The sequence below is a fragment of the Spinacia oleracea genome, chromosome 6, assembly GCF_020520425.1.
Source record: "Spinacia oleracea cultivar Varoflay chromosome 6, BTI_SOV_V1, whole genome shotgun sequence".
In the NCBI taxonomy this organism is placed as follows: domain Eukaryota; kingdom Viridiplantae; phylum Streptophyta; class Magnoliopsida; order Caryophyllales; family Amaranthaceae; genus Spinacia; species Spinacia oleracea.
The window spans coordinates 126234312-126306400 of NC_079492.1; the positions used below are offsets into that span (position 1 = coordinate 126234312).

The 72089-nt window shown below is 36.3% G+C and overlaps 5 protein-coding genes and 1 long non-coding RNA gene across 9 annotated transcripts; 3 read left to right on the top strand and 3 right to left on the bottom strand.

Annotated features, from left to right (window-relative positions):
• Positions 1 to 14475: 14475 nt before the first annotated feature.
• Positions 14476 to 19458, bottom strand: LOC110801562 (uncharacterized). Of its 4 annotated transcripts, none has more exons than XR_002536980.2 (6): positions 18830 to 19458; positions 18338 to 18528; positions 17120 to 17935; positions 16753 to 16866; positions 15785 to 16556; positions 14476 to 15381 (listed from the first exon to the last, which is right to left on the bottom strand). It is a non-coding gene; the product is annotated as an uncharacterized lncRNA (long non-coding RNA). The 4 variants fall into 4 exon arrangements; XR_002536979.2 differs by having other exon boundaries at positions 18338 to 18537; XR_002536977.2 differs by lacking the exon at positions 18338 to 18528 and having other exon boundaries at positions 18830 to 19456.
• Positions 19459 to 27627: 8169 nt separating this feature from the next.
• LOC110801582 (uncharacterized) lies at positions 27628 to 30849 on the top strand. Its single transcript, XM_022006940.1, has one exon. It carries the CDS (start codon positions 27628 to 27630, stop codon positions 30847 to 30849), a length of 3222 nt encoding a protein of 1073 aa, XP_021862632.1.
• Positions 30850 to 30897: 48 nt separating this feature from the next.
• Positions 30898 to 32194, top strand: LOC110801583 (uncharacterized). Its single transcript, XM_022006941.1, has 2 exons — positions 30898 to 31643; positions 31756 to 32194. The coding sequence occupies exons 1-2, from the start codon at positions 30898 to 30900 to the stop codon at positions 32192 to 32194; spliced, it is 1185 nt and encodes a 394-aa protein (XP_021862633.1).
• A 2709-nt stretch (positions 32195 to 34903) lies between these two features.
• LOC130464155 (uncharacterized) lies at positions 34904 to 36217 on the bottom strand. The gene is made up of 2 exons (XM_056833607.1): positions 35891 to 36217; positions 34904 to 35812 (listed from the first exon to the last, which is right to left on the bottom strand). The coding sequence occupies exons 1-2, from the start codon at positions 36215 to 36217 to the stop codon at positions 35225 to 35227; spliced, it is 915 nt and encodes a 304-aa protein (XP_056689585.1). The 3' UTR covers positions 34904 to 35224.
• Positions 36218 to 39941: 3724 nt separating this feature from the next.
• Positions 39942 to 41456, bottom strand: LOC110801567 (glyoxylase I 4). Its single transcript, XM_022006922.2, has 2 exons — positions 41117 to 41456; positions 39942 to 40454 (listed from the first exon to the last, which is right to left on the bottom strand). Exons 1-2 carry the CDS (start codon positions 41320 to 41322, stop codon positions 40010 to 40012), a joined length of 651 nt encoding a protein of 216 aa, XP_021862614.1. The 5' UTR covers positions 41323 to 41456; the 3' UTR covers positions 39942 to 40009.
• A 4715-nt stretch (positions 41457 to 46171) lies between these two features.
• LOC110801584 (WAT1-related protein At1g68170) lies at positions 46172 to 57283 on the top strand. Its single transcript, XM_022006942.2, has 7 exons — positions 46172 to 46581; positions 47114 to 47182; positions 48014 to 48130; positions 48755 to 49004; positions 49550 to 49708; positions 56628 to 56779; positions 56878 to 57283. The coding sequence occupies exons 1-7, from the start codon at positions 46370 to 46372 to the stop codon at positions 56981 to 56983; spliced, it is 1065 nt and encodes a 354-aa protein (XP_021862634.1). The 5' UTR covers positions 46172 to 46369; the 3' UTR covers positions 56984 to 57283.
• The last annotated feature ends 14806 nt before the right edge of the window (positions 57284 to 72089 follow it).

Below are 72089 nucleotides of genomic sequence, written 5' to 3' on the forward strand. Positions count from 1 at the left end.
ACGCACGCATCGCGTGCATATAAGACTAGTAAACAAGAAGTCAAGAACCTTTAGTCGTGCTAAACCAAAACTCCCAACTAATTGAAAATATCAAAATAGTCCTAATACTCGGATATATCGTCTACCATTATACACCCTAATAGGTGGATGTCAACTAGCTTACATACATTAGTTATTTATTTACACTAATATAAATCTGGTTCACGCTAGCTTAGCGTGGACCAGGGCAACGGAGTAATTTGTATGGTCAACATATGTAACTGTCACGTGACAGTTATTTTGTGATTTTAAATAGTAATTATATGCGTATTACAGTAATTATGTGTTTTAAAGAGTTACTATGTGTTTTGTATAGTTTCAATGCGATTTGTGTTTATCCCACTTTATATATGTTTTAAACTTTTTTATTTTTCAAAATTTCAGATCTACATTCTGTTCATTTCTCTCTCTTCATTTTCTCTCTATGCTTTTCAAAATGTAGCCCAAATTTTTAGGGTTTGTTCGATTTTCTTCGTAATTATCTTATAATTCTTATAATTGGATCTATTAGATGACGAAAAATTGGAGGAAGTAGTAAATCAAGAAGGAGGTTCGTCGTTGCCGAAATCAAATCGAAGAATTTGCGCTCATCTACAAATCTTCGCAAGAATTTTTAGAGATCACATCTCGGTTTGTTGTTTTTTAAAGAATTTTAAGTCTATTTTTATTTAAAATTGAAAATATTTGTTGTTTTGGAGATATTAATGTTTGTGTTTTACCGAAATATCGTTTTCAATTCGCGAATTCGATCAGTGACTTCACGATTTTAAATAGTAACTATATGAGTAATGCAGTAACTATATGGTTTAAAGAGGTACTATGTAATTTTAATGGTTACTATATGTGTACAATAGTTACTATATTATTTTAATGGTTACTATATGTGTACAATATAATAGTTATTAATTTGTTGAGTGATTTGAAATGTTTGTTGTTTTGTTGAAATTAGGGTTAGTGTTTCACATAGTTAGGCCCTGTTCTTTAGAGCTGAACTGAACTGAACTAAACTGAACTGAACTGAATTGAACTGAACTGAACTGAACTGAACTGAATGCTCCTGAACTGAACTGAACTGAACTGAATGCCCCTGAACTGAACTGAACTGAACTGAACTGAACTGAACTTTACTTAACAGAATATATTACCGAAATAAATAATAAATAATAAATAATAAATAATAAATAATAAATAATAAATAATAAATAATAAATAATAAATAATAAATAATAAATAATAAATAATAAATAATAAATAATAAATAATAAATAATAAATAATAAATAATAAATAATAAATAATAAATAATAAATAATAAATAATAATAATAAATAATAAATAATAAATAATAAATAATAAATAATAAATAATAAATAATAAATAATAAATAATAAATAATAAATAATAAATAATAAATAATAAATAATAAATAATAAATAATAAATAATAAATAATAAATAATAAATAATAAATAATAAATAATAAATAATAAATAATAAATAATAAATAATAAATAATAAATAATAAATAATAAATAATAAATAATAAATAATAAATAATAAATAATAAATAATAAATAATAAATAATAAATAATAAATAATAAATAATAAATAATAAATAATAAATAATAAATAATAAATAATAAATAATAAATAATAAATAATATATAATATATAATATATAATATAATATATAATATATAATACTAATTAATAAAATTAATAATAAATTATATTAATTATTAATAAATATTTAGTTATAAATAATAATAAAAATAATAAAAATAATAATAATAATAATAATAAGTAATATAATAAATAATAATATAAATATAAATAATAAGTAATACTCCCTCCATTTCTTTTTTATGTATCCATTTGGAATCTGGTGTGGTTTTTAAGAAAAATAGAATATTGGTTTGTATGGGTATAAGTGTAATGATTGGGTGTAAGAGATTATAATAAATAAAGGAGTGAGAAAATAATAATGAAATAAGGTAAGAGAGAGGAGTGATAATGATGGATAATAAAGGAGGTGAGAGAGTGGGTATATGGGGAAGGGAAAATAATTAAATATTATGGGTGTGGAAAATTAGGTGGGAATATGGGTAGAATCTTTAGGTATTTTGGTAATTAGATAGAAATATAAAGGTATTTTAGGATAAAATGTATGTCCAAAAATAGAATAGATTCTAAATGGATACTACAATATGAAACGCTTAAAATGGAAACGAATACAACAAAAAGAAACGGAGGGAGTACAATAATGTAAATAATAATATAATTAATATTAATAATAATAATAATATTATTAATAATAATAATATATCATAATAATAATTATTATTAAAATAAATTAAATTAAATTAAAATGAATTGAATTGAATTAAACTGAATTAAACTGAACTGAATTTAATGCTCCTGAACTGAATGATCCTGAACTGAACTGAACTTAACTGAACTGAACTGAACTGAACTGAATGCTCCTGAACTGAACTGAACTGAACTGAACTGAACTGAACTGCCAAATAAGTCCTGAAGCTGAAATTAAGCCAAAAAGAACAGGGCCTTAGTATATAAATGATATAGTCACCTTTAACTTATGTTGCGAAATAGTGTTTTTAATAGTCACTGGAATGTTCGTTGTGTTTATGTTAGTAGTAGTTTTTAGAGTAGCTATATTTTTTAAAAAGTTACTATAACTTTAAAACAGTAACTATATACTCCCTCCGTTCCATAATGTTCCTCATGTTTACTATTCATATGGTCAAAGTTTAAAAACTTTAACCGTAATTAATAGTATGATTAGAAGTATAAATGTTAACTTGTGTGATATCATTGGATTCGTTTCAATATAAATTTTCTAAATATAAATTTTTTATAAGTTTTACTAATACGAAATTAAAATTATTAACGGTCAAAGTAGTGCATTGGAGACCGCACATAATGCAAAAGTGAGGAACATTATGGAACGGAGGGAGTATGTGTTTAAAATAGTTACCATATTTTTTAGAAAGTTATTATAAGTTTAAAACGGTAACTATTTGTTTAAGATAGTTATTATGTTATGAACAGTTTATAGTGACTTTTTGATAAATAATAGTTACTATACGATTACATTATGTACTATGCTATTTAGAGTATGTTTTTGTCCGCTGCTTAGATAGTGACTATATGATTATAATGGTTATTATATGTGTACAATCGTTACTATGTTATAATAATAATCACTATATGTTTTATATAGTTACTATATGGTTTATATAGTTACTATATATTTGAAATAGGTACTATGTTTATTTTATCATGATTTGTTAACGTATGTTTATTTTCTTCAATAGTTACTTTATTATTTATATAGTTACTATATGTTTGAAATATGTATTATGTTTATTTTATCATGATTTGTTACCATATGTTTATTTTCTTCAATAGTTATTGTATGTTTTATATAGTTATTATATGTTTGAAATAGGTACTATGTTTGTTTATTATGTTATGTGCATGTTTTTTTATGTTTATTCTACATTTTTAGTGATGTAGTTACTATATTATGGATCGAGTTACTATATTATTATCACACCAACTATGTCTACAACTTTGTGACTAAATGACCATCAATAATATTTATAGGTACTATATCTTGTATTATAGTAACTATATGTTTGGTATAGTTTTTTATGTATATTATAATGTTATTTTTATGTTGTTTGTTGTCCTCTATGTTATTAGTAATAAGAGTTACTATGTTATGATCACAATAACTATATGATCATAACAATAACTATATCTGCAACCCTGCTCGTATATGACTATAATTAATATTAAGAGATATTATATCATGTATAATAGTAACTATATGTTTTTAATAGTTATTATGTTATCATTATGTTCTTTTATGTTCTTTTTATGTTCTTTCTTTGTACTCTATGTTATTAGTAATAAAAGTGACTATATTATTATGACAGTAACTATATGACTATAACAATAACAATAACTACATCTGCAATTCTGCGAGTATCTTACCATCGTTAATTCTAAGAGTTACTATATGATGCATAATAGAAACTATATGTTTTATATAGTTACTATGTTATTTTTTCATATTTAAATGTTAAATCATTAACTTAGTTTAAATATTATTGATTCAGAAATACAAAGATGATGCACCCAGAATTGAAGTCGTGCAAAGAATAAATTTTGCAAGAAAAACAAAAGCAAGAGAAGAAGAAAATCCTGACAACAATGGAAACCAAGGACGTGGTAGAGGAAGAAGATGACGTGCTGGTGGAAAAAAGAGACGTGGACGTGTCAATTAGTATTTTTTTAGTTCAAAAAATATTTGATTTTAACATGCTTTATTTAATAGATGCAAATAATTAGAATGTCGTAGCTAAAACAACTAACCAAGTAGTTAATGTTTTCTTTATTACTGTTCAGGAGTTGTAATTACCGTTACTTTTGATATAGTTACTCTTTTTAATTTCAGTAATTATGTGATATACAATAGTAAAAGTTACTATATGACCTCTAAAGCATCTATATATCATATTTTTTATTTTATTATATAGTAATTGTTCTACAGCTAAAGTTACTTTTCTATATGATATAGTTACTCTTTCGATAGAATAATTATTCTTATCGAAATGACTATATTATTATATTTTTTCATAGTTACTATTCTGAAGATATAGTTACTTTACAGAACCTATAGTTTCTATAATATACTCTTTTTGTCTGCAAGAATGAATATATAATTATTCTTATTTTTATAGTAATTGTTTTACAGTTAAAATTACATTTCTATATGATATAGTTACTCTTTGGATAGAATAATTATTCTTATCGAAATGACTATATTATTATTATTTTTTCATAGTTACTATTCTGAAGATATACTACCTCCGTTTCTGAAAGTTCTTTACGCTTTGAAAAATGTGCCCAAAGTATAAAAACATTGACCGTAAATTCTCACTATTATATACATCAAAATGTTACATGTAAGATCTTGTCAGATTGGTCGTGGTATGTATTTTCACAATATCAAATTTTTATAATTTCACATACGAAATTGGATATATTAGTAGTTAAATATTGCATTGGGGGTTGTGCAAATAGTAACTGTAAAGATCTTTTTGAAACGGAGGAAGTAGTTACTTTACAAAACCTATAGTTTCTATAATAGAAGACGCCGATTACCCGGTTCACGTTAATTTACAAAAACACCCTGGTCCATGCTAATTATAGCGTAGACCAGGTCCATGCAAGTGGGATTGTTAGTTATTTATTTAGAACACCTAAGATTAATTTAATAATTGTATTTTTGGTATCCCCTACGGACAAACATAAAAACAAATAAATACCTTGGGAAGAAAAAGTTAAACGGAAGGCCGCAAATCAGGAACCCACGTAATATTCTACAACAAGAACACAAACAAGGAAGGAATTCAAATTTTAAGGAAACTGTATTAGATCCCGTGTACGAACGGATTATGAACAGTTTTATACAAAATATTTAACTGAATATCCTCAAACTATTGCATTTATAACATTTTGAATAAACTCATTTAATTTATTTATCCGATATGCATATTATATTTGTGTAATATGCTAATGCGACCAACATATCGAGTGAATATGTTTTCCATATTAATATACCGATTTGACTAAAGTATTACCAAAAAATATTAAGCAAAATTATTATTAAGTACTCCCTCCGTTTATTTTTGTTGTATCCGTTTCCATTTTAAGCGTTTCATATTGTTGTATCCATTTAGAATTTATTCTATTTTTGGACATACATTTTATTCTAAAATATCCTTACATTTCTATCTAATTACCAAAATACCTAAAGATTCTACCCATATTCCCACCTAATTTTCCTCACCCATAATATTTAATTCTTTTCCCTTCCCCATATACCCACTCTCTCACCTCCTTTATCACCCATCACTATCACTCCTCTCTCTTACCTTATTTCTTTATTATTTTCTCACTCCTTTATTTATTATAATCTCTTACACCCAATCATTTCTCTTACACCCATACAAACCAAGATTCCAATTTTCTTAAAAACCACATCAGATTCCAAATGGATACATCAAAAAGAAATGGAGGGAGTAGTATCTATTATTGTCATAATTTATAAACTAATATTTTTTTCCATACATAAATAGTTTATAAAAAGGATAGATAATAAAAATAAAATAAAACAAATATTTTTTTAGGAAAATGGTTTTTGGCCGGAAAATTTTCCACCAGGAACTGAAACGTGTCATTCCAGGTGTTTATTTTAGTATAAAGTAATAGATAAGCCCTCTTACCCCGTAATACTTGGAATACTTTCATTTTTCGGCTGTTTCTGAATATTTGCAACAATTTCTCTTTTGACATGAGACCGCTAATTATTTATTATTGTTGATCACTCCTTTACGTACCCCACTTGCAAAAATTACTTATTAGTTCAATTCTCTCACGCATAAACAATTAAAATATCACTATTAACCCCATTTGCACATTGTATTGTTTATTTAGATATACTGCCCACAAACATTTCTAAAATTAAATGCAAACATTATTATTGCAAGTAATATGAAATGGAGGGAGTAAAATTAATTTGAGAAGAAAAAGGGTAATATTAACTACTACTCCCTCCGTTCCTTTAAGTTCTATCCATTTGGAAAAGTGGGTGGTTTTTAAGAAAGTTGAAATCTTGGTTTGTATGGGTGTAAGAAAAATGATTATATGTAAGAGATTATAATAAAAAAAGAAGAGAGAAAATAATAAAGAAATAAGGTAAGAGAGAGGAGTGATAATGATGGGTGATAAAGGAGGTGAGAGAGTGGGTATATGGGGAAGGGAAAAGAATTAAATAATAGGGGTAGGGAAATTTAGGTGGGAATATGGGTAGAATCTTTATGTATTTTGGTAATTAGATAGAAATGTAAGGGTATTTTAGGATAAAATGTATGTCCAAAAATAGAAATGGATAGAACAAAAAGAAACTCTTAAAAAGGAAACGGATAGAACATTAAGGAACGGAGGTAGTACTTCCGTTTCGAAATGATCTTTACGCTTCCCATTTTAGTCTGTTTCATACTCCCTCCGTATTTTTTTAGGAGTTACACTTACCATTTCTGGTCGTATTTTATTATGAGTCACACTTTCATTTTTAGTAATTTTTCTACCTCGTCTTCTATTAATTAATACAAGTCTTATATGCACGCGATGCGTGCGAAATTATATAAAAACTTAAAGTTTTATTATTACAACTAATCACAACAAAAACACCAGGGGTTATCTGCACAAAAGCATTTGCAGGTCAGACGGGGAAAGTTAATAACTTCCAGTGTTACAGAAGCAAATGGCTAACAAAGAGAGAGTGAACTTCTTTAATCTTCATGAATCATTCCTCGAGTTCATAAGCATACAACAGAGTCAAAATATTAGGACTTGTTCAATCTTCATGAATCATTCCTCGAGTTCATAAGCATTCCTCAATTTCTTAATCTATTACGATCCACAACAATAAGAAATAGAAGCTGCTTCTTGGCAGTTTCGAGAAGATAAACAATCACTACTATATTATGTGATTCTATCCATTCTCTCTCTTGCTCCTTTTCCATGTTTCAACCATGAAAAACTTCAGGCCACACTTCATTAGAAAATGTAACCTGACAAAAGTAAACATAAAAATTACAGAAATTTCCCCTTGTCAACATTATCCAGCATTACTCGACGAAAATCACAATTGAAAATTGTAATACCTTGTTAAAAATTGACTAATTTAAACCACTTACATTAACGTCCCCCAAAATCCTTCAAATTTCTTCCTGAAAAAACACTAATTTCAACAGATTACCTCTAATTAAATCAATTCTAAGTAGGAATTATAAAACCAAATGAATACCTACAACTTTTAAAAGGAGAATGGACAAGCTACATTGTAGACGTGTAGTGCTTGATAATCTATCAAGATATGATACATCCAAAAAACAATATATGGAGTAAATGAATACCTGCTGGCTCATATGTGCTAGATGTGATACTTCTGCACCTTGTGAAGCTGGAGTTGGTGCACTCCCTCCACATTCCCTCCTAAAACCAATAAAACTGCTTCAACCTGCGACAACCAAATAATTTAATGCTACACAGAATAGACAAAGTCTCCAAGGTTGATGACCAAAAGGGATGGGATATGATCCTACAAAATGTCAGAGTACTTTGACTCAGAAGGCATATGAATTTTTACCAGCATATGCACAACCAAATAATTATAGTCAATTAACCAAGATCACCTTAAATATCCTTATCAGCTATACTAATCACATAATCATCCATTCAACTATAATAACTATGGTAAATTTACCATCTATACGGCTATACTAATACATAATCATGAAGTCCCACACATGATTCACAATTTCACATCCACAAACCACAATTTTAGCTATTGAAAGTTAATTTTCACAATAATTCATCCATCAAAATTAAGAATTTAACTAAATTTTCCACAAAAATCATTGTCAAATTAAACACCAAATTGATAATTTAGCTAAACCTAAATACAAATATTAATTAAAAATCGAGCAATTCAAAACACAACTTGAGTTCTAATGATAGCTTGCAAATCAAGCTTATTCTTCATCACACTACTATTATCTTTAACCTCTCCTTCATCCCAAATCTTACTCCCTCCACTATTCCCCAAAATAACTTTGAACAAATTGGAGTTCTAGCCTTACACATCGTTGACAATTACTTTGTTGGCAGGAAAAACCACTTCGGATGCAGTTTGTCAAACAAAAATGGAGGACTACTTTCACGGCCAGAGTTAACTTGCATGACAATTCGATTATGCGTGGAATATGCTACACTCCTTGAGTCCTTGGAGTCCTAGCCTTACACATTGTAGGGTCACATTTACACAGCAAAGAAGATTCCCTCACATTGTAGGGTTACATTTAAACATCAAAGAAGATTCCCTCAGCAATTCACCTAATGTATGTCTAAAATATCGAATGAACTTAAAAAGTGGATTTACAGTCCGGTCTATCCCTCATCAAATTCTTCATTACCGATTACTCAGATTGAGATTGACAACTCATAAATTCAGAAAATAATCAGCGGCGCATATCCAATTTCTCCTTTGAATAGAGAAATTAATGTTTACATTATCAGATTATAAGAAAAAATCAAAGCATAAAAAAGATTTATACTCCAAATGAATTCGAATCAAACTAAAAAATGAAGAAAAATACTGGTAAATCCGATATTTTTTTTCTAGATCTTCTATGAAACCTTGAACTTGAAAGAAATTCAAATCACAAAATCTGAGAAATTAAAAAAATATGAATTAACAATCACTCACCTCAACTTTCTCGTGTAGCAGTAGCTTCCGCGCATTCATTAGGAATGAGAAAATCAAATCTTCGTCCATTAGGCATCGATAAAAACCCCTAGAAAAATTGAATGAACGCCGACGAAGAAAGAAAAGGGGGAAAGAGGGAGAGCGTCGGGCTACGGAATACTCTATAGTCAGAGTTCGCGATAGAGCAACGGTTGTTTTCGGTGTTGAGAAGGAATTCGGCCGCCAAACTTCAAGATTCTAGGTTTCCTTTATCTCTCCTCTGCACATTGTCATTTTCTCTTTTGATTTAGGGTTTTTGATTGGTGGCAAACTAGGGTCCAGCTAAAATATTGCCAATCATGTTATGCGTTTAATTTTGGTTAAATAACGCACATGATAGTTTAGAGGGTAGTTGTAACACCCTAATAATTATTCCTTATTTTTATAAAACCATTTTCCAACTTAAATACAGGAATTACCAAGATATTATCGCCACCGTGATAACAGCTAAGGCTATTTACCAGAACTACACAGCGGAATTTAACTAACTTTGAAACATAATATAGTTAATGGCCATAACACAACTCGGAACCATTAAGGCCCAAAACTAAAAAATTAAATAGTTCAAAATCCATTAACTAAAATTTGAAGTAATTAATGTAGTCATGACTAGAAAATGAAATTAGAGTTTGTAAATGCTGGAGAGGAACAATCTCTCAAACTCATTCCCATAATGATAATTTCTCCCGCAAGTTATCTCTACAAACTTGTTATTTAAAATCTACTCCCTAACAATGCAAATGCAATGATGGATCATCATAGGGTCATTAAGGCAAAGGCCATGACCGAAGGAAACATGAAGCACGAAGTCAGCGAAAGCTGAGTACGAATAAGCTAGAATGAAATCCTAGTCTAACATGCTTCACTCAACAATATAATAATCCACATGAAAAAGCCATTTAATAAACAAGTAATCATGGAGACAAGACTTGACACTTGACACGACTCTTGACCCACAGATTAATTAAGAATTAGCTTCGAACGGGTAAAGAAAATATCATTAAAAGGAAGAGAAGTGTTGGAAGTCAATCACACCCCCAAAATAATAAATAAATGTTGGGCCATACCGACGGAATTCTCGCATTTAAAAGAAAGAATGAAACAACGTCTTGTATCATTCAAGGAGTACAAGTTTTCCGGCAGGACTCCCCCCATTGTTCATACTCAAAGTATATACATTCCAAGAGTTTTGAAGCTCGTTCTGGTTGCACTTTACGTTAATTAATATTTTATGCACAAGGTGAACTCAAGACACAACAACAAGTCATAAAATATAAGCAACCAAACAATGACACTTCATTTTAATCCTTTAGGACTTGTAATCACACATAGGACTCAAGTGATTACTCCCATTGTTCCTTCTCAATATACTATTGAGATAACCCGACATTGTCAGTTAACAAGCAGGGTGTGCACATGGCACGAATAGTCCTTAGTTCAATTCACATAAACTTTCCAAATCATACCCTACAACGGGGTAGAATAAATGGTGCACGAGGCACGAAACTTGGCTCAAAGTATGCTAGACAACCCGTACAATAGTATAAACATAATCCTTGCTTGTGAAACACTCATACATGCATATAAACTTGAACAACATGCTTGACATAATTCAGCGCATAATTGATCACAACATGACTGTTAACATAGGCTTTATAATTCAACAATAAACCATAACAATATAACATTATTGTTCACCAATCAAACATGAATTCCATATATAATACATCAAGTCACATAATTCACAAATAATAATCATCACATAGTCCTCATGAAATTGGTGGTCACCATAGGCATGTGTGTACCTCGAATATCTAAGTACGGGGGCCACTTTGCGAATCACGACTCAAGGCTAGAAATCACCTCCTATAATTAAAATAACAAAACTTAGTTATTATTCATGTTTACGTACTAAATTTCCAGCAACTTTTATAAATTTTAAAACCTTTGATTTAATTAGAAATTATTTGTCCATAATTAAAATAATAGTCTCCCTTGAAAATTAAAGTCCTAGTACGAAAATATTGGCCCTGTTTGGTTAGGAGCTATTAGTTATTAGCTAATAGCTGGTTTGACTAGCTGTTAGCGGTTAGCTGTTTGTATTAGCTGATTTGACTAGCTGTTTGCATTAGCTGTTTGTGTGAAAGTGTTTGGTAAATTAACTGATAGTTGTTAGCTGTTTAATATGTAAAATGACCATTAAAGACATTGACATACTTTGTTTCTTATTAATACTAGACAAATAGTTTATTGTGTTAATTTTTTTCTCTTTATATTTTTCTAATAAACATTGACTAAATAAAATAAATTTATTTTAAAAAAAATATTCTTGATTTAATTTTTTTAATGATAGGAGTATATATTTTTCAAATAGAGAAATATTACTAATGATATTTCAAGCATGATTGCAATATAATTCAATTGCTTCAAAGTTTTAATATGAAATTTATTACAACAAAAAACGAATCTAGTATATAAGGTGAAATGAAAAAGAAAGTGTGAGTAATGTTTTTAGGAGAAACATATATAGGGTACCAAGGTTGTTGTAATTATAGGCAATAGTAGGACAAATTAGTCATTTTCACCCACTTTCTCAAACCTCTAACTACAAAAGGCTTCTATATTGAGCTTTTCCAAAATTAGCTTTTTCACCCCAAAACTCTCTTCCAATCCTCTCCCAACCAAACACTCCCAAATAACTGATTTCCCAAATAACTTTCCTTTTCCGCCCGTCCCAGATTAGTTGTTACACTTCTAAATTATGAATGACCCCACAATTATTATATTGCCTCTCTCTTCCCACTAATTTTTTTTTGTCCCCACACCCACTCTCCACTACAAAAAAAATCTCGTATAGCAACGGATATATAGCGACGGATTTATATCCGTTTCTAATTTAGAGACGGAATATTCAACATCCGTCTCAAAATTTATTTAGAGACGGATATTGGATATCCGTCGATACTTTTATCGAGGGATTTATAAATCCGTCTCTAATTTAGGGACGGATTTCAAAATCCGTCACTAAGTTAGGGACGGATTCTAAATACGTCCCTAAGTTAGGGACGGATTTTGAAATTCGTCTCTAACTTAGGGACGGATTCCAAAATCCGTCTCTAAGTTAGGGACGGAATTCAAAATCCGTCTCTCAGTTAGGGACGGATTTCAAAATCCGTCTCTAAGTTAGGGACGGAATTCAAAATTCGTCCCTAATGTGTTTTAGCAATTTCAAAACGTAAAGTCCACTAGCAATTTCTCATAGGCCCTTCGTAGAAAGTTAGATCTAAATTAGAGACGAAATTTTAAAATCCGTCCCTAATGTGGTTTAGCAATTTCTCTAAATTAGAGACGGAATTTAAAATCCGTCCCTAATTAAGAGACGGAATTTTCAATCCGTCCCTAGTTTAGAGACGGATTTTCTAGCTCCGTTTCTAATATTTCTTTTAATTATTATCAATTTCACACTTAGAAGTATACAAGTTGTATTTGGTGTGGTTGGTTAGAGTTTCTCCTTGTGACTTTGAGGTCACAAGTTCGATTCCCCTTATCCCTTCCCCTTGCAAAGCTGGAGCGGGTTGACCTAAGCGAGAGATTCCGAACCGGTAATGGGACCGAGTTGAACCGAACATCTAACAATAGGTAGCAATTATTTTTACTTGCTAATTTTAGGGACGGAATTTTGAATCCCGTCCCTAAATTTTGGAACGGATTCAAACATCCGTCTCTAAACTTAGGGACGGATTTAAAAATCCGTTTCTAAAATTTAGGGACGGATTAACAAATCCGTCTCTAAATATTAGATACGGATTTTATGGAATCGGTCCCTAAATTGAATTAGCGACAAGGTTTTTAATAACGGATGTAATCCGTCTCTAAATCCGTCCCTAAGCACACATAGCGACGGATTTAACCAATTTAGAGACGGATTTGGTCCGTCGCTATATGAGCTTTTTTTTGTAGTGCTCATTCAATTAAAAAAATATCCCACAAACTCCTATCACATCTACTTTTACAATAAAATAACAATTGATAATCAAACAACCACTGATCACCTAAAACTTTCTGCAAAGGTAGGTGTAACAACTAATCTGAGACGGAGGGTGTAATAATTTATAGTTTAAAATACGAAATTCAAATAGAATAGGTAAGGAAGAAGAGAATTATACCAAACCGACATATAGCACGGTACAATCTCGAATTGAATGTGATTGGGCGCAAAAGAATTAATCGGAACAAGAACAATACACACAACACACACGAGTGGTCGTGTGTGTGTGCGCGGGCAGCGACGAGCAAGGCAGGGGCACGATGTTCGGCTCGGCAGCAGGCGCGAGCAAATGAACGAAGGTGAGTGTGGCTGGGCGAGCACACGGGAGCAACAATAGCGACAACACGCAACGGCGCGCAAGGGTGCGACGCTGTGCGCGAGGGCGTGAGACGCGCGCGCTGTGCGAGAGGCATGATCGAGTAGCGCAGCAACACAACAACAACACCACCACCACGCAGCTATCACTACTAGAAAAAGGACATTTAACGACGAACAATTTTGTTGTTAAAAGCCTCAATTTTCGTCGTTTAAACCTTTAACGACGGATTTGATGTTCGTTGTAACAGGTTCCGTCGTTATTGGCTTTGACGACAATGTTCGTCGTTAATAATTAACGTTTATTAACGAAAAATTATGATTTCATCGTTAAGCATTAGCGACGGATTACCGATTCGTCGTTAACAATTAACGACGGATTATCGTTTCGTCGTTAACTTTTAGTGACGAAATCATAATTCGTCGTTAATTATTAACGGCGAAGTTACAATTCCATCGTTAAAAGTTAACGACGAAACGATAATTCGTCTTTAATTGTTAACGACGAAACAGTAATCTGTCGTTATATACGTATTCACAATGACCAATTAAGCAATAACGACCAACTATTCTGTCGTTAATATTACAATCATAATAATATTATTTGCGTCCTTCGAAACACCTATATTTTCCCCATGAAACAATATAGATAACTATAAATCAATCAATTAAAACAAATGAAAATTTCATTACTTGAAAGATTATTGACATTTGAATTTCAAGTTATGTGAAACCAAAAATCACAACACTCATCTTTAAATTCAAAAAAAATAAAAGATAAGTAATTCTTGTTTAATCTAAAAGAACAAAATAAAATCTACGGTTTTTTCATGAAATGCCCTTGAGGTTTGCAAAAACGCACCAAATACCCTCGCGTCTTTTGAATCACATAATATACCCCTATTTTTTCCCAAGTTTGCACCAAATACCCCTAAACCGACTTTCCGTTAGTCCTCCGTTAAGTTGTGTTTATAATTCACAAAATACACCTATTTTGAAACTAAGTTGCACCAAATACCCAAACTGCTTTTAAACTGCAGAATTTGATTTCCACAAATCGTTCACCTAAATCAATTTAATCAACCTAAAAGTTAAACCTAAAACAGAAATATAAGTAATAATCAAATAAAATTGTGGAATAACAAGATTTATATAGCGTTTAAGAGTGCTTTATTACATCCCCTGTTAGGAGGCTTTGAAAATCTTTATTCACTCTGCGTATTGCCCTACCTGGAAGGCTGGATGCACTTGGCGTGAATGCAAGGAAAAGAAACAAAAGAAAAAGAGGAGACATTGCTGCTGCTAGCAATGTAGCATCACTATGGGGATTGGAAAGTCAGCTTGTATGCCACTGAGAAATGTAATTACAAGAGGAGATAAAAGAGAAGTGATCCATTCAGAAATCATGTTTTAGCAGCTTTGTGGTTGGGATAGTCTAGCCTCTCGAATGCAAGCTGGTTTCATTGGTTGGTTATCAATACGATTTCCCTTTAATTTCTCTTCTGCAGTCTTGTTTTTCTCCATTCCCGACCTTTCTTCTCTGATCTAAACCCATTCTTGCAGCAGGTGCGGCACTACAACACACAAAAAAGCCCCGGTAATTCAGTAATTTAATATCTTATTTCTTGTTTTGTCAAAGCCCCAAATTTCAATGGGCACAATTTAGCCTGCAACACTAATATACTAATCCAATCAACAACCCTTTCTTTGTTAATTACTACCTAAATCGACAATGATATACCCAAATTACCAACACTCAATTACCGAAAAAGCCCCAGTCGAGAACCCTAGTTTTCGAAAAACCCCCAATAAAACTACCCTAGTTTAACCAATCCTTCAATCGAAGAACCCTAATTTTTAAAACCCCCAATAAGAGAACCCTAATTTATAAAGAAACCCCCAATTTCACAACACAAAAACATCACAAAGAGAACATAGTGAAAAAGAATCGAGGGAGGAGTTGAGGAGAGAGATTACTTGTCATCACGGTTAAAGCTTCCAACCTTGGTCAACAATGGTAGAGAGCACAATTAAGAATTGAGGGAGGAGTGAATTCAAGAACAATCCATTTAAATTTGATGGCGCGTGAAGGATCTCGATCTACACCGAAGAACATTGCGGTGGCGCGCGAAGGAGATCGACCACCGCCGACCAGAGAACAGGGGAGAGGAGAGAGAAAGAGGAAGAACAGGGGAGAGGAGAGAGAAAGATAAGAAGTTTGAGATTTTTTTGGAATTTATGTCGAAAAACATCATTAAGGGCAAAATGGTAAATTGCAACTAACGGTAGACTAACGTCCGTTAGCTCCAAGTGCATCTCATGAACAGTACGAAAAAATAGGGGTATGTTATGTGAATCGAAACACGCGAGGGTATTTGTTGCATTTTTGCAAACCTCGAGGGCATTTCATGAAAAAACCGTAAAATCTAACTAGTTGAAATGTTCTCTTGAGTGTCATTAAGTAATGACACCCTTTAATATATTCTAGTGTAATGATGTGCATATCCAGTGTACGATATTTTATATATGTTGTACATAGTTAGTTATGTATCTCATTTGAAAGCCTGATTATTGAAGTACATGAATTAGCGTCCATCTCTAAAGCTTGGTTTGATAGCCACGGCTGGCCGGAAATCTTGAATACTGACCCTCCATTCTTGTGTTGCAAATTTTAACCATATACCTCTGGAGCTCATATCTCATATCTCTGAACAAAAGATTGCATTGCATATTCTTGGAAGGGCATCCACTGTAAATCGAAAATTGATAAGAGGGATGGACGATACAAAGTGACAGAAATTAATAATAAGGGTAATTTTGATTTTGCTTCAATGCTTAGTTTCTAGTTTCAAATTCGCCTCTTCAGTGGCATTAGGAGTTCCAATAAAAACATTTGTACGTGATCTTAAGTAATATCAACAACAATTGAATGTTAATGAAATTACCTAAGTTGCTGCAGGTTCTGTTCCCTAAACTTGGATTTTAAAGCACAGGCGTTGTAGCAGCAGACAGACGAAGAATAGATCCAACTTCTAAAAAAAAATGCCACGTGGTGTTCTCTGTGTATGTAAAGGAAGTTGAATGTAAGCAAAAGTTACAGTGTATGAAATGTCTAGACACGAGGAAAGCTAGATCACAAGTTCTTACAATATAAGAAAAATGAACAATATCTCAAAAAGTATCCTCCATTATCTACTAAATTAGTCTTTCCACATGCTAGGAAATCAATAACCCAACAATATGCAAGCTTTATACTAGCAGAAGAAACCACAACTCTAGAAAAGTATCATGTGAAGAGGTAGGACTATTTACCTGAATGTCATCACTTCCATAAATTTAGTGTCAATCTGCAAAGAATTATGGAGTATCAAATAGTTTAACTACTCGCAATTCCAAGGAAGGAAAATTCAGAGTCTGATTTCTTCACGTCTTTATCAACCTGCAAAAGCTTGTAAACTAATTTGAACCAGAACACTTAGGTCAGGCTAATGAACAAAGTTTCCTCCACAAATGCTAACCGAAGGGCTATCTAATCTGGTCAACTGGCTACGTCAAAGTGTAAATTGAGGTACTGTGTCCAAGTTTTTCACCCCTATTTTCTCACAAATAGGCAAACAACCAGCATCAGTCTGCAGCTGTTAGTGACTATTCACGCTAGAACACAAGAGAAGTAATGAACCTGATGAACGTCTATCCAGAAGATATTGGACCATTGCCTCTAATGTAATTAGCAGGAGAAGAAAATAACCATATTTCATCTCTTATTTTTAATATATCATTTACTCTAGAAAAAAGACAGTTAGCATGCAATATCTGTGACTAAAAAAGAATTTTACAGACCCGCACTATGTCGCACTTACCTCTGGCCACGCACACATGCTCAGTCAAAAAATAGTGTACACATACCACACATGATATTATTACTATTATAAGGGATTAAATAGAGTCAACTAAAAAAAATTGACATCTAACTTTTGTAACTCATTAAAATATGAAAAGGGTCAAAACCGTTTAAATGAAACACAGAGATGAATAAGGTTCCTTAAATGCCTTATCTTGCTCATCCGCTTACTCCTTCTCTGCTCATCGATATATGGACCTCTATGCTCATCTTCCGTTGCTGAAACTCTGAAAGTAGTCGTCGTTGTTATTAGAGTTATGAAGTTGGGAAATTAGATATTGAGAGAGATTCTTAAAAACATGCAGTAGAATAATCAATAACAAGTAATTAAATAGCTAAAACGTTAAACTTTATCAATTATGAAAAAGAATCTGCTAACATTCTAACCACATTGCCCCCAAAAGAAAAGTTACTTACTGATCCATAATCTAATGTAATAATATCTCCACTATAAATTTGGAGACTATTTAGGATTATTCATACAAATTATCAATCTTCATGAAAGGTTAGATAGCTAACATAAAAGATAAAGGTGAAGCAAGCCACATTTGTCACACTCATTGGAGAACCTATTATGCATCAGCATTCTAAATTGATTGGATTAAAATTAATTAAAAATAAAACTTTACCTACAAACAAAACAAGATTAGGTACAAAATCAACCAGAAGTTTATAATGTGTAAGAGCATTCCAAACCGGCTCAACGCCTCAACGTCGATATTAACAAAGTCGGATTTTTTTTGTTCCTTGGCTTCTCTGGTCCTTTCTCTCAAATCCGCCGTCGACGACGTATGCACTCGCAATTAATCTCCCGCGTTTTCTGTAAAATCTAGGGTTTGAATTTAACTCATTACTAGTATTAGCTCAAGACCGAGATATGACAATCTAGCGTCTGGTGGAAATTGGGGGTTAGAATTCGTGTTAAGGAAGAAGAAAAGAGATTACAATGAAAGGATAAATACAATACCCAATGCAAAAAATATCATTTGCCTCTTTCAATTTAATAAATTAAAGAATTTGAAGTCGCAGTAACAACAAAAATAAAGATTCAAATTATTAGTTCAATTCACAACAATTAAGGTTTGAAAATTGTATAACTCAAAGAAAAATAGGGAAATTACCAGTACTAGACTATTGCGATTCAAGAATTTGACAGCTCAACTTCAGCAATCACTTGAACCAAGAGCCTAAATCAACCCCTATTACGATGGAAATGAAATTACTCAAATTGGAAAAGATATCGAAGACGGATGAGGCTAGATAAATTTGAAAATCAAAATTTGTAGATATAAATCTCCAGAAGCAGTTTCAATTGATGGCTTTAGACTTTTAGGTTAGAGGTGAGAGGATTTTGAAGTGTGCTTAAAACATCAGAGATATGCTATAGAATTCGATACAACGACGAACAACGTTGTTTTATTTTTTCTTTTTCCCTTTTTCTTTTCACCATTAACGACAAATTTATTTCTTGGTCGTACTAAAGAAGCGCGCTATTGTTCTAACGACTACAAATGAACTTCGTTGTTAATACGTTGTTGTTAATTATAGATTTTCTAGTAGTGTATGGCATACGTGCTGGGCGAGGGATGCGACGAAAGAATGTGAGGGAGTGGGTGTGCTGTGCGAGAGGCAGCATCACACGAGCAACAAGGTGGGACGAGGGATGTTGCGCGAAGGCACGGGCGCACCAACGAGCGGAATGCTCGGTCGAGTGCGGGCAAGGGGACGGACAAGAGGAAGAGAGAGCATGAGGAGGCCGGAGAGAATTTCTGAAAATTAAGGGGGATCATTAATGAGAGGAGGTTGTATTTATAGGTTCCTAATCCCTAGTGGGATTAGGTTTAGGGTTGCATTGTTCTTCCACAATTGGGTTTGGTTTAACATTCAATACTTGAAAACTCTGTTGGGTTCACCAACTGAATTGAATTGGGCTCGGAATTAATTTAAAACACGACCCAATAAATTTCCCGGTTAAATAATAAAATAATAAATTCATTTAATTTATTTCAAAAATTAATAAAATAATAATTATATTATTTTTAAATAAAAAACATTTAAATCATTATTAAATGCAATTAAATTTCTAAAATTTATAAAAATACTTTATAAATATAATAAAATATATTTATAAATTCAGAAAAATACAAGGTATTACAGTAGTTTGGTCTTATTATTGGGGGACACCAAAAGTGAATTTATACATGTACCCTCAACTCTTCACTTATCTAATAGAGATATCTCATTTCCTCTTGGGACCACCACCACAATAACTCACTCTCTACTTTGATTAAGATACTTTTTCCATCATCTTTTTTCTATTAGTTTATTACTCCCTCCCCCACACTTGCTTTATTATTTTTATTAGATTCAACTCTCTTTTCTTAATACGCGTGTTGGTCAAAACATGACTCTTAATAAAATACAGAGGGTAATGTTCTTTATTGTGCTTTGTTCTATTTTTGGAGATGAAACTTTACAATCTTACCCCTCTTACCCTACAACATTTATCACTTTTCACTCACTTTCTCTTATTTACTTATTATTCCTTATACATATTCACCTTTTTACACTCCCTCACTTATTTTATCCATATTTTATTATATCCACCACATTTTTACACATTATTCCTTTTTTTTCTTAATATTTATTCAAATAGTAAATGTACATAACATTATGAAATGGATGTAGTATATATATTATTATTGGTTGTTTGGTGTTGAGTATATCACTATATCATAGTGAGTAGTAAATGAATCACGTGCAATTCCCTTACTTGTAGATTTTGTTACTACTAAGTTGTGTTTCGTATTTTTTTTTAATGCAAGGTGGGTTTAATTAATTAGAAAGAAACCAAAGAGTTTAGGGATGGTGCTCTTTAGTTGTACTTGGTATTGATTTTCACGAAAGAATACAAATACTTCAAGAAGTATTATTTTTATATCAATGGTGTTCATGAAAATCATGACTCCAATGGCTATTTTACATACTATATCCATTTCCAAATGATCTTTACACTTTCCATTTTAGTCCATTTGATAATTTTCTTTACAATTTGTTTTATTCTATTTTTTGACATGCAAATTTACTACCTAACCCTTATTACCCCACAATATTACAATTTTTCACTCACTTTCTATTACTTTATTCATTTTATTTACGGAAATTTCATGAAATACCCTCGAGTTTTGCTAAAATTCACCAAACGCCCATCAAGTTTCAACAATTCATAAAATACCCCTCACCATCCGTACAAATGCCCACCATACCCTTACTGTTAACAGACGTTAAGTCTCCGTTACGGGTAGTTTACCATTCTGCCCTTATTTTCCTTTTGGGCGCCATATCCCTTCCCTACCCTTGTTACCCATTCCAAAGTTCAAAAAAATCGCGACCCTGTAACTGCTTTGCTTCTCTCTCTCTCTCTCTCCCCTGTTCTTCTTCCTTCTTCCACCATAACTGCATCATCAATCTCACAAAAAGGTTCTGAATTTTGGTGCGCATTTAGTTGGTGAAGTAGTTTTCTGGGTTTTGAACCACACACGCTTTCTCAGAAAGGGAATTTTGGCGAATTGGGCAAGGAAGCTGTAGAAGTTCAAGTGTTGAATTTCGTGTTCGAAGGTTACCCACGCATCGTTTAAGGTATGTAATGTCAATCGCTGAACTTTTTATTCGCTTTTTTAAACTTGTGTTGCGCAAAATTAGGGTTTAGGGTTTCTGGAAAATTTGATGTTGGATGATGACTTGTTTGTTTGTGTTCATGAAATAAAGTAGGAATTGAGTAATTAAATGACATGCATGTCAAGTTGTTAATGGAAATTACTGTTTTTTTGTTGATTTGCTGTTGTGTGTTAGGATGTCTGCTGTTTGGTTGTTGCTGCACTATAAGTCTCATGACTTTGATGTGAGGGTTGTAGACACTGATAAATGTCAGTTGATAGACATATTCATAGATATTTTTGAGGAATCGACTAAGCAAAATGTGTTTTTGCCTGAAAAGTTTAGGTTATACACTAACTCACCCACTGGGAGGGTAGAATTGGTTGATGATAGTGTAATGCTGAGAATGTGGGGGTGGAATATGGGGACTGACACCATAGAGTTGTGGGTAGAGGAATCAGACAGTCCTGGGGTAGCATTTAGGTCTGCTGTAGCTCTGCTTGAAAGGCAAAGGAAGGAGGATGAAAGGAAAATGAGGGAGAGACAGGAAGAGGTTTTGAGGATGCAAAAAGAGGCTGAAGAACAGAGGAGGGTAGAGGAGGAAAAGGAGAGGGTTAGGAAGGAAATGGAGGAACAAATGAGGTTCACAGTTGCCATGGAGGTCCCAGTGGTGGATGTGGAGAATGATGGGGTTGAGTATGTGAGGATAATTACCTCAGATGATGCTGATGAAGTGTTTCCTGGCCTATCTCAACCAGAACCAGAACCACAAACACAAGAATCCCCCTCTAAGAAACCTACCAAATCAAAATCTAAGAAGAAACTTACCCCAAAAAAGAGGAAACAAAAACCTGCCCCCCCACAACCTACTGAAACTGACCCACAATCACCCCAGCCCACACAACCTGAAACAACACAACCTACACAAGAAGCACCCCAACCCACACAAGCTGAAACTTCCCCCCCACCTCCATCACAACAAGCAACACCTGAAACTGCCCCCCCACCTCCATCACAGCAAGCAGGACCTGAACCAGTGGTCCCAACCAAACCCAAAAAATCAGGAAGGGCTAGACCTAAGGGGTTTAGGGTGGGGAAAAAAACACAAGTCAAAATGGGAACATATGTTCCTAAATCTGGTAGGGGAAACACAAGGGCTGCTAGGAATGGGAAGGGTAAGGGTAGTGATGTGATATCTGATGTTGAGGATGATGAGGACAGTGAAGATGTTGACTTTGAGGAAACTGTCAGTGATGGGAGTGATGATGACAGTGAGGATGAAACATACATTGGTGACTTCATTGTTGAAGAGGAGGGGTTGGAGGATTTGATGGATGAAATCCATGAGAAGTCATTTGAGGATTGTTTAGACGGGAGCTCAAAAATGGACAAAAATTACAAGAATGGGAAAGTGTATGTTGAGCAGGAATGGGGTTCAATTAAGCTTGAGCCTTGGTTGATATTTAAAGATAGGGAGGCTTTTCTTGATGTTCTTAAGGACTATTGTATACAAGAGGGGTTTGGGTTAAGTGTTGAGAAGGCAGACAGTAGAAGATACACTGCTGTTTGTGCAATTGAGGGGTGTGATTGGAGGATTCATGCTTCAAAGATGGTTGATAAGATGAGTTGGGCTATAAAATCACTGACTGGGGAGCATAAACAGTGTGGTAGACTAGAGGTGAACCCCATAGTGACCACCAAATGGTTAGTGAAGAAGTTGTTGCCAGAGATTGAAGCAAACCTAGATGTTCCTGTAGAAACATTGCAGAATGTGACTCAAAAAATGTTTAGGCTACAAGTTAACAAGAGGCTATTCTACAAGGTTAAGGCAGTGGCTAAGGAGATTATCCATGGGAGTTTTAGTGAGTCATATGCCCTTCTACCTAGGTATGCAGAGATGATCAAAGAGACTAATCCTGGTAGTTATGCATTGATCACATGGCATAATGATGGTGGGAATGTGGACCCAAGGTTTAAGGCTTGCTTCTTCTCATTTGGTGCACAAGTAAGGGGGTTCCTGAAGGGGTGTAGGCCCATTATTGGAATTGATGGAGCTCACCTTAGTGGGTATTTCAAGGGGATTCTGCTGTCAGCCTTGGGGATTGATGGCAACAATGAGATATTCTTGCTTGCTTATGGGGTTGTTGACACTGAAAGCCAAGAGAGCTGGACCTATTTCATGAGGAACCTCAGGGCACTGTTTCAGAGAGAAGGCTGCAACAAGGATGACTGGACATTCATCAGTGACAGAATGAGGGTAAATTCTGAACTTTTATCTCTTATATTCAAGTTTTTATAAATTCACCAAATACCCCAAAGTTAAAACTTAATTCACCAAATACCCCAAAGTTAAAACTTAATTCACCAAATACCCCAAAGTTAAAACTTAATTCACCAAATACCCCAAAATTAAAACTTATTCACCAATAATCCCACAGTTTAATATTGTTTGCCTTGTCATTGTTTAATCTTAGGGGGTGGATTTAGCTGTACATGAGAACTTCCCTAAGGCCACTAGAAGGTGTTGCAGTCAGCACTTGTACATGAACTGCAAGAATGGTGGTTGGAGTGGAGAATTGTTCCACAAACTATTCTGGATAGCTGCTAATGCTTACAACCCCTATGTGTACAACAAGGCCATGGAGAAGATCACTGACTTTGATCCCAGGGCTACACAGTACTTGGATACATGTACTGAGCAGTGGTCCAGACATCAGTTTGAGCCAGAAGTGTGTTGTGATCATAACACAACAAACTTTGTGGAATCATTCAATGCTGTCACCAAGCCCTACAGGGATTTACCAGTGTTGAGACTGTTTGAAGGTATTGTGTTCTGTTTTTTTCCCCATTTTCTATTTCTGTCAGATTTTCAGTGATTATGTTCTTATGTTTACTTGGTTATTGTGTTAAAATGCAGCTATTAGGGAGTGGTCTATGCAGAGAATTGGGGTCAGATTTGACAAAGCAGCAGACATGGAGCCTCAACACTTAACTGAGCATGCCAAAGTTGAACTGGAGTTGAGAACAGCTGAATCCAGGTTTTGCTACTCTACTCCATGTGGTGGTGGGGAGTATGAGGTGAGGGAAGGCCATGTGAAATTCCCAGTCAACATTGACAGGAGAACCTGTGGGTGTGGAGTTTGACAGGTGTCTGGTATTCCCTGCAAACATGGTTTGAGGGTCATTTACAACCAGAGACTAGACCCTCTGGACTTTGTGTCCCATTTCTTCAAGGGTGCTGCTTATAAGCTGGCATATGCAGAACATATGCACCCTATGCCTGACCCTACTCAGTGGCCTGAGTTCAACCTTCCCACCATTAACCCTCCTGGAATTAAGAGGACAGCTGGAAGACCCCCTAAACAAAGAAAGAGGGGTGCTATGGAAGCTAAGAAGAGGAAGAGGCACACTTCAGTAAAGTGTAGCAAATGCAAGGAGATGGGCCACAATGCAAGGACTTGCAAGTCTGGCACTGGCAGTTCCAAGGCACCACCAAAACAGAGGGTTACAACAAGGAAGAGGAAAACTGGTGATGATGGAGCAAGCACATCCAAGGCAGCACCAAAAGGGAAGAAATCAAAGCAAGCATGAGGTGGGGACTATTTAAGGAGCACAGTGGGTGTTTTGGGTAGTTTTTGATCTTGCACATATTCATTAAGTAGAAAACAGATGTAGTTAGTGCAAAGATGTGTTGTAAGTGAAGCTAAAAAACAGATATGCTTCCCATTTTGGTATTTTGTGGAATTTATGCAACAACAATTATGAAATGTGATTTTATTTCTTATTCATTGTGTCTACTTCATGATTACAAATAGTAGGGTTACAAACATCAATATCCCCATTTGAATTACAAGTTTAACTACGTTTTGTTGTTGTTTGAGCTTTTTCTTCATTTGCTTCAATTCCTCTTGCATATTATTGCTTCCCCTGTTTTCAGCACTTTCTCCTTCGTCTAAGCTTCCCCTGTGTTGTCCTTCGAGCTGCTGCCCCCTGTTTTCTTGCTCAACTACTCCCTTGCACCATCTTAGATTGTTGCAAGGATCACACTTGTAGTACAACCTTTGTGGATTGAGCGTTGTATCGGAGCTTCGGATGGCAAATTTCCTACCACAATAACAAAATTTGTTAGGTACTCTAATATATGTGGACTCATTGTGTGTGGAAGATGATTTTGAAACAAAACTCATGATAGAAATCTTATAAGATTAGAAAACCAAAGCAAAACAACAACAAAAGTACATGAACAACCCAGCAAGGGGGCTTTTATAGCCTACCAGAACCAACGGCTACTTTTCATACAAAAAAACTAGCCGTTGGAACAACAAAACTAGCTAAATTTTATGTTAGGGCATTTGGTGAAATAAGTTTGAGATTAGGGGCATTTGGTGAAATAAGTTTGAATTTAGGGGCATTTGGTGAATTAGAAACTTAGCTAACGGCGGACTAACGGCACGTTATTAGTAAGGGTATGGTGGGCATTTGTACGGATGGTGAGGGGTATTTTATGAATTGTTGAAACTTGATGGGCGTTTGGTGAATTTCAGCAAAACTCGAGGGCATTTCATGAAATAACCGTTTTATTTATGCACCCACCCACCCACTTTTTTTTTTATACATTTCTCTTACTTTATCCATATTTTATTTTATTCAACCAATTTTTCTAGTTTTGTGTTAATATTTGTGCAAATAATAACCGTAAAAATCTCTATGAAACGGATGTAGTATATATAATTGGCAAAAAAAGAATATGTACGGGGTTTCCTACCGGCACCACCTGGTACCGGCAGAACTCCCCGTAGGTAAACTTAACCTGCAGGTAATCTGGTCATCTTAGGTAAATATCCTCTACCGGCGTTATTTGCAAGTCCCCTACCGGCATTATCATGAAGACAACCAACCAAGGGTCACTATCAACAGGTCGCTATCTAACCACAAGGGACCTACCTGATCGTACCTTTGGATTGGTCTATATAAGGAGCACCTCATTTATTGCTATGAGGTACACAAACACTTAAACACACTTCTTTCTTACTCTCTAATAATCTCTTAATCATCTCTTAATCTCTCAGTAATCTTACTTAAGCATCGGAGGGGGATCCTCGAACCACCCCCGAGGCTAGTTAATCCATTCTGTTGTGCAGATATCAACCGGCACTCTCAACAGGAATCCAGTATCCCACAGTCAGCTGTTCTAATTCCACACCCGGAACGATTGGCGCTAGAAGGAGGGGACCTCATCCCTTGAAACGGTAGAACAGTCAGCATGGATCTCTCACAGAAAGAAGGTAAAAAATCAAAGAAAAGTCAGGAAAAAGCAACAACTCCGCAACCGTCGACAACCTCCAAATTCCAACCCTCACTTCTAAACCCAGCCCATCCATTACAAGCACAATCAGTTATAAGCCCAGCAACAAAAAACACCTCGATACCGGCACAAAAGGAATTCACAGTGGAGGACGATGATGAGTTAGAAATAGAAAGCTCTGCCAGAGAGCAACCGAAAACTCTGCTGGAGCAGACGCTGTAGGAGCGCCTGTCTCCCATGTCGGAAGTATTCACGGGAGAACAATTGAAAACACTGTCAGCGGTGATGGCCGCTTTGTCAGAGCTACCAGCCTCGCAGCAGCCAGGTTCAGTCGGCAGTCTAAGAAAGACCAGGTCGGCGATTCCCCAGTTACCCGTTAGGGATCTCCTAACCGCCCTGAATCAAGAAAACACCCCAGAAAAAAGAAAGCGCTCGGATCCGGCGGAAACAGAATGGCCTGAAACAGAGCAAGTCCCAACCGCGGAATATGAGCGAAGAGCGCCGGTTCTACAGATATCTAGACGGCAGACAATCCAGCCAAAGGATTCTCCTCTGTGCCGAGAAATCCTAGAAGAAAGGATGGAAAGGATAAAAATCCCAACAGGGAGATACGATGGGACGACGGATCCGGAGGAACACTGCACCACATTCGAACAGCACATGATGCTGTACACAGATTCTGATGCCATGTGGTACAAAGTATTCCCATCCACACTCTTAGGAGTTCCAGCAAGCTGGTATAAGGGCATAGAGGCACACTCCATATACAGTTTTCTACAGCTGCAGGCGTCGTTTTTGTCACGATTTGTGAGCAAACAGAAGAGAAAAAAATCGCCGGGAGAGTTGATGTCGTTCGCTCAAAGAGATAGAGAGCCGTTAAGAGATTATCTCACCCGCTTTAACAACGAATCAATCACTATTCCCAATTTGCAGTAGGAGGTTGTTGTTCTGGCTCTGATGAGGGGAATGCAAGAGTGCGAATTCAAGAAGTACCTCAGCCAGAAGTCATACACTAATCTGGGTGACGTCCTGCACAAGGCCAATGAGTACATTAGGGGGGATGAAATGATGAAGATCTCCAATGTGGTGGTGGCAACCGGCGGAAATGTCGGGTACAATCCAGGCTATAACCCCCAGGCGGGAAAAGGAGGAAACAATTTTCACCAGAACAATAATCAGCAAGGGGCAAGCCAGAGAAACCAGAATAACAGAAATGCCAATCCACAGGGGCAGAGACCCCGGCAAGACAGAAGGGAGTCCAGAGGACTCTTTGATAACTACACTCCGCTGAACACACCGCGGACGGCAATTTACAACATAAACAACAAGATGGACGGCTGGAGAAGGCCGCCACCAATGCAGGGTAGGGAAAGGAATGTCAAGAAATTTTGTGACTTCCATAATGAGCACGGCCACCTAACAGAGGACTGCAGAGACCTCAAAGACAACATTGAGGATATGGTCAGAAAGGGGTATTTTTCACAGTATAGGGCGAGGCAAGAAAATGGTAACAACAACTCGGTGGGGGGAAACCCTGCCAATTCATACCGGCCACAACAGCAAAATCAACAACAATACCCTAGAATCGAGCAGCCATATCAGCCACCTAGAATCGAGCAAAAACAGCCGGAAACCAGTGCCAGAGCAGAACAGAGGGATGGCGGGAAAAAACCACCCGTGTATGTAATTTCTGGCGGTCCAGTCCACGGAGGGACAATAAGCGGCGCCAGTAGAAGTTTGGAGGAACACAGGCACATGGTAAACTATCATAACACAAGAGTGTGGCCTAACCCACCCAGCATACCAGTGATGACGTTCTCGGAATCGGATTGCAGAGGCATCATTTTCCCGCATGATGACCCGCTAGTTCTCACAATCGATATAGCAAATGCCGATGTGAACAGAGTACTGGTAGACGGTGGCAGCTCAGCAAACATCATCTTCTGGGAAGCCTTCAAACAACTGCACATACCAGAGGACGAGCTTCAAAGGGTGAACTACCCAGTAATCGGTTTCTCAGGATCTACAGTGTACCCAAAGGGTAGCATACGGCTGCCGGTGAAAATCGGAGAAGGATCTGAAATGCGAGATCTCATGGTGGATTTCCTAATCATTAAAATACCAGAGGCCTACAATGTGATCATCGGTCGCCCATTCATACATGACGTGCAGGCGGTAGTCTCCACCTATCACTTGACAATGATATATATGTCGAACCTGGAAAGGCCGACAAAGATAAGGGGAAGTCCGTTGGCGGCAATATCCTGTTACTTGACTGCTTTGAGAACACCGGGAAGAATGGTCCCAGAAGTAAACTTGACTATTGAGCCGACAAGGCAAGAAGTAAACTGGACCACTAAGCCGGCAAGACAAGAACAACTGCCAAAAAAGAAGAACTGCGCAAAAAGAGGTCGAACTGACCTGAACATGGAACACTTTGATGAGAGGCCGGTATCAGCACCAAGACCAATGCCAGATGGTCTGACAGAAAATATCGAGCTGGAGGTTGGAAATATGGATAGAACAGTCGTGATCGGTACAGAAATGGGGAGTGACATGAAGGTCAACCTCATAAGCTTGCTGAGGGAGCACGCGGACATCTTCGCATTCTCAGCGGATGAGATGCCTGGTATCGATCCAGAGATAATGGTTCACCGGTTAAACGCCGACAGAAATGTTAGGCCTGTACGGCAGAAAAAACGTAATTTCTCCACGGAAAAAATGGTAGCAATACAAGAAGAGGTGGATAAACTGCTGGCGGCAGGTTTTATCGAGCCATGTGACTACCCTGAATGGTTGGCAAATGTAGTAATGGTAAAAAAGCCGAGTGGGTCATGGAGAATGTGTGTAGATTTCATCAACCTTAACAGAGCATGTCCAAAAGATTTCTACCCACTACCACGGATTGATAGGCTGGTAGACTCTACTAGCGGCCATGCAATGCTCAGTTTCCTAGATGCTTTCTCAGGGTATCATCAGGTCAGCCTGCATAAATCAGACAGGAAGAAGGCGGCTTTTATCACGGATGTAGGAGTTTTCTGTTATAAGGCGATGCCATTCGGGTTGAAAAATGCAGGGGCAACGTATCAAAGGCTGGTCGACAAGGTGTTTGCCGACCAAAAAGGCAGAAATGTGGAGGTCTATGTAGATGACTCTATCGTAAAAAGCCGGAAAGAGGAGGATCACGTTCGCGATCTCCGAGAAACTTTTGAGACTTTGAGAAAATACAGGATGAAATTAAACCCCAAAAAATGCGTCTTCGGAGTAAGATCGGGAAAATTCCTGGGGTTCTTGGTCAGCGAGCGTGGCATAGACGCCAACCCTGAAAAAGTAGAAGTAATCATCAGTCTGTCACAACCCAAAAGCGTAAAAGACATACAGCGGTTGACAGGAAAAATGGCCGCCTTAAACAGATTTGTGAGTAAGTCGGCAAATAAGCAAATGCCCTTCTTCACAACCTTGAGGCAAAACAAGAAATTCAAATGGGGGCCGGCAGAGCAAGAGGCTTTTGAAGCTCTAAAAAGTCACCTAAAGAACCTGCCAACAATAGCAAGGGAAAAAGAGGGCGGAAAATTACAATTTTACATATCGGCGTCGCCAAAAAGAGTTGCAGCAGTACTGGTAGCCGAAACAGAAAACAAAGGGCAGCAGCCAGTATATTTTGTGAGCCATGTGCTAAATGGCCCAGAAACAAGATACACGTTGGTGGAGAAAATGGCATATGCAGTCCTTATCGCGGCTAGAAAGTTAAGACCATACTTTGATGCACATACAATCGAAGTGCTAACAAACTTTCCTCTCGAAAAAGCCATCAGCAAGCTAGATACATCAGGCCGGCTGCTAAAATGGGCAATAGAGTTGTCCGAGTTTGACTTGGAATTCCGGCCAAGAACTGCAATCAAAGCCCAGGCATTGGTGGACTTCATAGTTGAAGCGTCATACCAAGAGGATGAAGTACAAGCTGAAGTATGGGATGTGTCAGTGGATGGTTCAGCTGCACAGACAGGCAGTGGGGCTGGAATAATCATGAAATCGCCACGAGGAGACATTTTTGAGTATGCTATAAAGTTTATGTTCAACGCGTCAAATAACGAGACAGAATACGAGGCAGCAATCGCCGGCATCCAAATGTGCCTCGCAGCAGATGCCAAAAGAGTAACACTGACAACAGACTCCTAGCTGGTAGCAAGTCAATTCAGCGGAGAGTACGAGGCCAAAGAACCTTCAATGGTCAAATACCTGGAAAAGTTGAGGTCAGTGTCGGCTCAGCTAGAGAAGTTCAGCATTAATCTGGTACCCCGAGCAGAAAATACGCTGGCAGATGCACTATCAAAGTTAGCAACTTCAAATATCGTCGACTTGAAAAGAACAGTCATGATGGAAGTCATGAATAAGCGAAGTACGGAGTCGGAGGAAATACGGGTCATGGCCATCACAACTACCTCAGAATGGTATGATAATATCCAAACATACATACAGACTGGAGCCCTACCAGCAGATTTGGCAGAAGCCAAAATGACAAAAATGGACGCGGTTTGGTACATCATCCTGTGGGGACGATTGTACAAAAAGTCATTTAGCCTGCCATTCTTAAGGTGCCTGACAGCATTCGAGTCAGCAAGGCTGATCGAAGAGATGCACGAAGGGACATGTGGGAACCATGCCGGTGGAAAACCCCTTGCCATCATCTGTCAAAGGCAAGGCTATTACTGGCCAACAATGTTAGAAGATTGTCGAGCATATGTAAAAAAGTGCGAGAAATGTCAAAAGTTTTCAGCTGTGATAAACTTGCCAGCCAATGATTTGATGCCCATTCTGAACCCAATCCCATTCGCACAATGGGGAATGGATATTGTTGGACCATTCCCAATGGCGGCTGGAGGGCGCAAGTTCTTAAAAGTAGCAGTGGACTACTTCACCAAATGGATAGAAGTAGAGCCGGTAGCAAAAATAACGGCAAACCAGGTGAAAAAGTTCATATGGAAAAATATAATAACAAGATTCGGGCTGCCGCAGGCAATAGTTTTTTTATCATGGATCACAGTTTGATTGTGCACCCATACAATGCTTCCTGGGATTATACAGAGTAAAGTTAGCTCACTCGTCAGTATGTCACCCACAGAGCAATGGGCAAGTAGAGGCGGCGAATAAGCAAATCCTGGCTGCACTGAAAAAGAAGCTAGAAGACTGTAAAGGCAAATGGGCAGATCTTATGCCAGAAATTTTATGGTGCAACAGAACTTCTATCAAGGAGGCTACCGGCGAGAGTCCGTTTAAGTTAAGCTTCGGGTCTGAGGCGGTCATACCGGCAGAAATGGCTCTGCCAACCATGCGAATCCAGCATTACGATGAGGAAAGAAACGATCAGCTGCTGCGACATCAGTTGGATTTCATGCCAGAAATCCGCATGAAAGCAGAAATCAGTTCGGCAGCATACAAAAGAAGAATGAGCAGAGCATACAACAAGAAAGTGAAACACCGGCCTCTATGTAACACCCCCGATTTACTAACTACAAATATATAAGAAATAAATAGACTTTATAAAAACTGCGGAAGCTTACACCTAAATCGGAGGTATCACCGCCACACTTGACCACATTGTCAAGTGCTAAGGCTTACAAAACTTAAAATATTACAACTCAATTACTATGTCATCTATTTACAACTGTAAAACTGTTATAAAAGACTAAACGGTAACACTTGAGCTCCTTTAACTTCTAACTGCAATCCTTCACGATCAATCTGTTCCAATCATCTTGACTGCTCACCATAGAGGACAAATTCCAAAAGGATCGTCGCAGGGCCACCATAAGAAAAGACATGGCCGCAAACACACATAGCAAATAAACACACACGTCAGCAAAAGCTGAGTAATCACCTGTGACAAACAGAAACATAAAATATAGAATAATAAAGGCTCATGTAAACAATGTAGTATGAAACTACATTTCAAGTATGATCCCAAAATAAAACTAACTCCACACTCCATGGAAACAATAAATCTTCTCTATATATGAACCTCAAATATATTGATATGATCTTTTCCTCTACTAAACGTACTCAAACCAATATGTGCCATGGTTGCTCTTTGTTTTATACCTAGCCTTGGACATGGGTAATTTGAATAAATAAGCCAACAAGTATAAAAACTAGAAACTCTCAATAGCTACTAGAAAGACTCTCTGAGTCAAGGCCACTTTCGGACCAAATCCCACTTTTGGAGATATTAAGAAAATAATAAAGATTGTATCTTGCTCCTCTACTAATGGTTATCATCTCCTTACCAACATGCCCAGGACTAAGGTATATAACGCTGAGCCTCAAACCAAAAATATAATAATTATCCTCAACCTTCTTCTCATAATATGATCAATATAATCGACAACCACTTAGGGTTAAAATATACTTCTCAATAGCTGACACAAATTCCCAAAATAACATCTGACTTATCTTGACCAGTAAAACTCTTCTATCTCGATTACCTAAAGATAAATGTTACCACCAATGATAGTTTTTCTCATCCCAAAACAAGTACGAGTTACACTTAAACCTCATTTGATACTATATTAAAAGCCCCAAATGATAATCTGAATTTTCCTAAAAATGATACAATATAGAAATTAGCTATAGACATAAATACATAATACAATTAGGCATAATCGTTAGTATAAAACGCTGCATAGCATCATTACTACTATATATATGCCAAACCACTATATCAACTATTAAAAGCTCACATATAAACAATATAATTGCAATGGATGTAAGCATATCAAGAACCCAATAAAATCTCAGTCGTGCAAAATATCACATTGGTAATTCATTCAAACAGCTCTAATAGATCGATAACGAGAGATTACAATTACTAATAAATTAAACTACTCTAAAGTGACAAGTGCGCGTGATTATAACTAATAATATACACGAACAATTAAAAGAGACTAGCTAAAAACGGATATAATTATAGTTTGACTATAAAATATATTTTACAAAATTATAAAATATTGGGGTATTACACTCTAGGAGTAGGAGACCTGGTACTGCGAAGAACGGCGGCAACAGGAAAAGTAAATGCTCAAGGAAAGCTGACAGCTAATTGGGAAGGACCATACCAGATATGGGAGGAAATTGTTCCTGGATCATACCGGTTAATGCAAATGGATGGTACCGCGCTCAAAAACTCCTGGAACGCCAGTACTCTAAGAAAGTACTATGTTTGAAAAAACTGTAATGATGATGTATGAGCAGACTGATTGCAATAGCAGTCTGCAGTTTGCTGTTATGTATAATTAGGGCGGTCCTCAAATACGACCAGTCCATAAATGAAGGAAGAAAAAAGCAAAAAACAAACGCTGCATAAATCAACACGCAAAGGTAATGTATGGATGTGATCAGTAACAGTAAAGAAAATAAATGCCGTTTGGGCACTTTACTGTGAAGCGTAGCAGTCCATAATAAGTTGATGTGATTAGTAACTTTGGAGAAAATAAATGTCGTTAAGGGGCACTCCATTGTGAAGCGTAGCATTCAACGAAGTGTATGGATGTGATCAGTAGCCGTAAAGAAAATAAATGCCGTATGGGCACTTTACTGTGAAGCGTAGCAGTCCATAATAAGTTGATGTGATTAGTAACTTTGGAGAAAATAAATGCCGTTAAGGGGCACTCCGTTGTGAAGCGTAGCATTCAACGAAGTGTATGGATGTGATCAGTAGCCGTAAAGAAAATAAATGCCGTATGGGCACTTTACTGTGAAGCGTAGCAGTCCATAATAAGTTGATGTGATTAGTAACTTTGGAGAAAATAAATGCCGTTAAGGGGCACTCCATTGTGAAGCGTAGCATTCAACGAAGTATATGGATGTGATCAGTAGCCGTAAAGAAATTAAATGCCGTATGGGCACTTTACTGTGAAGCGTAGCAGTCCATAATAAGTTGATGTGATTAGTAATTTTGGAGAAAATAAATGCCGTTAAGGGGCACTCCATTGTGAAGCGTAGCATTCAACGAAGTGTATGGATGTGATCAGTAGCCGTAAAGAAAATAAATGCCATGTGGGCACTTTACTGTGAAGCATAGCAGTCCATAATAAGTTGTTGTAATTAATAGTTTTAGAGAAAATAAACGCTGTTAAGATGCACTCCATTTCGAAGTGTATCATTCAACAAGTTAGCAATATAGTGAGGCCAACAACAAACAAGAGTTTATGCTAATAAAATGGAAGTATCATACGCAAAATGAAGTAAGCATGCAATAAAAAACTACTTGTTATAAATACGCGATTACAGCAGAAAACACTAAAAACCGACAGCCATCACCAAAAAATCTTGCGAAGTGATTAGCTGATCACAAGGCACAAAAGATGCTGATTAAAAACCGACACCCCTACAATAAAACGATGTTCTAAGATATGTTACATCAACAATAAGTGCCCTAACAGCATCCGGCAAAAAGTCAAAAGCCAACCGACTAAACTAAAAAACCCTAACATGTATGAGGCCGGCTGGGAAAAGTAGAGGATCCGCAAGAAGAGGAGGGTGATGACTGCCAAGACCGTCAAACGGCATGCTCATCACCAGACCAATAGGCATCTTCTGGAACTTGCAGTGGGGGCAAGGTTCTTTGATTGGCATTGCAAATCACAGCCTCGGGTAGCTCCTGAGGCTCAAAGCCGGTAGCAACCTTGTACAGCTCTTTCTCCTCATACCCATCCTCAAATTCTTGCCACCCATCCTCATCCAGCTTCTTCACATGGCAAACGACCCGATGAGCAGCACACCAACCACCATTATGGCGCAAAGTAAGAAGATCATTAAACCAGTCGGACTGGAGAAGCTTATCAACAGCCCTCTTGGCGGCAGTCTTCTTCACCCCAGGCAAACTCTGGTTAAGATCAGTCAGCTCCTGAGTCAGACCGTTTTCTCTCTCAGTTTCAGCCTTCAACTTCGGCTCGACATCTTCCAGCCTTTTGTTCGCCGCCTCCAAATCTGAAGAAGCAGTCTCCAACTTCTTCTCGTTATCCTTCAAAGCAGATTCAGCCGCCTCAGCCCGCTTCTTCAGCTCGGCAATATCATTACTATTCTGCGTCAGCTGCATCTGGTTCCAACGATAGACATAATACAAATCCATGCTGGATTGAACAGCCTAAAAAACAAAACAAAAAGCAAATGAGTAATCAAAAATAGCCGGATAGAAAGTTGTAACAAATTAAGCAAGAAATACCTTGTACAAATCGTTGAAATGCTGAGCAGCAGGGGCGTCAATCTGACCCTGTGGCTTGTCAGCAGGAGTTATGAGATCCCGAAAAGCACGGTAGCCCAAATCCCCACCGTCCTTAGCAGAATCGGTCGCCACCGACTCCCCACATAGCAGATCAATGTGTGGGTAGAACTGATCGGTGGGTTCGCCCCCAGAAGACCCGAACCATGACTTCATTGCTTCCGGGATCTTAAAGGGTGTATCCTCAATCCAACCGCCGGTACGAAGCGGCAGATCATAATTCAGCCGAGAATCACCAGATCGATTCTCACTACGACTAACATGGGGCATACTAGAATTACCCCCTGTCACAGCGGCCGACGTGGCACAGTGCTGAAGTGGAGCCTCATTCTCGCCGCCACCACCTTCCACGTCCAAAATCTCAATGGACGGCTGCGGAGACGGGTGAACCGCAACAGCAGAATCAGCCGTCTTTTTGAGAATATCGTCAACGGGGAATTCGTAGTTGTCAACAGCAGCCGAAACATCATCGCCGCCAGCAGCCTTAGACTTCTTAGTGGGGTCAGAGCGCCCACTAGTAAGTGACAACCTCTTTCGAGTCTTCCCACCACGGCCGGTTGGATTAGATTACATAGTGGGCGGTTGCACAGTTTTTGGAATAGAGACAGAGGAGGATTTGGTTTTAGAACCGCCGGCAACACGGTTCTTTGCAACGGTAGCAGTTGAACGACGGGAGGAGGCCCGTGTGGAGTACGTTGATATGGTGTCGTACTTTCCCTTAGGCTGCGGAGGCTGCGTGCACACAGGTCTCCAATTCTCGTCAAATCCGAGAATTTCTCTATCCAATGTTTTAGTACCTGCAAGGACAAAGACTCAATTAAAGCCGGCAACGAACTTATGCAATACACAAAAATATAAATAGCAATAATAAGTACATCCCATTCAGCTAAAAATATGTTTACCAAAGCAGTGGGTGTTGCAAAGGCCGACAGCGGACAAGGGTTGATTGCCCAAAATATAATAGGCATTAGGGAGCCAATTCCGATTAACAGCCTGCTTTTTGCTGAGGCCGACATCTAAAATGTCACACGCCAAATAATCAAAAGCTTTTCTCTCCCGCCGGCCCAAACCACGCTGGTTGTACTGCTCCATTCGAGGCCGGGGTTTAGTAAAAATCCGTCGGAGTAAAAAGTCGTCAGGAACTTGAACGAAGTAAAAACGATCCTGCCAATCTTTACAGCTCGACAAAGGAGGATGCACAGTCTTCCTTTTCGTTGCGCTATACGCCGACATCCACCCCGTCTCTCCATCCTTCTTCAACCATAACAGCCGCTTGAATAAATTCAACGTCAGCGGCCATTGTTTAAACAAACACAACCAGACATATGAGATAACAGTTCTGATGGTAGTAGGGGTAACTTGGGCCAAGCAGACATTCCAAGCCCGGAATATTTTCTCAACAAAAGGGTGCAGAGGAAAGCGAAGCCCAAAATCGAAATGCTTCGCATACACAGCAATATGGCCGGGAGGACAGTCAAATATAGTTGCACCTTCATCCGGCACTACCAGCTTATACTCAGCCGGTAATCCAAGAAAGGTCCCTCCATGAACCACATGATTCTTCTTTATGATCAGATCACGCCAAGTCGTCAAAATCGCGGTTGTACGAGGAAGACTTTTTAAGGGAGGGAGTTCTTCTTTCCTATGAACATCCGTGGAGTCGTCGGTAAAATAAGGCTGCTCTTTAGCCTCATCCGTAAGAACTTCAGCGACTATCACGTCGGCCGGATCGTCATCATCTGAACCAATACCGTCGTCTCCAATGTATGCGTCATTCCTACCAGAAACGCCAGCATCATCACCATCATCACCCCTATGATCATCAACATCCTTGCCGGCGGAATCCTCGAAGATGGAATCACCATCAGAGTATTCGCCGGTAGCCATACCTATATCATCATTAACAGGCTCTTTACCATAGCGGCGGCCGCTAGTGCTAGCCGGTTGTTCGGAAGCCATCCTATCAGCCTGACCAAAAGAAACACCGAAGTTGCCAGTATTAGTTCCATACTGCCCGTGGCCACTGCCGGCGGAATCCAAGAATTCCCGGTAATCACAAATATAATACCGCACCGAAAGGGGAGAAACATCTAAAGCAGGCTCAGAAGCCGGAATAGGATGCTCATGAGACCTCATTTCCCGTATCATTCGAGCCCGCAGATGATGTAGGGCATAACAACGCTCTCTCTCAGCCTGATTCAAACCCTCGTCATATACCTCACGAATGGCAGTCCGTCTTAAATTAGATTGAGAGTACGGCTCCTCCCGGGCCCAACTACAATTACTCTCTCGAGGAACACTCCAACCGGTAAACCCAGAAAGCTGAGAAGAAGGGTTGTCCCCACCCAAACTTTTGGTCATTTCGTTTTTAAGGCGGCGGATAATTAAAAAATTTGACACAGCAAAAAAGAAAAAAAAACAAAAAATATATATAGCAAAGATTAACAAAATAGAGGAGGGGGTACCTACTGTTTTTCTGTAGTTTGAAATACAAATGAAGCACGCGAAAGAGAAAAACAGGGAGAACCTACAAAAAACACAGAAACGAAGGAAAATCAAACACAAAAACAAAAGAGAGGAAGAAAAACCCGAAATTCAGTAACGATGAAAAGGGAGGCTAGTAAACCTTGGAAAATTCAAACCACAACAACAGCAAAAGGTTGAAAATCAAACAGCAGCGAAGTTCAGCGAAAAACCCCAAGGGAAGAGAGAGAGAAAGGTCGGAAGTTCAAGGAAAAAGTGGACGAAATGGAAAAATCTCGAAGAGGTTAAGGATTTTTATAGGTCAAAGGGGGGGTATGCGAAACGTCACGACCCGTAAGTCAAGCAGTTAAAAGGTCAGTTACACTCGAAACCAACGACCCAGATTAAGCGCACCAAATAATGCCCGGGATGAAGGCCACGTGGAAGAACGTGGGTAACAATCTCCCGCCACTTGCAAGATAAAAAATTCAAATAATGCCTAGTCACCCACAGCATCTTCAAGGCGGCCAGTCGTCCAAATCTTTAATCAAGTGGGCTAGTTGCCAAAATTTTTCCAAAGGGGCCAGTCGTCCTAATATTTATCAAAGTCGTCCAAAACTTTTTCAAGGGGGCTAGTCGTCCAAATCTTTTACAAGGGAGCTAGTCGTCCAAAATTAATTCAAGGGGGCTAGTCGTCCAAATCTTTTTCAAGGGGGCTAGTCGTCCAAATCTTTTTCAAGGGAGCTAGTCGTCCAAAATTATTTCAAGGGGGATAGACGTCCAAATCTTTTTCAAGGGGGCTAGTCGTCCAAATCTTTTACAAGGGGGCTAGTCGTCCAGATCTTTTTTCCAAAAGACCTAGCAACAAAATTCTTCATTCAGAGCGAAGGCAGTCGGCAAACTGTTCGCGGTCTTTTCTTAGAAACACTCGCAACACAGTCAATGCCCGCGCTTCACTCTGAAGGGGCTAGTTGTACCACCAGGTATCAAAATAGTACTTATTTTTTCCCATTAATTCAAAGCAAGCGCAGCAATTGTCATATATGCGCTTACTCTGAGGGGGCTAGTTGTACGGGGTGTCCTACCGGCACCACCTGGTACCGGCAGAACTCCCCGTAGGTAAACTTAACCTGCAGGTAATCTGGTCATCTTAGGTAAATATCCTCTACCGGCGTTATTTGCAAGTCCCCTACCGGCATTATCATGAAGACAACCAACCAAGGGTCACTATCAACAGGTCGCTATCTAACCACAAGGGACCTACCTGATCGTACCTTTGGATTGGTCTATATAAGGAGCACCTCATTTATTGCTATGAGGTACACAAACACTTAAACACACTTCTTTCTTACTCTCTAATCATCTCTTAATCATCTCTTAATCTCTCAGTAATCTTACTTAAGCATCGGAGGGGGATCCTCGAACCACCCCCGAGTCTAGTTAATTCATTCTGTTGTGCAGATATCAACCGGCACTCTCAACAGGAATCCAGTATCCCACAATCAGCTGTTCTCATTCCACACCCGGAACAGAATATAAATCCTTATTTTAATTGAACTTCACAAAATTCAAAAGAAATAAAAGAGAACATTACAAAATTTAAAATGCGATATTAATCATGTCCGTCATTAAGCTCTCCATCAACTTTGCCTCTACTTCACTAGAGCAACGCGACAGCTTTGGATCTCGACTTCGATCAACACTAGACGACGTTAACGTATTAGTAGTAGTAGAAGTGTCGATATTTTTGGGTGTCATTTGAATAGGACAAGAAGAAATAGGTAATATAGGTAAAACGTGACAGTTACATATTTCAACCATGTAACCATCTGGGTCATGAAAGAACAGTTGATCAACTATAATACCACCTTCTTCTACTTGTGCTGTCACGTATTCAATTTTCATTTCCTCCAACTTTGTCACCACCATTTTCATATCGGTGCATTGAAATGAAATGTGATTTTCCTTGGGATTGATTTTGCTCTTCTTTCGTGCAAGGTTATTAGATTCCAATAAGTGGATCCCAATTCCATAGTTGAATAGCCTGCACAAATATCGCGTGCCAAAAGTATTAGGTACGAGTTAGTTTTGTTTTAATACTATATATTTAAATAAAAGTAATTTTATTTTATTTAAATAAAAGTAATTTTATTTTATTTAAATAAAAGTAATTTTATTTTAAATACTATATATTTAACTATATATATATTTAAATACTATATATTTAACTATATATTTTAAATACTATATATTTAAATAAAAGTAATTTTATTTTATTTTAGTGATGATATGAGTTAGTTTTTGTCAGGTCTGTATATAACTTAGAGCATCTCCAATGGGTGTAGCTAGGGACTAGCTTGAAATTTATAAAAGTTTCAAGCTAATAGCTAAACCATTGGAGTGAGAGTAATAAATTAGTTTGGCCAAGCAAATTAGCTTAAACAAGCTAATTTGCTTGACAACTAGCTCTCAAAAATTGTCAAATTATTAATTGACAAGTGGGACCAAGTATATAACAAGCTATTTGCTAGCCATTGGAGCATAAATTAGCTAGACAATGTAATAGCTTGAAATCTTATGTGGCATAACAAGCTAATTATCAAATTAGTCTACCATTAGAGATGCTCTTATACTGAGATCGACCTATGCATTGTAACACTAACTTTATTTGAAAAATGATACAATAAGAGAGAAGTAGTAGCTTACCAAGCTCCTTGAAATTGGAAAGAAGAAGGGCGTTGAACAAGAACAAAGCCCAAAACATCAACGTAAAATCGGGCCGAATCAGCGACGGATTTACAGATAAAAGAAACATGGTTTAGGGAAAGAAGAGGTAATGACGAAGCTGTAGTACAAGTAGTGTCACTTGACACTTCCATAATAATTTGCTTTTCAATTCCTAAACTTCCCATTTCAGAATCGCTCTTAAATTTCGATCTCTACAAAATTGGGGCTTCAATTAGTTCAAATGGGTGAATCTTGGTAAGTATGAATATGTTTGCTAATGGTGGTTGCTGGCTCTGATTGAGTATTTGAGTTGCTTAGTTCCCTTTCTATTTATAGAGAGAATAGTTATGAAACATGAGTGATAGTTCTACATAAAGAAAGAAACCGTGTATCACGTTTTCTATTGACTTTCAACTACAAATTGGACCCTTCTACCACCGTCTTTTCCACCTGCTCAATACTCCTTACTTACTGCTCCGTATTTTGTTTACTCGTATTATATTATTTTTATTTACTCGCTTTAGATGGTGTTCCCACTTCTCACTTTTCTGATCTTTTTATCAATCTCAAATAATTGCCCTATATTGCTATTTTTGGATGTTTGTTTGAGATTAATCTATGCTTTAAATAGTACTCTTTCCGTCACTAAAAAAATTACCCATTTGACTTTTTACGGTATTCAATGCATGACTTCTCTAATTCTATACGCGTAAAAATTATAAAAAGTTGATATTTCGAAAATAAATATTTAAACAAATCTAATAAAATTCTACAAGAATATATTTCATATTATTTATTATAGGCTAACGGGAAAAAATTATAATAGGACAATCTTTTAGGGATGGAGGGAGTGAGTTGTTAGAACTTACAATATGTCTTGAATTGGTCAAACTCTTGCGGTATCTATTAATTTACACTATGGTTATTTGTTTTGGGCATATTTTCTGACTTTTCGCATTTGTTTAAAGAGTACTATATAAATTCTCCAGGACTCCAGGTATTCTTTAATCCGTAATCCTCAAGATTAATAAAATTTTCCTCTCATTCGCCTGTAAATGTAGCTAATACATTATTAGTAAAACACGTTAAATCTATGTGTTATTTCTTCCCAATATATTTTTTTTATCTTTACCGGAAACTATTATCTTCGTTTCACTTCACACGCTTATTAATCTTTTCTTTATTACTTCCTTCGTGTTTCCCGTTGCCGTGACAAATTTATTGTTCAAATAATGACTACCTTTTCCATGTAACTCACATTAAATTTAATGGGTACTCAAACTGATTTACTGTTCAAACAATGACTCCCATTGATGTGAGAAATGGAAAAATGTCGAGATACAAATTTGAATGGGTACTCTAAATCTGTCTTCTACCTACGGCCCTACGCGAGTACGTGTATGCCTTATTTTAGTACGTACTACTAAGTCAAAAGATGTAATGTCACACTCTAACTTCACTCGGGTTAATCTAGGCTCTGTTTTGTTCGACTTATTTTAACTTATTTAAGATAAAATAAATTCAGAAAAGATCAGTTAAGTTCAGATGATATAAGTCCAATTAAATAAGCGAATTACTTTCATCCCCTAATTGAAACTAAATAACTAGTCCGAATTTAACGAAGAACATTGGAGGTTTTGACAAATTTTGATAAGCTCCTTCCCGATTTGATGGAGTGTGAGTATATATTCAGCGAGATCTCTATGAGAATTAATGGAGTTCGAGTAGTAGGGGATGGGGATGGAGGAGAGAGAAAATGAAGAGGAGGATGAGGTTTCTTCCATGGTTGATTGCTTGAGAAGGAGAGAGAAAATTGAGCTCACTGGATGTTGCGGCAGGTGGCGGAGTGGTGGCAGAGCAGTGGTTGCAGCAGGCGGCGAGTGATTAGGCGCAATGAGAGAATAAGGAGGAGAGTGACGCCATGGATGAAATCTCTAGCAGGAGAGAGAAAATTGATTATGGGATTTGGAAATTGGTCGGAAGAATGTGAGTTATCCGGGTTTTTTTTTTGGTTTTTGCAATATTGAATCCTAGCCATTAGATCAGTTGATATTATACGCATCATATTCTTTCTCATTCTTCTCGTTTTAAGTCTCCTTCTCATTTGAGTGTATATATATATATATATATATATATATATATATATATATATATATATATATATATATATATATATATATATATATATATATATATATATATATATATATATATATATTATTTCGCGTAAAAGGTGCTTCTAAAAGCAACTCTAATGGTGAGCTACAAGATGTTGTGGCTAAGTTTGCAACATTAAATTTCTAACTACAATTAATTAAAATTACAAATTATCACATTGGTGGGCTACAATACTTTGTAGCTCTCAATAATTTTTAATTTAAATAATTTATTTATTTGAGCTATACTTTTTTTGAGTTATGTAGCCCAAAATAGCTACAAGGTTTTAACAGCTGATTATGTCATTGTTGTACCAATGGTGGGCTACCTGCTCACATGCTCAATTTTTTTGTGAGCAGGTTCATTTTGTAACCATTGGAGTTGCTCTAAACAGGTAGATGTGCCATGTGGTGCTCCTTTTCATAGGTATTAGTATGTGGTCCGGGCGATGCGTCGGTTGCTATATTGAATAATTAAAATTTTAGACTTTTTTTGAGCTCAATATTTGACCAAAATACTTGTAAAAAACATTCATTAAGTTCGTCAACTACAAAGACACGATACGTCATTTATCATGGCAAGTAATTTTTCAATCATATCATCTTACAATTTGTTAATTTATTTTCTCGTGGAACTAAGTGCGTCTAATTAATAACACCAAATTAGATATATATGCAGTTATGTAAGGCAATCGTATAGTTGATGCTTATAAGACTTATGACATCATGTTTCTTCATGATTGTCATAATGCTTTAATTATTATTTTTCCCAAAATAGTCCGTAGGAATTAAAATGTCACATAAAAATTTAGTTGTTCTAGACTTCGTGTTAACATTTATTTATAAATCAATGTGAAGAAATAAATCACAATTGATGGTTGGTTAAAATGGTAACGAGACTATGAGAGTTATCACCCCTCCTTTAAGGTTTGGTGTTCGATGATGTAACGTAATGAGAAGAGTACTACGTGGCACATAAATATTTTTCATAACGCCTTTTAATATATTAGTATAGATTATTTCATTTCATTCACGTTCATTTAAAAGATAAGAGACACGATAGCAAACAAACCATGATAACTTAAAGAAAAATAAAAACAAAGAAAAATACAATTAAATTAAATTGAGATTAAATGTTAAAGATCTGACTAAATATAGACATGTTAAGAAAATGTTTATGAAAATTTGTTAATTTATGCGGATATATTTAATATTTTTTACCCTGATTAATGAAAATATAATACGCGTTTTAAAATCTCTTACCCGTTGGGTCGGTTCGAACCCGAATGTATTGAGTCTTGATTTCTTGAACAAGCATTTGTAAATCCGAACCCGAAAAAGACCGACCCAAATTAACGTGAATCTGAAAGTAATTTTCATAACCCGACTGACCCATTAAACAGGTGGACTCCTAGTCTAAGCTTCCAAAACTAATGCAACCAAGCGTTCACATTTTGGAGCTTTGGATTTAAACATCTCACAAGTACAATATACTGAACGTGCCTAACAAATTAACATATTGCAATACTCATCCATCTCAATAGTCCATATCTCAGTAGCAAATCAACATCTAGATGGCCCATGTTTTCATTATCTTGTTTGCATAAGACATAAGTTGGATCATGGACCTCATGGTGTATGCCCATACTTACTAAGAAGGCCCATATACTATTTTTTAATAAAAATGAATTTTATATGAATAACTAATTAACTATAGACTTTTTATTTTCTATGGCTGATATAATCATAAATAGGGGTAGAGAGATTTGAATCTGAGACCTATTGTACATATGTCTTGAATCTTAACTACTAAGCCATAACCTCATTGATATAGAATTATAGATGTATGTATATTACATAGTAATACGGAGTATATCACATACTCAAACATCCTCTAAAATTCGCTAGTTAAATCGGGTAAATAAAATGTTATCTCAACGAAGCTATAGTTTAAGTTCTTTTGATGACAATCAATACGAAGAAATTATCTAATGGTTTAGGACTTCTTTGCAACTTGTATACCTAATTTACCCAATTTACCTAATCTGTTAGGGGTAGGGGGAAAAGGATACAACATAGCCTTGTGCGCATCTATACGTAAACGTAGTATTTTAAAAAGTGAAACCACACGTGATTTGATGACAAGTGTCATGCCTTCTTCCCTCTATCAATTTGGTTTTCTTTTTTCAAGTTTTTTATTTTGTTGTTTGTTATATTTCACAACTCCAATTGCCCTTTTCATTTCATCTTTCTCATACAACATCAATTCACTAATCTATTCATTCAACATCTTCCACTACATCTCTCATTTAACACTCAATATTAATTCACTATTTAATCCATGTAATCTTTCAACCTTCAAATTCTATTTCTATTTAAATCATATATTCTCAATAAAATTAGAATTTGAAAAGACAACTACTTAATCACTGCATACTGGCCCGTTCGTTGAATGGGTTTAACAACTAGTTAATGCTAAGAATTGAACTTGGGCAAATTTTACTAGAGTTAGCTTATAAACTCTCTTTCTTTGTCTATCAACGTGCGGCACCTTGCTACTAATGGTTTACGATGGCTGCTTTGGTATGTGTGTAGCACCTTTATATAGATAAAGCTCGATATATAAGCTACGTTATGATTAGAATTGACTCGAATGTTAATCTGCATAACTAGACTTATTAACCTGAAATAAGTTTTGATGAGTAGGATTAAAAAAAAAAACTCCGTACATTAGGAAACCATCCAAATTTTTTTATGTCAAAATCAAACTAAAATTCTGTCTTTCTTAACTTTTGGGCCCACGTGTAACAAACTTGTTGATGAACTGATTTATTTCTTTATCTATGTAATGTTCACATAGACTGCATGTATATGTGCACCTTTTTTGTGCTTATATTTTATAATTAAAATATATTTAGGAGTTTATTTCCAAACTAGCATACTACAAAATATCTATAGGATTTGATCATTTGACATGATTACATTCCTAAAAAATATGTAGAGTTAATTACCAAGTACTCCGTATCAAGGAGTAATATTATCTAAGTAGGAGCCATTCTAATTCAATCCCTTTAATATGTCGAAACCAGCCTGTAAAGAAAAGCTTAGGAATCTGTTCAATTTGTTGAAACCAGTTTCTGTTATGTTGTTGGTTCAAGTTGGAATAGCGGGAGCCGATATACTTTCAAAGCTCGCTTTATACGATGGAATGAACTCTCAGGTTATGGTGGCTTATCGTTTTCTCTTTGCAGCCGGCTTCACCATTCCTTTCGCACTATTCATGGATAGGTTTGTTATTTCATACTCCCTTCTTTCTTTAGTTGTGACGTTACTGTGTTCACATTTCTCACATAATTTTAATCACCAGTATCTTTAATCACGGAATATATAAAAATAACGATGTTTTATATGACTATATTTTTTTAATTATAAATTATTAAATATATAGTCAATTTCCGTCAATAAAAAATAAAAATATATAGTTAAGTTAGAGTAACTAAATATTTCAAATAATCCAAGGATTAAAACATTAAAAAAAAAAGGAAAAAGTAAATTATTTCCCCCTATCTTTTACATCTGTTTTTATCCTTTTCAAACTCAATTTCTGGAATTAAACTCAAATTTGGCCATTTGGGGACTTCCTTATTGAAATTTTTGCTCTTTAGAGGCTTGTCTATTTTTCTTTCACTGTTTTTTTAAGGTTCTTGTAAAAAGTTACATTTAAGGTGATTTGTACCAAATTTTTTTAATCAAGTACATTCGTTTCTACAAAATAAAGACGATTTCAGGTTTGGTTTAATACGTGACAATGTGGTTTCAGGAATATTTCACCCAAACCAAAGTTAACATGGACGGTGATTGGCCAAGCATTTCTTTGTGGACTCCTTGGGTTAGTTAATTTTGGCCCTTTACTAAAATTAAAATAGACATTTCAGAACTTTTTTAACCAATTTGTGCCTGCGTTACATGAAGTTTTTCCATATTCATATACGGGGTCTCTAAAATACTCATGTTATCATTACTATGATTAATTTTATATCATAGAAAATTATGAAATTTGATATCATGAAAATTCACATTGACATGAATTTAACAAAATCCTACAACATGATGATATTTTTGCTTATATGTCTACTCCGTATATATTACTAAAAACTAACAAAGTTTTTAAAAATTTGACCATATGATCGAGTAGCAAGGGGGGAGAATTCTAGGGAATAGAAATAGTACGGATTTTTAAATATTAAGAAAAAGAATCATATATAAGGGTGTGTTTCATTAACGTGATTTTCGCTGGTTTAAATTTAATTACTAACGACAACAATTTGATATTTTTTTTAGATAATTCTAATAAATACATCAAAATTAATTAGAATCAAGTTACGGACTTTTTTAAAGCATGATCCACAATAAATTTAATATGGGCCAAATCCATTTAAAAATTAGTACATGTCATTGATCTCATTATTTTTCCGGCGATTCTCCTTTGCATTGGTTTCTTTGGCTAATGTATTGTCTTACATCTTATCCCCCGGTGTTTCCCCATCTATGAACTCGAACCATATGTTCCAAATAAATGGTACTCATATTGTACATATTTTTTTTTTGAGGGAATATTGTAAGACATAAATTTGAACTCATCTAATATGTACAATATTACAAAATTTAAGTGTCACCGGTATTACACTAAGTGTGAGGGTTAATTTATATGTTGTTGCAGAGGATCGTTGTTGCTAACCCTCTTAATGGAGAGCCTGGTTTTAACAACCGTGACCTTCGTAGCTGCCATGTCAAATCTTCTTCCACCTATTACCTTCATACTTGCCGTTTGTTTCAGGTTCTTGTCTTTCCATAATTCTCTATATATATGCTTTCAGAATGGTGTCATCTTTCCTTAAAGATGCATTAGTTACTGTTTATTTAGAACTAGTTACATGTACGTGTGTTGCACGTGGTCGTTTTTTTTAAGTGTAACTAGTTTTTGGGCTCGGGCGATACCCCGGGTTACTACATTAATGACATTCACATTTACTTATATTTTCTTTTTGCAATGATAACATAAACACATGTAATAGCTTAGTGGTATAGATAGATAGATAGATAGATAGTATTTGTTCGCATCCTTTATAAGTTTAGATGTAAAAAAACATTGTGTTACACGTGGTCCTTTTTTGTAAGTGTAATTGTATTTGTTCACATTTTTTATAAGAGCAAGATTAAGGGAGTCTAGTTTTAAGATTTTTCTCACATGCCATGTCATCATTTCACTAATATTTAATCATTATATTAGTGTTAAGACTCATTAAAATTCAATCAAATTTAGCTTTTCACCCCTTGAATTTATTTAATTAAGACTTATAAAGTTATGTAATATATTATGTTATTATTTTATTGATACAATATAATAATTAGAGGCTAATTATGCCTTATTTTTTCTATAACTTATTTGATTGTTCTTTAGGTTAGAGAGCGTCTCTTTAAAAAAACTACCTGCGATAGCAAAGGTTCTAGGAAGCTTGTTAGGGATGGCGGGTGCAATGCTAATGACATTTTATAAAGGGGTTCAGATCAAGCTATGGACAACAAATATTCACCTACCTAACGTACCGTCCGGTGCATCATCACATAAGCACGACGGGCTAAATCTCGTATGGGGAACGTTGTTAGCTCTAGGTTCATGCTTATCATTTGCAGCTTGGTTAATTGTCCAGGTACTTTTTTTTGTATCTTTACCTTAATTAAGTACGCGGTACGTAATCATGGACAAATTGTCCTTAAACTAATACCCTAAACGTACTATTCCGTAATACATAATTAATTACACAACCAAGTGTTTCCTTAAATTTTTTCAATATATCAAAATTTTACAAAAATGCATGTAAAGAAATACTTCATAAATTGTCAAATGTGTTGGTCAAACTGTTGTGGTACGTGTTAAGAAGTTGAAGAAAATCAAATATTTCCTCCGATCCGTTCCTAAAATATTGCATTATGGTTGACTTTACCCTTTCCAACACATACTTTTGACTCTTAATATCTCGAATTATGTATATATAAAAATTATAAAAAATATATATTTAGAAAATATATATCGACACGAATCTAACAAGATCTCACGTGATCGACTACAATTTGTCTTAGATAGGAATCACAAAAAATGAACAAAAGTCTAGTGTCAATAATGTAAAAAACAAGATGTTGCGATATTTATGAAACGGAAGAAGTAATTATTTGACATTTGGGTGGTTGGTGATAGGTGAAGCTGAGTAACAATTACCCTAGTCCTTATGCAACCACAGCCTTGATGAGTCTGATGGGTTGTGTCCAAGCTGTTGTATTTGCGTTATGTGTAGAGCACGACTGGCAGGAATGGAAACTAGGTTGGGACATCCGCCTTCTCGCCGTTGCCTTTTCTGTAAGTAAATTACTACTCCTTTTGTACAATTGTACTAACCATAACTTTCAATATATGTGCGAAACCTTTTTTTATGGGTTCCAAATTTCCAATATATGTGCAAAACCTGATAACTGAGTATTGTACATTTGTACCCATAAGTTCCAATATATGTGCAATACCTTTTTTTTCCCCAACATTTTCTTGTTTTTTTAATGTCAAGTTATACTTATTATACGAAGTACTCTCTAGTCTCTGCATTATTTAATGTTCTTCCCGGTTAGAATAAGGAGGAGATTAAAAAACTGGAATCTTTATATAAGTTGGTGTAAGAGAGTGTACTTTTTGGAATGAATGAAAGAGAGAGAAAATAATAAAAATAGAAGAAGAATAAGGAAATAGAGATACTTTATTAAAATAACATAAAATCTAATTACATGGGAGAATAAACATGAGGTAGGGTAGAATATGGAGAGATTCCTAGGGTTTTTTAGGGATTATCAATGGAAATGAAGGTATTTTGGTAAAAAAAGATGGCCAAAAATAGTAAAAATTTCAACTGGGAAGAACAAAAAGGAACGCCAAACCGGGAAATAGGAAATACATTTACGAACGGAGGGAGTACTATGTAGTATCACTATGAGCTGAGTCTAGGAATGACAACTGGTCCAGGACCCTAAAACTTGTTAAACACTTGAAATATACCCTAAAATTAGGGCATGATCGGGTCTTAATTTTTTAGACCCTATAAGGATAAGGATAGGATATGGATGTATGAGATATTGGGTAGGGTAGGTCCCATTTTTTCGGAATCATATCTTGCCCAGAACCTACGTACCCATAGACCTTTAAGACCCGGACCCTAAACTAGACCTTCTCAAATTTTATGTAATTTTTTTAAAAAAAATTAATATTCTTAAGCAATTCACAAAATCACATCTACTCCTTTAAAAGTCAGCAGACACTACCACTCTCTAAGTCAAATAAACCTCTAACATTGAAGTTGTGTAGTTGTGAAAATTATTGGGTGCACCGTGCACCCAAGGGTATTTTAATTTTCATTGGTGGTCCCTCTTACATTTTCTCCTCATATTAAAAGAAACATGTGAGAGGGTGCACAATGCACCCGGGTGCACCTATTATGTTCTAGTGTAGTTGAGAACTTGAGATTTTGCATTTTCTGAGCTTAGTACATAAAATTGTGACGTGTGTAGGGAAAGACAAATATGATTTCTGGAGACTAGCTATTTATTTGTTTTAAATTGTCAAATTAATCGTTGGTCTTGTATTATTTTTTGCCGTTACGTATAATTATGTATATAAAAACAGATACTCCCTCCGTATTTTTTCAAGAGTCACAGACCGGCATACGTATTAAGGAAGAAGAGTTGAATCTAATAAAAATAATAAAGCAAGTGGGGAAGGGAGTAATAAACAAATAGAAAAAAGATGACGGGAAAAATATTTTAATCAAAGTAGAGGGAGTTTATTGTAGTGGTGGTTCCTAGAAAAAATTAGATACATTAAATGATTAGGAGGTGGGTTGAAAGTTACTAAAAACGGAAATGTGATCCCTAAAAAAAGACGGCCTGAAGTAGTATATGTGACCCCTAAAAAATTACGAAGGGAGTAAAAGTTATCGAGAAAATAGGCATCGCAGACCCACTCAAAACCCTAGACCCTACCCATATCCATAGGATCCGGATAAGAGTGTTGTAATTTTAGACCTACATGGTAAGGATAGGGTATGGGTATACGTTAAAAAATTAGGATCCGAGCTCGGGTATTGCCATACCCTACCCATCTCTAGGCTTGAGTTTCGGATTGTTAATTGTGTTAAGTGTTGGAAACCTATAACAAACGGAGTATTAATTACTCGATTATTACCATGACTATTAAGTATTAACGGTCTAGTGATGGAAACTTAAAACAAACGGAGCAGTATAACTTAATTAGTACCTGATGCGGAAGGCAACCTTCCTGTATTACTAGGATTACTAGGATAGAAGACTGAATTCTTTGAATTCAATCAGTAGGATGCCGAGAGAGAGAAACAGGGAGAATATGAGATGAGAGAGAATGAGCTTGTGATTATTATTGGATGATTTTGATTACATCCTATACTTAGGCTATTTATAGCTTCTTTGTTAGGTACATAAGCTGACAGAAATAGGCAATTGACCACAACTAAGCTCTAACAAATTCTAACGGAATCCCTTAAAATCAGGAAGCTAACTAAAAGTTAAACCAACTAACTTTCCCTTCACAAGAAACTAACTTACGGGAACAAGAGCAAGGCTAATTAATATCATTACCCTTATCATACCATCCTTCCTTAAAGAAGATTTGTCTCAAGTCTTAGGATTATAATCAGGTTATGGGAATCTATGTTCAAAATCCTCAGCATATATATTCCTAACTGGCTTCTCTCCACTCACACATCTGAGGTAAGTTTCCAAACATCTATTCACCACTTATGTTTGGCCATCATTTTTTAGATGGTAAGCATAAGATAAAAGAAATTCAATCCCATATAAGGAGAAAAGACATTTCCAGAATTGACTGAGAAATATTGCATCCCTATCACTGAAAATAGCCCTTGGATAACCATGCAATTTGAACACATGGTCAAGATAACACTGTGCCACTTGTACAACAGTATAAGGATGTGAGAGGGACATAAAGTGATCAACGTTACTGAACTTATGTACCACCACAAAAATCACATCTTTACCGTTGGATTTAGGTAAGCCCCCAATGAAATCCATTGATATATCCATCCACACTTCTCCTGGAATAGGCAAAGGTTGCAGTACTCCTGGTTTTACAGAGCTGTCTTACTTGGACACCTAACATATGAGACATTTACTCACAAATTGTGTCACGTATGTGGTCATACCATTCCAATAGAACAAGATTTTAACCTTCTTAAAACTAATATCTCTACCTGAATGTCCACACTCAAGATATGCATGTTACCATTGAAGTAGTTTGAGCTTCAAATTATCATCATTTTCAATCACAATCTTGTGTTTCCTTCTAAGTAAGCCATCTTGGATGCTGAAATTAGGCACAATCACACTATCTTGTAGTTGTTGCAAAATGTTTTGAGTATTCACATATATTGATTTCTATTTCTGATCATTTCTTTCATATCTGAAGATACCACTAAGATAGTCATAAACAGAATCTCTGAACCTTGAACTCTAGATAGTGCATCAGCCACTACATGTTTTTCCCACACTTTTCTTGAATTTCATAGTCAATTCCCATAAGTTTTGACAACCAAATATGCTGAAAGGGAGTTGAAATCTTCTGTTGTAGTGCCACTTTAAACTCTTATGATCAATTTTGATGATAAAATTCCCTATAACCAAGTATTGTTCTCACTTTTGAACAACAAAAACAATAGCTAGCAACTCATTTTCATAGACTAGTTTCTTCCATCTAGGGCCTAAAGACCTACTAATAAAAGTCAGGCGATGGTTTGCTTGCATTGGGACAACACCTATACCAAACTTAAAAGCATCAGTTTCCAATACAAACGGTTTAGTAAAATCTGGAACAGCTAGCACTGGTGCAGTAGTCAGTGTCGTTTTCAATGCTTCAAATGCCTCTTGTGCTTTCTCATTCCACTAAAATGCCCTTTTTTGAGAAGATTAGTCAACTCGTTACTAATAATGGCATAATTCCTTACAAACTTTCTGTAATACCCTGAAGGACCAAGGAAACTTCTCAAATATTTTAAGGAACTAGGTATAGGCCAACTTGAAATTTCTAAAACTTTCTTTGGATCAGTTTCCACCCCTTTATAGCTGATATAAAATGTCCCAAATATTCCACCTTTTCAGTTGCAAATATATATTTACTAGCCTTTGCATACATCTGATTCTTCTGCATAAAAAAAGACCTCAGTTAAGTGATGTAAATGTTCTACATTGTCTTCACTGTAAACCAGAATACCAACAAAGAACACTAAGACACATTTTCTAAGTACGGGTCTAAAAACATCATTCATCCACCCTTGGAAAGATGCAAGATAATTTGTAAGACCAAAAGGCATTACCAAAAACTCATGGTAGTCAGTGTGAGTTTTGAATGCAGTCATGAAAACATCACCCTCATGTACCCTTAATTGATGATACCTAGCTCTCAAATCAAGTATAGTAAACACTGCAGCCCCAGCCAATTCATCAATTAACTCATCAATAACTGGAATAGGAAACTTATCTTTCATTGTTTTCTTATTGAGTTCTCATAATCTACACGGTACACACATTGTCCATGTCCTATCTTTTTTTCCAACTAGAACAACAGGAGATGCAAAAGGCTGCAACTGTTTTTAATAATTCCTCGTTTGAGCATCTCTTGTATCAATATTTCTATGGCATCTCTTTTCTTAAGGGGATATCTGTAATGTCTAATGTTAACAGGACCTGCACCCATTTCTAATGGGATTCTATGGTCAAACACACCTCTAGCTATGAAGAGGTAAATCGACGGGATCTTCAAAAATCTTATTGTACTTATGTTTAAGAGTTTCTATTGGAGTCTCTATTGAGGATTGCCCTTGTATTTCAATTGTTAGTAAAGAATGTCCTTCACAAACTGAATATAAAGTGGTGTCTAAGACTTGTAGAAAACACAAATGAGCTGCACTCTCTAACATTTTGACAGATGGACATCCCTCTAACACCTTAACTTTCTTAGGTGATACCCCTTTTAATCTTTATGTATCACCACCTATACTGAACTCCATCAACAACTTCTTAAAGTCCCATCAGAAAGAACCCAAGTAGCTAACCATTGAATCCCTAATACCATACCACAAGAGCCCAAGGAAATCAACAACACATCAACAGTAAATTCTCTACCATGCATATTCCAAGAAAATTACTCACATTTATGTTGACAAGCAATGTGATTATCATCGGCCACAATAACCGCCTGAGGTGACATTGAACTAGTTGTACACCCTAGTTTCTTTGCTATAGATATGTCAAGAAAATTGTGAGTACTACTAGAATCTATGAGGATTGATATTGGAGTGTCACTCACTAAACCCTTCACCTTCATTGTGTGAAAACTCTAATTTCCTGTCAAAGCATGAACTGAAATGCATGGTTCCCTATTTTCAGAATTGTTCCCTATCTCCATAACCTTATCATCATCCTAATCCACATCAGTATCATCCATCAAACCATTCCCTGCAATCTCCACAATGAAACAGTTGTGGTTCTCTGAAATTACACTTATGATCCCTATCATAAGGTTTATCACAGTAGTAGCATAGGCCTTTTGCAATCTTCTCTTGTCTCACATCTGTAGGAATATACTAAATGGCCTTTTGTATTTGGGTTAGGCAGAGTTGGAGGTTTAGAATTCACAAACGCAGGTTTGTTTGTGGATTGGTTTGAGAAGGTACTTTTGTAGGGTTTGACTTAAAGCCTAGCATACTCTACTGCCTCAGCTCCAGATCTTAGCTTGAAAGCCCTCGCATTTGGTTAAGACCCCCAATAAAACTATCCAGAAAATAAGAATCATGCAGAATGTGTCTGTTGTAACATTAAGGATCTCATGTCCTCAAATCATCAATATATCCCTCAATTGAACCAATTTGTTGCAATTTATTAAAATTCTCAACAACATTAACTCCTAGTTCGTCTTTGAACCTAGCAGACAAGTCTATTATGAATTCTAACTAATCAACATTCCTTCTAACTGCCAGATAGCTAGACATCCAATTTTCTGCTTTATCTATCATATTCAAGCATGCCAGATCTACTTTCTGATCCTCATGAACTTTTCTTAAGCTGAAATACTTGTCACATTTTTTAATCCACATTCTACGGTTCATACCTTTAAATTTAGGAAACTCAAGTTTAGGATTATACCTCTGGATTCTGAATCCATGCTCATTTTCAGAAAATTTGGAAGAAGAAGAAGAGCTAGAAGATGATGTTTTCCCTTCAGAACTCCTTTTGTCCTCTGCTGCCTTCAGCCTTTCATTCATTTCAGCAAATGTTTGCATCATTTTGTTCATGGATTCTTGTGAAAGCTTGTGCCGAATCTGTTGTTTTGCCCACTTTTCTTCTTGAATCCTTAGTTGTTCCTCCATAAATGTTACCTTTTTTGCAATTGCTGGAGCCAGAATTGCAGTTTACAACACCCTCAAGAAGAGAAAATAGAAAATGGGAAGAAAGGGTTTCCAAGAAATCCAAGATTCCTTGATGATAAAAACTGATTGAAATCGCAAAAATGCAATACAATCTCAGTCTGGCCATTTGTTAAACAATTTGAGTGCACCCACTGTATTGTGAGCTCTAACAATAGTGGACAGATTCTGAGCTGCAGCTGCTCATTTTGCTCTGATACCACTGATGCTGGAAGGCAACCTTCCTGTATTACTAAGATAGAAGACTGGATTCTTTGAATTCAATCATAAGGATACAAAGAGAGAGAATCAAAGAGAATATGAGATGAGAGAGAACGAGCTTGTGATTATTATTGGATGATTCTGATTACATCCTATACTTAGGCTCTTTATAGCTTGTTTTCTATGTACATAAGCTGACATAAGTAAACAGCTGATCACAACTAAGCTCTAACAAATTCTAACAGAATCCCTTAAAATCAGGAAGCTAACTAGCAGTTAACCAACTAACTTTCCCTCCACAAGAAACTAATTAACTTCCCCCTCAAAAAAAAAAAGAAACTAATTAACTTCCCCCTCAAAAAAAAAAAGAAACTAATTAACTTCTGGGAACAAGAGTAAGGCTAATTAATATCATTACCCTTATCGACTACGTACAATAAAAGTGAAACTCAATAATTTCGATCGTAAGCTAGACTACGTACTAAAGTGATATTGATATACAAGAGCTAGGAAATAAAAATAAGATATGGTAATTACTTAATTTCTTGATTTATGTTTACACAGGGAATATTTGGTTCAGGTGTATTGGTGGCTCTAACAACATGGTGCAACAACGTCAAAGGTCCACTATTCGTATCCATATTCAGTCCGGTCACCCTAGTTGTTGCTGCCTTGGTGGGATCTCTTATGCTCAACGACAAACTTTACCTAGGAAGGTACATCAGTGTCATTATATCCATTTTTGTTGTTATAATTTGTACGTTGTATTTATGAGATGCTAATAAGTTACTTTGTATGTGTATTTACTATTTAGTGTGTTAGGAGCAATAGTGATTGTTCTTGGATTGTACGCGGTGATATGGGGAAAATCAAAAGAAGAGGATCCAAAGACAGGAGACCGCGTAGTGAGTACTGAGTAGTAATAGAAGAGGCAAATGAGCATGTGATCTGGTATTTGGTTGTTTTTTTACCTTTACTTTTTTCATGTAGGCGATGGTTGCAATTAGAGAACCATTACTCTTGTTTTGATTTCTAAGTATTCAATGGTTAAAGTTTTAACCCTTACGCTATTATGTGAATCATCCCATAATCCGGCCTGTATATCTTACCTCTTTAGGTTGGTTTATTGTTGCTAATGAAGCACTAATTTTTAGTTTTCTAAATTGGCAAATGATACTATTATGTACATATTTCATATTAAGTAGACATCGTATAAATAATGAATGCACAATATAAATCTTGGATGTACATAAGGGTGCACATGAGCGCAAATGAGCCGATATGTACGTTTGTGAATTTAACAACGTCAAAACTTGTGTGATAAGTTAATATTGAGGTAGTTATCTTAGAGGATAGAATATCATATGAGATAGAGTTATGTTATATGATACTAGTCTAATATTATGCACGCAATGCGTGTGCGTGCGAGATTATATAAATTTATAATTAGGCTCCGTTCTATTTGAGTTATTTTGACTGAACTTAAATTATATGAACTTATCTGAACTGAACTGAACTTATCTGAACTTATTTTATTTGAAAAAAACTTATTTTGTCTGAAATAAACTTTATTTGTGTGTGAAAATGTTTGGAAAAAACTTATTTTCCTGAATTTATTTTATCTGAACTTAACTTAACTTATCTAAACTGATTTTGTCTGAAATAAGTCAAAATAAGTCGAACAGAACAGAGCCTTATTACAGTAAATCACCAAAAATAATAGGCAAGAAAAAATTGTTCGGGAAGTTCACCTAAAGAAAAATTAGACATCATCTCTATTTAAAAAAAAAAACAAATAGTAAAATAATTTAATAATTCATGCCCTTACTCATTGAAAAATCTAAAGTATAGTACCAAAGTACATAAATTAAACGTATAAATAGTATGTTTAACTTTTTTCTTTTGCTTGTAATATATTTGCTTCACCATATGCATTCCTCCGCCAAACTGTCTTTGTCATCCTTTTTTATCCCTCCATTTCGGCCTTCGATCTTGCATATATTGATATTTTTTTCGTCCATTATAAAGCTCCAGAACTACACATACGGAGAATTATTTTTATAGGTATTATAATATAATTTTTTAATCAAATAATCTCCCGTCAATTATTTTAATCAAACTCCGAAACTACACATACAGAGAATTATTTTATCAATATTTAATATTGATTTTTAATCAAAGAGAAAAACCCATGTCCTAGAAACTTCCATCTCCGTCATCAACTATATCTATGTATGATAATTCTTAGCTCTCAAATCCTATATGACTAAAGAAACCTACAAAGTGTAGGATATATAGTTTGTAATATAAATAGAGGCATATGCCCACGAATAATATGAGATAATCAAATATTTCTCATATTTTAAAATGGTATCAAGATCCTAGGGATCATCCACAAAATTTCCACCTGCCGGTGGGTTACAAAAAGAAACCCACCGGAAAGATCTATGGTCAATATAATACTTCCGTTTCAATAATTGGTAGAAGATGAGTTGTGTTGGAGAAAAGACTTGTACTTGGGATCACATCCAATTCGAGTACAAATTTGAGTTTGGTTTTGCTTCGAAAAAATAACTACTGGTTGAGCATTATTTCGCTCAAGAGAAGAGAAACTGACGGGTTTGAAAAAAGGGTGTTCTCGTTATGTTGATATATTCTCATCAAGACTTGGAAACATAGCAGGTTCGAAAAGAATGACGTTTCTGCTTGATAGTTTTTTTATATCATTGAAGTCGATTTCACTGAGTTGCACGTATCGGCTTCAACAAAGACAAAGAAGCTCCAGTTCATCCGATTGATTAGGTGCTAACATAGAAGATATTTTTACGTTTCCAATCGCGACGTTTACGTAACTAGCATTACGATTGTGAGGGGGTCGGAAAAAGACGGGTTGAAGGCCTCTTTCGTTCTCTTCCTTCGCGGATGTGTGGCAAGAAATATTAAAAAAAATGGGACTAAAAGTGGGCATTAGCCTCTTTTTACTAGTCTTATGAGTCTCCATTCAGTTTTCAACGACAATGAGAAAAACTGAAAAAACCCGGTTATTGTGATACGGGAGGAAAAGCTGAAAGCCAAGGCTCACGTATTTGACCACAACGGTCGTAGGTTCCCTCGTGATCCCTGGTGTGGAGATCGCTCAACATACATCCAGCGGAGTAGATATTGAGGGTTCAGGGACATTTCCTAATATAGGAAGGGCCCAGTATTAGCCCATGAAGCGGTCCTTACTACTTCATTGTAGCAAAGACGGGACATGCGTTATACTACATTACTAATTTGAATTGCTTTTAATTCACATATAATTAACTAAACCATGTCAACATGTAATTTAGGTTGATTTCCGATACCTAGAAATAATCAAGATTGTCCAAATAATATCTTTTTAGGCGTTATAAATAATCAGATTAAGTTTGACAGATTTATAATGGTGATTAAAGCAATTAAACAGATTATGGCACGTTACAATATAGTTTTTGGCTATATTGCGGTTCTCATAAAACTAACCACTTGACTTTACTCGTTTTCCTTTTAGGCAACGTTCTTTCCTCGACTTGACTAGACACTTGGGCAAGATCCAGACTTAGTTTAAGTGCTTAGACGGGAAGAGTTTGCTTAACAAGAGTTAATACGGCGGGAAGTCTTAGGCTTAGGCTTAACTTGTGTATAGTATGAGAATGATATTTCGTTTACTCTGCTTAATAAGTCCCTATTTATATATAGGAAATAAGTGCCGTGGAAGATAGAAATATTCAGAATTTGAGAACCACTTAAAAGCATTGGTGCGCGAGAAAATTATCGCGCATAGAAAGGGTCCTTGAAACTTTTCTCGCTCACAGTTTCATGCGCATGAGTTATTCCAAAGTTCGCATTGAATTTGGACTGAAGCGGGTACCTGAGATAACTCTTGCATGTGGAGTTTGGCGGGAATGATTAGTTGCGTTGGGCCCTGTGCGCAAGAAGTTTTTTGCGCACGATCTATTTCCACGCGTTTTATCTTGCTTAATTCAGTTTAATCCGACTTTATTCCGGATTAGACTCTTTTTACGCTTTTAATCCTTGTTCCGAGTTATTTCCATGTAAAACTCTTTTTTCCTTCATTTATGTTTTTTAGAAATTTAGGAATTTAACTGGAATGCAACTAAAACTCCTTTATGCCTTTCAATATCTTTTAGGGATTCAATTAGAATGCAACTAAAATTCCCTTGACGCAATTATTGTTAGGTTATGATACATATAAACGAATATAAATCATGCGGAAAAACCATAAACGCCAGGATTCCAAATTAATTGCCACATAACAATTAGCATAATTAGGATGCATACTCTTTGTAGCGTGCCCTCCCTTGCTGCGCCCGAACCAAATAAGAACAAGTCTTTAGGACTCCAAGTGTCGTCCCTCCGTAGAAAGTCCACAGCACGTCCGGATCCGCCTTAAGATTGACCAACTAGAATCGCCCTTAAGGTACTAAAATATTCGGCTATTATGGGCTAGGTGTATGGCTGAATTTTTGCTCAAATTCTTACCTTTGAATACTTCAAACTCGTTAAAAATTATGAGCCTTGAACTCATATTTATAGGCAATGGAATAAGCAATCGAATCCTACTAGGATACGAATTAATTAAATTAGAATCCTAGCAGAACTCTTATTTAATTAATTTATCTTTTTAAGATTAGGAAATTTAATCATCAAACGAATCCTATACGCTTTAGGTTTCGTATGTGAACACAAACACACACGCACGTACAACAGCCCACGAGGGGCGCCATGCGCGCGCGCACAGCCCGAGCGACGCAGCCCACTCGCCACGAAGCCCACGAGCTTCCCGCCCCTTTGGCGCGCGCTGGGCCTGCCTTGCGGTGGGCCTGGCGTAGCCTTAGGCTGGGCGTGTTTTTGGCGCGCGATTGCCTTGTTGGACGTGGGCCTGGCTTCGTGCTTGGCCTTTGTCTAGCAAGCTCGTCCGATGCTAATTCGTACGACGCGCTTCCGATTAATTTCCCGATTCCGGAATTCATTTCCGATACGAACAATATTTAACATTTCTGATTCCGGAATTAATTTCCGTCTCGAACAAATATTTAATATTTCCGTTTCCGGAATTATTTTCCGATTCCGATAATATTTCCGATTCTTACAATATTTCCGTTTCCGGCAATATTTCCGATTCCGGCAATATTTCCATTTCCGATAATATTTTTCGATACGTACCATGTTTCCGTTTCCGGCAACATCTACGACTTGGATAATATTTATATTTCCGATGCGATCCATATTGTCGTTTCCAGCAATATCATTGTTTCCGGAGTATTCATTTACTTGCCTTTGACGATCTCAGCTCCCACTGAAACCAAGATCCGTCGATTCCGAATATTGATTAGATAGAGTATTTAATGCCATTAAATACTTGATACGTTTACGTACTATTTGTGTGACCCTACGGGTTCAGTCAAGAGTAAGCTGTGGATTAATATCATTAATCCACTTGAACTGAAGCGGCCTCTAGCTAGGCATACAGTTCACTTGATCTCTCTGAATTATTAACTTGTATAATTAATACTGAACCGCATTTATTAGACTTATCATTAAATGCATACTTGGACCAAGGGCATTATTTCCTTCAGTCTCCCACTTGTCCTTTGGGACAAGTGTGCATTTCCTAATTCCTTTGTCGCTCGATGCTTTCTCTAGAACATAAGGTAAGAGTTTTCATCCTTATTATGTCCAGAGGTGTTTCTCGGTTTCAGAGTTCAACTGATCAAATAAACAGATAATCATAGCCTATGATTCATCTGAGCACGACCATGCATTTTACAGTTTCTAGCTCTCCGAGTGGCCTTTGTACAACTTTCAGCATCTCATCCCGATTTATGGGAGGACAATCCCAATCTTGTGATCTTGAGATTAGACTTCGTTTAATAGGTGATTACCTGAGCGTTGCCTTTATAGCCTCCTTTTACGGTGCGACGGTTGACAACGTCAAAGTAAGCAGTTCTCAAACAAGTAATCTCAAATCATGCACTCATGTATTGAGGATTAGTGTCTAATAATTTTAATGAAATTGACTTATGATAGATTTTCATCTCTTACAGTAAAGTTTCATAGGTCTATCCGATACTAGTCTTCCCAAAGTAAGTATCTATGCAAATGATTACGACATTGCCATGTCCACATAGTTCAAGAAACAGAACTACTAGTCATCTTGCATTCTAGTCGTCTAACGTTTTCTATGCGTCCATCTTTATAGAAAACTCCGACCAGGGACCATTTTCAACTTTTGACATTCAAATTCACTTGATAGACATTTCTTAGTCACAGGACTGGTCCTGACAGTCTATCTTGAATATATCGTCAAATTGAAGGGACTCATCATTTAATAAACCACAAATTAAATGGAAAAATGAATTCTATTCATTAATGTGAATGATTAACCAATAATGTTTTACAAAGTATTAAACTCTAAAACTTTAAAACATTAAATAAGGACATCAAAGACATTCTCCAACATGCTTGATTCCCATAGCTGCAGTGTGCGAGTTGTGCTTCGCCTGCGGCAGAGGTTTAGTTAATGGATCTGAGATGTTGTCATCAGTTCCAATCTTGTTTATCTTGACTTCTTTTCTTTCAACGAACTCTCATAGAAGGTGAAATCTACGAAGTACATGCTTGACTCTTTGGTGGTGTCTAGGCTCCTTTGCCTGTGCAATAGCTCCATTATTATCACAATACAGAGCTATTGGTCCTTTAATGGAGGGGACTTACCAAGTTCACCTATGAACTTCCTTAGCCATATAGCTTCCTTTGCTGCTTCATGTGCAGCAATGTACTTCGCTTCAGTTGTAGAATCCGCAATGGTGCTTTGCTTAGCACTTTTCCAGCTTACTGCTCCTCCGTTGAGGCAGAAGAAAAACCCAGACTGTGATCTGAAATCATCTTTGTCGGTTTGGAAACTTGCGTCCGTATCTCCTTTAACAATTAATTCATCATCTCCACCATAGACCAGGAAATCATCTTTGTGCCTTTTCAGGTACTTCAGAATATTCTTGGCGGCAGTCCAATGTGCCTCTCCTGGGTCTGACTGGTATCTGCTCGTAGCACTGAGTGCATACGCAACATCCGGGCGTGTACATATCATAGCATACATTATTGAACCAATCAATGATGCATATGGAATCCCATTCATTCGTCTACGCTCATCTAGTGTTTTTGGGCACTGAGTCTTGCTTAGAGTCATTCCATGAGACATGGGTAGGTAGCCTCGCTTGGAGTCTGCCATTTTGAACCTTTCAAGCACCTTGTTGATATAAGTGCTTTGACTGAGTCCAATCATCTTCTTAGATCTATCTCTGTAAATCTTAATGCCTAGTATGTACTGTGCTTCTCCTAGATCCTTCATCGAAAAACATTTCCCAAGCCAAATCTTGACAGAGATCAACATAGGAATGTCATTTCCGATAAGTAATATGTCGTCGACATATAATACTAGAAAAGCAATTTTGCTCCCACTAATCTTCTTGTATACACAAGATTCGTCAGCGTTCTTGATGAAACCAAAGTCACTGACTGCTTCATCAAAACGTATATTCCAGCTCCTTGATGCTTGCTTCAATCCGTAGATTGATTTCTTAAGTTTGCATACCTTTTTAGCATTCTTTGGATCCTCAAAACCCTCGGGCTTTGTTATAAACACAGTTTCTGTTAAAACGCCGTTTAAGAAAGCGGTTTTGACATCCATCTGCCATATTTCGTAATCGTAATATGCAGAGATTGCTAACATTATCCGAATAGACTTTAGCATTGCAACTGGTGAAAATGTTTCATCGTAATCCACACCGTGGACTTGCCTGTAACCTTTTGCGACCAATCTAGCTTTGAAAACTTTAAGTTTCCCATCCTTGTCCTTTTTCAGTTTGAAAACCCATTTGCTTCCTATGGCTTGGTAGCCATCTGGCAAATCGACCAAATCCCAAACTTGGTTTTCAGACATGGAGTCTAATTCAGATTGCATGGCTTCTTGCCATTGCTTGGAGCCAGGGCACGTCATAGCTTGTTTGTAAGTCGCAGGTTCATCACTTTCAAGTAATAGAACGTCATAGCTCTCGTTCGTCAAAATACCTAAGTACCTTTCCGTTTGAGATCTATATCTCTGCGATCTACGCGGGGTTACAATTCTAGATGGTCCTTGATTCTCACCAGATACTTCTAAAGATCTATGAGTTTCATCCTGAATGTCATCTTGAGCATTCTCTAGAGTTTGTTGTTCGACTCGAATTTCTTTGAGGTCTACTTTTCTCCCACTTGTCATTTTGGAAATGTGATCTCTTTCCAAAAAGATACCATCTCGAGCAACAAACACCTTGTTCTCAGATGTATTGTAGAAGTAATACCCCTTTGTTTCCTTTGGGTAGCCCACAAGGATACATGTGTAAGATTTTGGATGAAGTTTGTCTGAAATTAATCGTTTGACGTATACTTCACATCCCCAAATCTTAAGAAAAGACACTTTTGGAGGCTTTCCAAACCATAACTCATATGGAGTCTTTTCAACAACTTTAGACGGAGCTCTATTTATACTGAGTGCAGCTATATTTAGTGCATGTCCCCAAAATTCTATTGGAAGTTCGGCCTGACCCATCATTGATCTAACCATGTCTAGCAAGGTTCTGTTCCTCCGTTCCGACACACCGTTCCATTGTGGTGTTCCAGGAGGAGTCAATTCTGATAGAATTCCACATTCTTTCAGATGGTCATCAAATTCATAGCTCAGATATTCACCGCCTCTGTCAGACCGCAATGCCTTAATCTTCTTGCCTAATTGATTCTCTACTTCACTCTAAAATTCCTTGAATTTGTCAAAGGATTCAGACTTATGCTTCATTAGGTAGACATAACCATATCTACTGAAGTCATCAGTGAAAGTGATAAAGTAGCTGAAACCACCTCTAGCATTTGTACTCATTGGTCCACATACATCTGTATGGATTAAACCCAATAGTTCAGTTGCTCTTTCTCCAACTTTGAGAAAGGTTGCTTTGTCATTTTGCCAAGTAAACATGATTCGCACTTACCATAATCCTCTAAGTCAAATGGTTCTAGAATTCCTTCCTTTTGAAGTCTTTCTATGCGTTTCAAGTTAATATGGCCTAATCGACAATGCCAGAGATAGGTGAGATCTGAATCATCCTTTTTGGCCTTTTTGGTATTTATGTTATAAACTTGTTTGTCGTGATCTAATAAATAAAGTCCATTAACTAATCTAGCAGATCCATAAAACATCTCTTTAAAATAAAACAAACAACTATTGTCTTTTATTAAAAAGGAAAATCCCTTAGCATCTAAGCAAGAAACAGAAATGATGTTTTTAGTAAGACTTGGAATATGGAAACAGTCTTCCAGTTCCAAAACTAGCCCAGAGGGCAACGACAAATAATAAGTTCCTACAGCTAATGCAGCAATCCGTGCTCCATTTCCCACTCGTAGGTCGACTTCACCCTTGTTTAACCTTCTACTTCTTCTTAGTCCCTGCAAATTGGAACATAAGTGTGAGCCACAACCTGTATCTAATACCCAAGAAGTTGAATTAGCAAGTATACAGTCTATAACAAAAATACCTGAAGATGGAACGACTGTTCCGTTCTTCTGATCTTCCTTAAGCTTTGGACATTCTCTTTTGTAATGGCCTATTCCATCACAATAAAGACAGCTTGATGTGGACTTGTCCTACTTTGTCTTAGCATTGCCCTTGGACTTTCCACCTTTCTTGAAGGGTCTCCCTTTAGCCTTGAGTAAATCTTTGGCTTCACAGTCGAGTATTATCTCAGCCTTTCTGACAAGGTGAACAAACTCTGCAACTGTTTCTTCTCTTGGTTCACTTAGGTATAGTTGCTTAAAGCGACCAAACCCACTGTGCAGTGAATTGAGCAAGATAGAGACTGTCATCCTTTTGCTTATTGGTGTTCCTAGCAGACTTAGGCGATCAAAATATGAAAGCATAAGCTCCACATGGAACCTTAGTGGGACGCCTACCCTTTGATTAGTGCGAAGGACCTGAACATGTGTTTCTTGGACCTCCATCCTATAACATCTGTTAGGAGAACCAACCTTTAGACCAGACATTGATTCAATCAACTCATGGACATTTAGGTCCCTGTCCTCTGTGTTTCAACGACAGATATCCCTCAGATTCTTGATGAGCGTAAAAGGTTCCTAAGCTACAAATCTTCTAGCCCATTCATCAGGGATATTGTTCAGCATGAGACTCATGACCTTTTTGAGATCCGCATCCCAGGTGGAAAATCTTTCAGGGGTCATGTCTCTGGCGTAGTAGCTTGGCATGGGATGTAACAGTACATACTCAAGTCCATTGAGTATGACTATTTCAACAAGCTTAGCTTCCCATTCAAGAAAATTCGTTAGGTTCAGCTTGACCATAAGCTCAGAACCCATGATGATGTTTTGATTGTTGTTTTCCATAGTAAAACTACAATAGAAAAAAGAATAAACAAATAAATAATCATTCACAGTTTCTCTTAATAAACTTTAAATTCTAGCAAACATGCATAATTTATCATTTATTAAGCATTTTATTCAAGTTATGTGTTCCGGCAAGTGTGAATAAAATGATTCCAAGATCCTTAAATCATTGAAGAATTAAGCACATTATGTATTTAGACTCAATTCTAAAATATTTTAGGTAAGCAAAGCCTTTGCTAATAGTCTAGAAACTACTCTTGGTTGATAGGTACGTCTAAGAACTTATTAGGTAAACCTATCGCATTTTCCACGACATAAAAGGACTCCTTACTTATATCGTTGAGTTTCACGAAAACTAACATGTACTCACAATTATTTGTGTACCTTACCCCTTTAGAATCAATAAGTAACACCTCGCTATGGCGGAAAACTATTACTAAGATTGATGTAAAGGTTATCCAAGTAAGTGTTATTTGGGCATTACACCTTTTAACTCAATTTTTAAGTTTGGAACTTAAGGCTCTTCCTATGTTGGTTAGATTTTAAGTGAACTAAATCCTTAATCATGCAACATAATCAAGCCATAATCTCATGCATAATTAAGACATATTTAAAGCAATAAATAACTTAAAACATGCATAAGATATAAATGTGATCTAGTATGGCCCGACTTCATCTTGAAGCTTCAACTTCAAAGTCCGTCTTGAAAATGGATTGGAAACTCCGTCTTGAATTTCACCATGGGAGGTGCCATTTTCTTCAAATAGGATAAGCTATAATTAAACTAATTACAACTATTTGATGGTACGCAGACCATATTTAAAAGCAATAAAATTTGGTACTTTAGACCAATATTACATTTAAATTAATGGTACGGAGACCATATTTTCTATCCTATTTGGGCCATACTAGTCACTTTTCAATAACCTGCAAAACAGTACATATACAATATATACCATTCACCCATTCATTATCATGAATGGCCCACATAGCTGGTTAGTAGAACATGTTATGCATCACATAAATATTTGCAGCAATTAATTAAGGGCACCAATAATCTACCAATTATTCAGTCCTTATTAATTCTAATCAAGTTGTTTAACCTTAAAGGAATGTAGACCTAATCAAGAGTTTATGACTAAAATGCTCCCACTTAAACCAATAAATTCACATGCTTTACTAATTTTAAACATAAAAATGTATTTCCTAGTCTAACCGGAAACATACAAATTTAATTAAAATTTAAAGCTCATATAAATTTATAATTGAATCCATTTAATTTATTTTCAGTTGAATTAAATGAATTTAAATTAATTCAAGGTTTTAATTTTAGTAAAATAATTGGTAAAAATAAAATTTATAATAATTAGATTATTAAAAATTAAATTCCGAGAAAACAATTTAAATTACGAATTTTAAAATTAATTTAAATCTTTTCCGAACTGAAAATTTAAAATTAAAATCAAAACGCATCAATTGTAACAAGACGAGGCATTTGGGCTTGCGCCCAAGCCCTATCGAGTGCACGAGGCAGCAGCGCCCCTCGACTGATCGCACGGCATCACACGAGCAGGCCACACGCAACGCAGCAAGCCCAAGCCACGCTGCGCGCAGCCTGCCTCACTCGACGCGTCTGGTTGCTTCGCTGGGCGCGGCAGCACGCGCTGTGGCACAGCACGCTCGCTGCCCACATGCGACTGCTCGCTTGGCTTACGCCAATACCCATCGCCCATCGCCTACTCGCCCACGCTGCACACAACACTCGACACAAGGGCAGCGTGCTTCCTTGTGCTCGTGTGCCATGGCCCTTGCTCGCTGCATTGTACCGCATGGGCGACGAGCTCCCTTGCTCGTCGTCGCATGCCCGCAATATACAACACCCCTTAAGGGTAACACGTAGCGTCCATTTTTTTTGTGCGTGCAAGTTTTATGAGCGAATTTCATAAAAATTAAAACTTTTATAAAAATTAAAACTTTTATTTCAAATTAATGACAAATTAATAAATCATATTAATTTCATAATTTTAGGGCGAAAAATCGAAAATTTATTAATCAATTAATTTCCGATTATCATGGATTCAAATCTAGGTCATAAAAATTTAAAATTTATCATAAATTAACAATTTTTATGGTGGTTTTTAATCATGGATACCTAATTAAATCGTTAATTAATTATGAAAATCAAATCAAATTCTAAATTATTCGAATTTCAAAAAATTAATTACAATTACAAATTAGGTTGTATAATTAACAAGCTTAGGCATTCAAATTTGTTAAACATATAGAGTAGGTCAATAAAAAATTCAAGATTTAACAACAAGAATCGCAAATATTCAATTTAACATCTTAAAATTACAAACTTTTGCGTTCGAAAAACTAAAACCTCCGAAAAGTCATAGTTAGGCTTCGAATTTGGGAATTCTGGGTTCGGAGGAAAAATAGTAATTTTGTCAAAATTCTAGAATGCCTGTTACATGCGGAATTCACACAAAAATCACTCGATTTCGTTGAGTAACGAAGAAACTGCCGAAAAACTGCGTACATATAATTAAATAAACGCAATTTGCAATTAATTAGCAATTACGAAATTTAATCATCCCTTTTAATTCTTTGCAAATTTGTAAAATTTAACCATGTTAAGCGATTATTATGGAATTAATTAGAGGCTCGTCATACCACTGTTAGGTTATGATACATATAAACGAATATAAATCATGCGGAAAAACCATAAACGCCAGGATTCCAAATTAATTGCCACATAACAATTAGCATAATTAGGATGCATACTCTTTGTAGCGTGCCCTCCCTTGCTGCGCCCGAACCAAACAAGAACAAGTCTTTAGGACTCCAAGTGTCGTCCCTCCGTAGAAAGTCCACAGCACGTCCGGATCCGCCTTAAGATTGACCAACTAGAATCGCCCTTAAGGTACTAAAATATTCGGCTATTATGGGCTAGGTGTATGGCTGAATTTTTGCTCAAATTCTTACCTTTGAATACTTCAAACTCGTTACAAATTATGAGCCTTGAACTCATATTTATAGGCAATGGAATAAGCAATCGAATCCTACTAGGATACGAATTAATTAAATTAGAATCCTAGCAGAACTCTTATTTAATTAATTTATCTTTTTAAGATTAGGAAATTTAATCATCAAACGAATCCTATACGCTTTAGGTTTTGTATGTGAACACAAACACACACGCACGTACAGCAGCCCACGAGGGGCGCCATGCGCGCGCGCACAGCCCGAGCGACGCAGCCCACTCGCCACGAAGCCCACGAGCTTCCCGCCCCTTTGGCGCGCGCTGGGCCTGCCTTGCGGTGGGCCTGGCGTAGCCTTAGGCTGGGCGTGTTTTTGGCGCGCGATTTCCTTGCTGGACGTGGGCCTGGCTTCGTGCTTGGCCTTTGTCTAGCAAGCTCGTCCGATGCTAATTCGTACGACGCGCTTCCGATTAATTTCCCGATTCCGGAATTCATTTCCGATACGAACAATATTTAACATTTCCGATTCCGGAATTAATTTCCGTCTCGAACAAATATTTAATATTTTCGTTTCCGGAATTATTTTCCGATTCGGATAATATTTCCGATTCTGACAATATTTCCGTTTCCGGCAATATTTCCGATTCCGGCAATATTTCCATTTCCGATAATATTTTCTGATACGTACCATGTTTCCGTTTCCGGCAACATCTACGACTTGGATAATATTTATATTTCCGATGCGATCCATATTTCCGTTTCCAGCAATATCATCGTTTCCGGAGTATTCATTTACTTGCCTTTGACGATCTCAACTCCCACTGAAACCAAGATCCGTCGATTCCGAATATTGATTAGATAGAGTATTTAATGCCATTAAATACTTGATCCGTTTACGTACTATTTGTGTGACCCTACGGGTTCAATCAAGAGTAAGCTGTGGATTAATATCATTAATCCACTTGAACTGAAGCGACCTCTAGCTAGGCATACAGTTCACTTGATCTCACTGAATTATTAACTTGTATAATTAATACTGAACCGCATTTATTAGACTTATCATTAAATGCATACTTGGACCAAGGGAATTATTTCCTTCAATTATATCTTAGACGGTTTACTACTTTTAGTAGATACTTAGGATGACAACTACTATAAATAGTAGTTACTATAAATAGTAGTTACTATAAATAGAAATATGAGTTTGGGTAATGAGTCAGACAGTCTTAGAATTTTCGTTGCTTGATTAGGAATACATTTGACAAGTGGATGTTTTATTTCATCACTAAACTTAACGCTTCTAGATGAGGCCAAATGTAGGCGTCTACAGTTAGCCCCCACTTTTATTGAGTCTGATTAAGACGAATATCAAAGTATTTTTAGACGAAGTGCGTCTAACGAATCTAATTTTGGGGAACTGATTCAGGTGCAAGGGTATCACGAGCCCCGAGTGACAACAATTGACTGAAGGGTCATCACTTAGAATATCAACATTTTTCCTCACGAGTCACTAGTCATTGTAAATTTGTTGGCTGAACTTACACCTCCTCACGATGTCATTGGAGGTGTTCGAGTAGGGACGGAGTTTCTCGAAAACAGATACGTAAACTTGTTTAATTTAAATAGATTGAAAACTTGACGGTCCTACTTTTTGAGAAAGAAAGCGGAAAACTTTACTTGACTGTCCTGCTTTTTTAGAAAGAAAGCAGAAAACTCTACTTGACTGTCCTGCTTTTTGAAAGAAAGCAGAAAACTTGCTTGACTGTCCTGCTTTTTGAAAAAAAGCGGAAAACTTGCTTATATATTTTTTTAGAGAAAATAAAAAAAACTCAATTTGCCTCTCGCTTTTTAGAAGCGGAAATCTTGATTCTCGTTTTTTAGAAACGAAAAAACTTGGTTTGACTCTCACTTCTAGAAGCGGAAACATCAACCTATTCTCGTTTTTTAGAAAATGAAAAATTTTAAACTTAACTCTATTTTTTTTAGAAAGCGGAAAATTTTGAACTTAAATCTCGTTTTGTAGAAAACGGAAAATTTTGGACTTAACTCTCGTTTTTTAGAAAGCGAAAAATTTAGTTTTTGAAAATATGTTGGGAACTTTTATTTTTTAGAAATAAGAAATTCCGATGAAAATGATTGGGGTCGTGACCGGTTAGTGGATCACGATTATTTCCGGTGAGGTCGTGGCCTGTTAATGGAACAACGATACTTATTATTATTTTCTGGATGTAATTTTGAAAAACCGTTACTTTTTCTGCAGAAAGGAAATCGTAATGAATAACGGTTACTTGGCAGTTAGGGAGAAGGCTAAGAGGCCCGTGCAAATTTTGTCAGAGCATTTTTTGGCGCAGGAATGTTTTCGTGCTATGCCGCTGTGGCCTGTGTGCAAGAAAACATTTGCGCCTAAGTGGTGGGTGCACTGCTCGTCTTTAAAATCGAGTTTCGCGGGAAATCATTCGTCATTTCCGCTGCTTCTTTTCGCCATTTTCGTGAGTTATCTTAACACTTGCTTATTTTTTCTCGAATTTACTTTTGTTTTCCATTGTCCTTTTGAGCAATGATCGAACTGTGC

Coding starts and splice junctions, on each gene's coding strand:
- LOC130464155 (XM_056833607.1), bottom strand. CDS start 36,217: ATGCCCCATGTTAGTCGTAGTGAGAATCGATCTGGTGATTCTCGGCTG. Junction 35,813..35,890: donor ATTTCAACGATTTGTACAAG/GTATTTCTTGCT, acceptor TTTGTTTTTTAG/GCTGTTCAATCCAGCATGGA.
- LOC110801584 (XM_022006942.2), top strand. CDS start 46,370: ATGTCGAAACCAGCCTGTAAAGAAAAGCTTAGGAATCTGTTCAATTTG. Junction 49,005..49,549: donor CAGCTTGGTTAATTGTCCAG/GTACTTTTTTTT, acceptor GGTTGGTGATAG/GTGAAGCTGAGTAACAATTA. Junction 49,709..56,627: donor TTCTCGCCGTTGCCTTTTCT/GTAAGTAAATTA, acceptor ATGTTTACACAG/GGAATATTTGGTTCAGGTGT.
- LOC110801583 (XM_022006941.1), top strand. CDS start 30,898: ATGGTCAAATACCTGGAAAAGTTGAGGTCAGTGTCGGCTCAGCTAGAG. Junction 31,644..31,755: donor ACGGCAAACCAGGTGAAAAA/GTTCATATGGAA, acceptor GGGATTATACAG/AGTAAAGTTAGCTCACTCGT.
- LOC110801567 (XM_022006922.2), bottom strand. CDS start 41,322: ATGGGAAGTTTAGGAATTGAAAAGCAAATTATTATGGAAGTGTCAAGT. Junction 40,455..41,116: donor TTCCAATTTCAAGGAGCTTG/GTAAGCTACTAC, acceptor ATATTTGTGCAG/GCTATTCAACTATGGAATTG.
- LOC110801582 (XM_022006940.1), top strand. CDS start 27,628: ATGAGGGGAATGCAAGAGTGCGAATTCAAGAAGTACCTCAGCCAGAAG.